This window comes from Triticum dicoccoides, chromosome 4B (genome assembly GCF_002162155.2).
Source record: "Triticum dicoccoides isolate Atlit2015 ecotype Zavitan chromosome 4B, WEW_v2.0, whole genome shotgun sequence".
In the NCBI taxonomy this organism is placed as follows: Eukaryota; Viridiplantae; Streptophyta; class Magnoliopsida; order Poales; family Poaceae; genus Triticum; species Triticum dicoccoides.
Window position 1 is genome coordinate 274,591,801 of NC_041387.1, and position 72,089 is coordinate 274,663,889.

General features: G+C 47.4%; 1 long non-coding RNA gene across 2 annotated transcripts; it reads left to right on the forward strand.

Moving 5' to 3' along the window:
* Positions 1–18,280: 18,280 nt before the first annotated feature.
* Positions 18,281–20,174, forward strand: LOC119293581. Of its 2 annotated transcripts, none has more exons than XR_005143121.1 (3): positions 18,281–18,366; positions 19,352–19,728; positions 19,830–20,174. It is a non-coding gene; the product is annotated as an uncharacterized LOC119293581 (long non-coding RNA). The 2 variants fall into 2 exon arrangements; XR_005143122.1 differs by lacking the exon at positions 18,281–18,366 and adding an exon at positions 18,384–18,517.
* Positions 20,175–72,089: the final 51,915 nt, after the last annotated feature.

Sequence of the window (72,089 nt, forward strand, 5' to 3'; positions counted from 1 at the left end):
TCAGAAGTGCCAGGCAAGCAAAACCCCCTTGTTCATTCCAATACAATCCCACTCTCTCGCTCCTGCTCTCTTTTACTGCATTAGGACAACAACGATTCAACTGTTACTTGCTGCGGTAGCTGAACCCCTTTATCCTCTGCATGACCTGTCATTCCACAGTAAATAGATGAAACCCACTAGCATGAGTAGGAGTTGTTTGAGCCCTGATGTGCCTACTCATTTATGTTTGTTTGTCATGCCTGCTACTGCTTAGAGTTGAGTCGGGTCTGATTCATCGGGGATGAATCAGAGGCGTGTGAACCTGTCCTACTGTGTGTGAGCTAAGTGTGTGAATACGATTTGGTAAAGGTAGCGGTGAGAGGCCATGTAGGAGTACATGGTGGGTTGTCTCATTGCAGCCGTCCTCAGGAACTGAGTTCTGTGTTTATGATCCATGATTCAGCTACTACCACGCATTGGGCCCGAAACCAATGGACCCTCTCGGCTTCTTGATCACCCTTGTCCTCTGTCCAGGAGTTGCAAGTAGTTTCTGGTGTTTGTAGTATGCTGGAGGCCGTGGGCAGCGCTGACCGGAGGGGTGGGCTGTGATGCGGTAGGCACGTGGCACGGTGTACCGGGCGCCCGTTTGGTGTCTTGGGAACCCTGTTCACATCGTTTGGGGCTGTGAGCGAAACTCCGGCCGGATCTCCTCATGGATGGAACCCGAATAGGCGATAAACCTGGACTAGAGACTCGAGTGTTTAGGCAGGCCGTGGCCGACACCCACGTTGGGCTTCCGCTTGAAGGTTGCCGAGTACATGTCGTGTAAACGGCGGTAAGTGGTGAGAGCGTGTGTGAAGAAGTACACCCCTGCAGGGTTAATATGATCTATTCGAATAGCCGTGTCCGCGGAAAAGGACTTCTGGGTTGCTTATATCAGTTCATAGACAAGTGGAATTGGATACTCTAAAATATGCAAGATAAGCGTGAGTGCTATGGATGGCGTTCTCGTAGGGAGACGGGAGCGGATCCATAGTGGTGTATTGATACGGTGAATATGTGGACTCGTGTGCGCCACCTCAAAAGAGTTACTTGCAGTCGTAGTTTAGGATAGCCACCGAGTCAAAGCTGGCTTGCTGCAGTTAAACCCCACCATCCCCTTTGTTGATAATGATGCATATGTAGTTAGTTCTGATGTAAGTCTTGCTGGGTACATTTGTACTCACGTTTGCCTATTTTATGTTTTGCAGAGAGACTTCGGTCTCACTAGTAGTTTCGCGTGGACTTCGACGTTTAGCTTGTTACCTCAGCTACGATCTTGTGCCCTCGGCAGGATCTGATAGATAGTCAGGCTTCTCAGCCTTTTTCATTTATAGATGTCTGTACTCAGACATGATAGCTTCTGCTTGTGCTTTGACTTGTATGCTCTGATTGTTGGGTCATGAGACCCATGTTTGTAATATCTCGCTCCCCGGAGCCTATCGAATAAATACTTGAGTCGTAGAGTCATTTTGTGATGCCATGTTGTATTGCACATATCGAGCATATTGTGTGTATGTTATTGAAATGCTTGGTATGTGTGGGATCTGACAATCTAGTTGTTTATCTTTAGTAGCCTCTCTTACGGGGAAATGTCTCCTAGTGTTTCCACCGAGCCATGGTAGCTTGCTACTGCTCCGGAACACTTAGGCTGGCCGGCATGTGTCCTTCTTCGTTCCTGTGTCTGTCCCTTCGGGGAAATGTCACGTGATGAATACCGGAGCCCTGTTAGCCTGCTACAGCCCGGTTCACCGGAGTCCTGCTAGCCCAGTGCTATAGCCTGGATTCACTCGCTGATGACCGACATGTTCGATGCTGGGTCATGGATGCCTGTCCCTGTAAGTCTGTGCCACTTTGGGTTTACGACTAGCCATGTCAGCCCGGGCTCCTTATCATATGGATGCTAGCGACACTATCATATACGTGTGCCAAAAGGCGCAAACGGTCCCGGGCTAAGGTAAGGCGACACCCGTGGGAATACTGTGCGTGAGGCCGCAAAGTGATATGAGGTGTTACATGCTAGATCGATGTGGCATTGAGTCGGGGTCCTGACAGCGTTGGTATCAGAGCTTGACTGTCTGTAGGATTACCAAGCCAAACTGGTCGAAGTTGAGTCTAGAAATGCTTTAGTTATATAAGGGAATTGATTGTGGGATGGAACGTAAGGCTCTTTTTACTCCTTATACCTTATGCCTTCTGATCTGAGTCATCTTATCTTTCCTACGGGGATTAAGAACTAGGCTATCTCTTCTTTCTATCAGGATCACGTGTTACTAATCCGTAGACTTATAGATTGTTGGATTTAAGCTTGAGTTCAGTTTCTACTACTTCCGTACGTTAACTCTTGATCTCGAATTGATATTGTGCTTCTGAGTGGTTATGCCACCATTTTTGTGAATGTCTCAAATCTTTCTGAGCATTTACAGCCGTTATGCTGTCCGAGTCATCCCAGGTTTCTAAATAGTCGGATGCATTTGCAAATCCCTTCCTCCTGTTTCCGATGTGCCTTTGGTCAGATTAATCACACAAATCAGTGGGTTGAGGTACTCTATTGCCTTGACGTATATGTTGGAGCTATTATTATGACCCTAGGTGTCTCAGGGGATCATCTAGTGGTCTAGCCATGAATTGTGTTCCCACTGTGATGATTCTGGCCTTTATTCTCGAAAGCATCCCGTGATGCCACATAGTTAGTAGGTATTCTATTCCTGGGTTTTGAACCCGAGATTCACTCTACTTACTTCATGTAGATAGTGTTTGCTAGTTCCTTTAGGATATTAGTAACCTTTGCGATAGTCCTTGAAGTCTGTGGTATCTTCTTCTTCCAAATACCATGAACTACTTATGGCAGAAGTTCCTTGTTGAACTGAAATATCACAACAGGAGTGCTCTCGATGGGTTCTCCATTCTATATTGTGGCTCTGCCAGTTCTACCTTTCTGCATGGGTTATCCGGAAGAAATATGTTGAACTTCGTTCGACATGCTAAACCATGCATCCACAACTCAGAAAATCGTATGTTCCTTTGAGTTGTCCATCTTTAGTTGTTTTCTGGCCCTTGTATATCAATTGATATTCAGGAGTAGTTATGCATCCGTGTTCATCGTTGCCACTGCTCTTGTGGTCTGTCAAGCCATTCCATTCAGGATGAATAGGAGAAACAAACTCCAGAACCTCATCCATATCTAGGATTGGGTCAAAGCAATTGTATTCCGCAGATCAAGTTGCAATCCAGCTTCTGGTCTGTTCTACCTTGAAGTATTACCATCTTGATATCAGGAATATCATGGGAATTGCACACCATCTTATAAATTCTTGACGCAGTAATACTTCTTATCATCATTGATAATTTCTCGGTTTCCGTGTTATTATAACCGGAATGCCGGCAAGCGAATCGTGGTGTGTGAAATCAATACTCCTAGAACTCCGTTGCTTGGTAGTTAAATGGACAATAACGTCATCCTTAGCGAGTTGACTATTGAATCATCACCCTAAGGTTGATTGTGCTACCTAGTCCATTCTCCTGGTGCACTCCTCGATTGATGAGATAGGGTTTTGTTAAGTCCTCGCTCATTTGATCATATCATCTTGCCCTGAAAAGCGAGATTGTTCTCGGGCTTAGTAACATATCGGTGGTTCGTGATTTTCCGTATATCTTCTCGGAAGTATTACCAGGTTGTCACCTGACCGCTATGTTGAGTCCGTGATCAAGATGGTCTCCTGTAAACCACCTCTTCTCCAAGAATCTGTGTGGGATACCCCTGAGCTAGTTGGTCAAGCTAAACAACAACTTGGAGAGTTGGAAGATAAAAGCTTGCCCAACTTAGTTCATTTCTCAAAAGGGATATCTTGTGGTTGTGTGTGTTGAAGAAAGATGATATCTTTATTGGTTGATCCTCGTGATCAATTGTTGGATCTATCATCTTACCTAAACCTTTGATTGAGTGTGGGATATCGTCAAATCAAGTCAGAACCAACGATGTTCGTAATGTTGTCTTACTCGTGGTTGATCCCTCGAGCATACACCATTATATCTTTTGGGTCTGATCAATGCTATCACCGTGTTCACATGATGGTGGAAGTCCAGTGATATGGAATTTCCGATGAGTTGTTGTTGAGCCCATTGACAACATCCTTATCTCCTCCATGATGTTGTTGAACATTAAGTTGGTGTTGGAAACTTTTGAAAGCATTTTCTTCATGCTAGCTCATGAAGTACTTGTTTGATGAAAGGAGTGACTTCCTTTGATTCACGTGCATTTTGATGTAAGTTGCCGTCGTGAATTCGAGAAAGTTTGTTTTTGCTCCTTTGGAATCATCCCAAGTCGGTCATGCACGTGCGAAGAATTCTGTGGTCTGTTAGACTGATCATCTTCATTCCATATGTATATCCTAGCACACCAAGCCACTGATTGACTTGTTCAAGGAAAAGAAGTCTATGCTTGGGATCTAATCCATGGACTTGCGTAAAGACTTCGATATCCTCGATGATGGCTCCCAACCAGAACTCGGTAGTGTTTTATTGTAAGACTACCATGTGGGCATGCTTGTCTGGAACAACGTGTTCACATGTTTGTAGCAGAACCAGCTCATGTTTTGGAGCTTGCTATCGTAGTTCATTTCCTAAGAATCTCGCAACGTCATCTCGTCGATTTGTGTTGCAAACTTTCATTTTTCTTCCTAGACTCGATGAGTCTGGAATATCCTGACACCAACCAGATCTGAATCTCAGGCAGATATGATAGTTGGAACATTTCCCAAGAACTTTAATATTGGTCTCACGATAACTGGTAAAGTGGATGTCATGGCCAACACACCCAGCCGGAAGACCTGTTATTATAATATCTTGTTTGAGGAAGTTGGCCACCTCCCCATAGGGTTTTCGTAGGATTTACTCCCTAGTTGCCCCTATGGATTTTGAGATCCCGAAGTCCGACCTTTTTACTTGATGTTCTAGATATCAAACCATATCTATGAATGGGTTACACTAGCACATCAAGGAGAACATTAGAAGCGGAGTGCTAAATGTCTCTCGGTCGATCATCCAGATTTTTATTTCCTTGGCCTCGCTAAGGTGAAATCTGAGAATGTGTTATCTTCCTATGCATCTGCATCGTCCATCGTTGTTCATCATGGTGGTATGTTGTGTTGCCAGGATCCTTGACACGGATGTTGGTAAAACCTTGATGAATATGGAATGCTCAAGTTCTTGAGAGCACGCACAAGCGCTAGGTGTTATCATCGGCACTAACTGGGTTTGCTCTCAGTTTCCTCGGCAATGCTATGATCTTTTCAAACAGTGAATTCACTCTCTGTTGTTGGGTTCTTCCCCAGTTACCGGAATCATTCCCAGCATTTGCATTTTGTTCCTAGCTTGCACCGCCAATGTGCCATTCTACCATGGGTCTCTTCCATCTCCGGTGATAAGCAAATTCATCCATTACGTTGTCTTCAACAAGGTAATCCACATCATCCAAGTCCAAGTATGCCATTCTACTGACCCCGCCAATCGATTGCTGTGATTTGCCTTAGGCTGACATAGAGAGTCTCAATGATCTCTATATCAAAGGTAATTCTTTTTGCCACTTAAGATAATAATCTACGAATCACCCTTCTCCAGGATGTTTCGTCGTGGTATCATGGCAATTCAACTCCTCGCTACGTTGACAACCGATCGCCACATTCTTAAGTCTGGAATTGTTGTCTACCTAGTGAACCTCGTCACCTGCTCCACTCAATCCCTCTAGAGGTATGCTTCGTCTCTCAGCTCGAGAGATGTTGCTATGTCACATTCCATGAGTTAATCCTGAGTTGTTCGACCTTCGAGAAGAACGATTCTTTTAGGGTTTTTCCTTTCCTCTCGTTGTCATGTTAGTTGGAGTTCTCAGAACAAGACGACAAGACAAAGATGGTGATTGAATCAACGCTCTTATGAAGTGCACCCTGGATCGTGAAGATTGTACAAGTTTGCGTTTTCCCTTCATCTTACCCCACGCTTGAATCTCGAGACGAGATTCTTGTTTTAATGGGGGTGAGTTGTCACATCCCTAGCTTCTGGTGCTGCCTGGTGTTTGCATCATGTTTAAATTTTGAAAACTTGAACTGAGGAAATTTGGAAGCCTCAAAACCCTAAATAAAAGAGGGGCAAAAACCCTAGAAATCTCATTCATTGCTCCAAAATGCTCTTCTTAAATGTTTGATAATTTTTGGTAAGGGTTCTGGTCCCAACCAAAATATTGAACATTTTTAAGGAATTATTTTTGGGACTTTGGATTTAATTCGTTAGATATTTGAATTTGAATTATATTCATATAATTAGAATATAATTTCAAAATACCCCTGAAATATTTTATAAGCTTTTGGAAAAGTCCATCTAGCAATATAAAATATTCAGAGGAGTTTTTGGCATTGTTTGAATTATTTTTAAATTCAAAACAGTGGCAAAACAGATTAAATAAAATAAAACAGAACAGAAAAATATAAAACAGAGACTTACCTGGCGCTTACCTGTCCAGCCCAGCCGGCCCAGCTCCCCCACCTGGCCGGCCCAGCCCACCTCCTCCCCCTTGTCATCTTCCTCCTCGCGCCAGTAGGCGCAGGCGCGTGGCCGGAGCGCGCGCGCACGCGCCCGAGCCACCTCCTGCTTGCCGCCCTGCCCCGGATCGGCTAAGGATGCCACGACACCCCCCTGGAACCCCCTCGTCCGCTCCCTTGCCTCCCTGCTCTCTCCCTCTCACTCCCCTGCTCTTTTCCCCTCATGGCCGAAGCCGCCATGGCCACTCCGCTGAGAAACACCGCGGCCAGCCACTCCCTCGCTCCCTCTCCGTATTCCCGAGATCCGTATCGCCTCCAGCGTCATCCTCGCCAAACCAAGCATCACCGGAAGCCCTGCAATGCCGGCGCCATCATCATCTTCTTCCTCGGGCACCGAAGGCCGTCATCGTCGATTCGTCGCCGTCGAAGCTTCCCCGAGCTCGTTGACCATCTCGACGTGACCACTGTGAGCTCATGATCCGTTTCCCCCTATTACCGCACTCGATAGCGCTCTATAGTCGCGTATGTCGCCGAGCCCGAAAGCTCACCGCCGCCGGCCATGTCGCCGTCGTGGCTACAGACGCCGTAGCTCGTGCCTGGGCGCGTCATAGTACTCAGTTTGCTCCCAGGAGATGACCCCGACCACCAGCTGGACCTGCCATGCACCAGATCTCCAAACCCGCGCTCGCCCGAACTCCAGTCGCCGCCGCGGGCCCCGTTCCGGTGAGCTCGGGCCACCTCAGCCCCTGCCGTTTGCACAGATGGATACGCGCGACTCCCAGCTCCACGTAGACGCCCTCATCCGCCCCTTTGGTCGCCGGAGATGCAAACCCGAGCGTCTCCGCCGCTCTGCTTGGTCGTCGGCGGCTAGCCGCGGTGTGTCCGACGTGGCCGCGTGATTAGTGTTAATTACGGCCAGCTAACCCCCCCAGAGCCACTGACAGCCGGGCCCCACGGCCTAACCAACCGGCTAACTAAAATAGATTAGGGTTAATCTAATTGCAGTGGCCCCACGCATCAGTTTTGACCGCGCTGACGTGGCCGTTGACTGGGCCCACATGTCAGCGACACAAACCAGTCTGAGACACTGACGTGTGGACCCCACTGGCCAGGTTTGACCTGGACCAGCCACGTTGACCTGCTGACGTCACTAATACGTCATGCTGACGCAGTATTTGTTTCTGGAATTAAAATAAATCAAAAATGATTTATAAATTTCAGATAATAACCAAAACTTCTAAAATTCATAGAAAATTAACCGTAACTCCAAATTAAATAAATTATATATGAAAAATTATCAGAAAAATTCAAGGAATCCATCTGTACCACTTTCATGCATGTTAGAACAACCTATAGCTGCTGTTTAGCACAAATCAATTAAATGGCTTTTGAATAATCACATATGGAGTTTGAATTTGAATCTTGTATTCAAACCAACTTCATTTAATCTGTTGCTAGTTACATTAGCCCAAAACACATTCATTTTGCCATGTCATGATCATGCATCATATTGTGCATTGCATTGATTGTGTTCCCTTCTGTGTTGCCGGTATTTGTCCCCTCTCGATAGACGTGATACCGATGATGTGATCGTTGACACTGATGAAGACTCAATGTTATCTTCAGAAGTGCCAGGCAAGCAAAACCCCCTTGTTCATTCCAATACAATCCCACTCTCTCGCTCCTGCTCTCTTTTACTGCATTAGGACAACAACGATTCAACTGTTACTTGCTGCGGTAGCTGAACCCCTTTATCCTCTGCATGACCTGTCATTCCACAGTAAATAGATGAAACCCACTAGCATGAGTAGGAGTTGTTTGAGCCCTGATGTGCCTACTCATTTATGTTTGTTTGTCATGCCTGCTACTGCTTAGAGTTGAGTCGGGTCTGCTTCGTCGGGGATGAATCAGAGGCGTGTGAACCTGTCCTACTGTGTGTGAGCTAAGTGTGTGAATACGATTTGGTAAAGGTAGCGGTGAGAGGCCATGTAGGAGTACATGGTGGGTTGTCTCATTGCAGCCGTCCTCAGGAACTGAGTTCTGTGTTTGTGATCCATGATTCAGCTACTACCACGCATTGGGCCCGAAACCAATGGACCCTCTCAGCTTCTTGATCACCCTTGTCCTCTGTCCAGGAGTTGCAAGTAGTTTCTGGTGTTTGTAGTATGCTGGAGGCCGTGGGCAGCGCTGACCGGAGGAGTGGGCTGTGATGCGGTAGGCACGTGGCACGGTGTACCGGGCGCCCGTTTGGTGTCTCGGGAACCCTGTTCACATCGTTTGGGGCTGTGAGCGAAACTCCGGCCGGATCTCCTCATGGATGGAACCCGAATAGGCGATAAACCTGGACTAGAGACTCGAGTGTTTAGGCAGGCCGTGGCCGACACCCACGTTGGGCTTCCGCTTGAAGGTTGCCGAGTACATGTCGTGTAAACGGCGGTAAGTGGTGAGAGCGTGTGTGAAGAAGTACACCCCTGCAGGGTTAATATGATCTATTCGAATAGCCGTGTCCGCGGAAAAGGACTTCTGGGTTGCTTATATCAGTTCATAGACAAGTGGAAGTGGATACTCTAAAATACGCAAGATAAGCGTGAGTGCTATGGATGGCGTTCTCGTAGGGAGACGGGAGCGGATCCATAGTGGTGTATTGATATGGTGAATATGTGGACTCGTGTGCGCCACCTCAAAAGAGTTACTTGCAGTCGTAGTTTAGGATAGCCACCGAGTCAAAGCTGGCTTGCTGCAGTTAAACCCCACCATCCCCTTTGTTGATAATGATGCATATGTAGTTAGTTCTGATGTAAGTCTTGCTGGGTACATTTGTACTCACGTTTGCCTATTTTATGTTTTGCAGAGAGACTTCGGTCTCACTAGTAGTTTCGCGTGGACTTCGACGTTTAGCTTGTTACCTCAGCTACGATCTTGTGCCCTCGGCAGGATCTGATAGATAGTCAGGCTTCTCAGCCTTTTTCATTTATAGATGTCTGTACTCAGACATGATAGCTTCCGCTTGTGCTTTGACTTGTATGCTCTGATTGTTGGGTCATGAGACCCATGTTTGTAATATCTCGCTCCCCGGAGCCTATCGAATAAATACTTGAGTCGTAGAGTCATTTTGTGATGCCATGTTGTATTGCACATATCGAGCATATTGTGTGTATGTTATTGAAATGCTTGGTATGTGTGGGATCTGACCATCTAGTTGTTTATCTTTAGTAGCCTCTCTTACGGGGAAATGTCTCCTAGTGTTTCCACCGAGCCATGGTAGCTTGCTACTGCTCCGGAACACTTAGGCTGGCCGGCATGTGTCCTTCTTCGTTCCTGTGTCTGTCCCTTCGGGGAAATGTCACGCGATGAATACCGGAGTCCTGTTAGCCTGCTACAGCCCGGTTCACCGGAGTCCTGCTAGTCCAGTGCTACAGCCTGGATTCACTCGCTGATGACCGACATGTTCGATGCTGGGTCATGGATGCCTGTCCCTGTAAGTCTGTGCCACTTTGGGTTTACGACTAGCCATGTCAGCCCGGGCTCCTTATCATATGGATGCTAGCGACACTATCATATACATGTGCCAAAAGGCGCAAATGGTCCCGGGCTAAGGTAAGGCGACACCCGTGGGAATACCGTGCGTGAGGCCGCAAAGTGATATGAGGTGTTACATGCTAGATCGATGTGGCATTGAGTCGGGGTCCTGACAATCACCCTTTACTGTTCAAGGGAAAAACCAACGCAAGCTCAAGAAGTAGCAAGTCCATCGCCGTGTTGTCCCCTGCTACTTCTGGTCTTTGAGTAATGTGGCAGTTCCCATGCCGAACCACAAAGGGGCACCCATGCCATAGGTGATCGTGCTTGCATGCCGACATCTTTGGCGAGCCAGGTAGGGGGTGTCCCAAGTGCGAACCTGAAGCAGTAGCCAGCACATCAATCTTTATTAATCTTCATCATCCATGGCTCCCAGAAGAGAAGTGGAGCAGGGGCGCATTCTTGCACCTCGAAGGCTTCGTCACGCGTGGCTACGGGCGCCGCGGCTGCGGCGGACAGAGCCGACAAGGCGATCGGTGCCGTTAAAACTCCCATCATGGCTGGACCAGGGGCCGGAACCCCGGGCGCAGCCGAACCTCCACAACATGCCGCCGATCATGCTTCCGTCGGTGCGGGTCACACAGACGTGCAGCTTTCTCCCGCTCACCCCACCGGTGTGTTCAACCAACACAATGTGTTTGCCCGCTCCTGTGTGAGCCAAAACCCACCGGTTGCGCCGCCTGGAGGGGCGGAGACGGGACATGCGCCTCATCCCACATCGGGAGAATGTGACCACACCCCAAGTGGCGCTATCGACCCACAATGACCACGCTCGCTCAGGGAGGGCCTAGTTGACCAAGAGCCCGATCACCATGATAGAGAGTCTCCTATGTTGTCACTTTCATATACTAGTGGGAAGTTTTCATTATAGAACTTGGCTTGTATATTCCAATGATGGGCTTCCTCAAATTGCCCTAGGTCTTCGTGAGCAAGCGAGTTGGATGCACACCCACTTAGTTTCTTTTTGAGCTTTCATAAACTTATAGCTCTAGTGCATCTATTGCATGGCAATCCCTACTCACTCACATTGATATCTATTGATGAGCATCTCCATAGCCTGTTGATATGCCTAGTTGATGTGAGACTATCTTCCTCCTTTTTTTCTTCACTACAACCACCATATTCTCTTCCACCATAGTACTATATCAATGGCTCACACTCACGTATTGCATGAAGATTGGAAAAGTCTGAGAACATCAAAAGTATGAAACAATTGCTTGGCTTGTCATCGACGTTGTGCATGATTTAAATATTTTCTGTGATGAAGCTAGAGCATAGCGAGACTATATTATTTTGTAGGGATAGCTCTCTTTGGCCATGTTATTTGGAGAAGACATGATTGCTTTGTTAGTATGCTTGAAGTATTACTATTTTTATGTCAATATTAAACTTTTGTTTTGAATCTTTCTGATCTAAACATTCATGCCACAATAAAGAAAATTACATGGATAAATATGTTAGGTAGCATTCCACATCAAAAATTCTGTTTTTATCATTTACCTACTCGAGGACGAGCATGAATTAAGCTTGGGGATGCTTGGTACATCTCCAACGTATCTATAATTTTTTATTGTTGCATGCTATTATATTATCTGTTTGGATGTTTAATATGCATTTATATGCTATTTTATATTATTTTTTAGACTAACCTATTAACCTAGGGCCCAGTGCCAGTTTTTGTTTTTTTGCCTGTTTTAGAGTTTCGCATAAAAGGAATACCAAACGGAGTCCAAACAGAATGAAACTTTTGTGATGATCTTTCTTGAACTAGAAGGAAACCAGGAGACTTGGAGATGAAGTCGGAGACGCGACGAGGAGGCCACGAGGGTGGAGGGCGGGCCCAGGGGGTAGGGCTTGCTCCCCTACCTCGTAGGCCCCTTGGAGCTCTCCTGACCTAATTCTTCCGCCTATATATACTCTTATACCTCAAAGACATCAGAGGAAGCCACGAAAACACTTTTCCACCACCGCGACCTTCTGTACCGTGAGATCCCATCTAGGGGACTTTCCGGCGTCTTGCCGGAGGGGGATTCGATCATGGAGGGCTTCTACATCAACACCATTATCGTTTCAGTGAAGCATGAGTAGTTTACCTCAGACCTACGGGTTCATAGCTAGTAGCTAGATTTCTTCTTGTCTCTCTTTGATTTTCAACACCATGTTCTCCTCAATGGTCTTGGAGATCTACGGTGTGTTTGCCGAGATCTGATTAATTGTGGATTTATGATCAGATTCTCTATGACTATTATTTGAGTCTAATGAATACTTATATGCATGATTTGACATCTTTGCAAGTCTTTTCGAATTATCGGTTTAGTTTGGCCTACTAGATTGGTTTTTCTTGCAATTGGAGAAGTGCTTAGCTTTCTGTTCAATCTTGCGTTGTCCTTTCCTAGTGGGAACAACAAGGCACGTATTGTATTGTTGCCATGGAGGATAAAAAGATGGGGTTTTCATCATATTGCTTGAGTTAATGCCTCTACATCATGTCATCTTACTTAATGCGTTACAATGTTCTTTATGAACTTAATACTGTAGATGCAGGCAGGAGTCGGTTGATGTGTGGAGTAATAATAGTAGATGTGGAATCATTTCCGTCTATTTGACACGGATGTGATGCCTATGTTCATGATCATCGCCTTAGATATCATCATAATTATGCGCTCTTCTATCAATTTATCTGCAGTAATTTGGTCACCCACCATATTAATTGCTATCTTGAGAGAAGCTACTAGTGAAACCTTTGGCCCCACGGTCTCTTTTCCATCATACAAGTTCTATTTTCCATCATACTAATTTCTGATTTACTATTTTGCACTCTTTTACTTTCCGATCTATAAACCAAAAATACCAAAAATATTTACTTTACCATTTATTTATCTCTATTAGATCTCACTTTTGCAAGTAACCATGAAGGGATTGACAACCCCTTTATCACGCTCGGTGCAAGTTTGTTGATTATTTGTGTAGGTATTCGGTGACTTGTGCATCATCTCCTACTCGATTGATACCTTGGTTCTCAAATTGAGGGAAATATTTACTCTACTTTGTTGCATCACCCTTTCCGGTTCAAGGGAAAAACCAACGCAAGCTCAAGAAGTAGCAAGTCCATCGCCGTGTTTTCCCCTACTACTTCTGGTCTTTGTGTAATGTGGCAGTTCCCATGCCGAGCCACAAAGGGGCACCCATATGCCATAGGTGATCGTGCTTGCACGCCGACATCTTTGGCGAGCCAGGTAGGGGGTGTCCCTCGTGCGTACCTGAAGGAGTAGCCAGCACGTCGATCTTTGTTAATCTTCATCATCCATGGCTCCCAAAAGAGAAGTGGAGCACGGACGCATCCTTCCACCTTGAAGGCTTCATCACGCGTGGCTGCGGGCGCCACGGCTGCGGCGGATAGAGCCGGCAAGGCGACCGGTGCTATTAAAACTCCCATAGTGGCTGGAGCATGGGCCGGAACCACGGGCACAGCTGAACCTCCACAACATGCCGCCGATCATGCTTCTGTCGGTCCGGGTCACAGAGACTTGCAACTTCCTCCCGCTCACCCCACCAGCGTGTTCAACCAGCACAATGTTGATGCCCTCTCCTGTGCGAGCCAAGACCCACTGGTCGCGCCGCCTGGAGGGGCGGAGACGGGACATGCGCCTCGTCCCACATCGGGCGAATGTGACCACACCCCAAGTGGCGCTGTCGACCCACAATGACCACGCCCGCTCAGGCAGAGCCTAGTTGACCAAGAGCCCGATCACCAAGAACAGCTTCGGTTGCATCAGGTCCTTCCGGTAGTGGGCCTAAGGCGGCGAGACCCCAAGATGCTCCTTCTGGCTCGACCAGGAGCCGAGCGGTGTCGCGCTCTGCCTCCCATGACATGCCAGAGACGACGGCTGAAGAGGTGGCGAGAGCTCAAATGTTGTTGGACTTTCCTCCAGCGGCAGACAAAATGGATGAGTGGAGAGCTACCATTCAAAGCCTCCTTGGGTTTGCTGAGATCAACAAGACGCCATGCACGGAGCTATCACGGTGCTCACAGGCGACGCAGGTGGCCCATGCAGGCAGTCAAGATGGAGTACCGCGCCTATGGTGCAGTCCCCTCCATGGTAGCCGACTAGTTGACCAAGAGCCCGATCTTCATAATCGAGAGTCTCCTATGTTGCCACTTTCATATACTAGTGGGAATTTTTCATTATAGAACTTGGCTTGTATATTCTAATGATGGGCTTCCTCAAATTGCCCTAGGTCTTCGTGAGCAAGCGAGTTGGATGCACACCCACTTAGTTTCTTTTTGAGCTTTCATAAACTTATAGCTCTAGTGCATCCGTTGCATGGCAAACATTACTCACTCACATTGATATCTATTGATGAGCATCTCCATAGACCGTTGATACTCCTAGTTGATGTGAGACTATCTTCCTCCTTTTTTTCTTCACTACAACCACCATATTCTCTTCCACCATAGTACTATATTCATGGCTCACGCTCACGTATTGCATGAAGATTGGAAAAGTTTGAGAACATCAAAAGTATGAAACAATTGCTTGGCTTGTCATCGACGTTGTGCATGATTTAAATATTTTTTGTGATGAAGCTAGAGCATAGCCAGACTATATTACTTTGTAGGGATAGCTCTCTTTGGCCATGTTATTTGGAGAAGACATAATTGCTTTGTTAGTATGCTTGAAGTATTACTGTTTTGATGTCAATATTAAACTTTTGTTTTGAATCTTTCAAATCTAAACATTCATTTCACAATAAAGAAAATTACATGGATAAATATGTTAGGTAGCATTCCACATCAAAAATTCTATTTTTATCATTTACCTACTCGAGGACGAGCAGGAATTAAGCTTGGGGATGCTTGGTACGTCTCCAACGTATCTATAATTTTTTATTGTTCCATGCTATTATATTATCTCTTTTGGATGTTTAATATGCATTTATATGCTATTTTATATTATTTTTTAGACTAACCTATTAACCTAGGGCCCAATGCTAGTTTATGTTTTTTTTGCCTGTTTTCGAGTTTCGCATAAAAGGAATACCAAACGGAGTCCAAACGGAATGAAACTTTCGTGATGATCTTTCTTGAACCAGAAAGAAACCAGGAGACTTGGAGATGAAGTCGGAGATGCGACGAGGAGGCAACGAGGGTGGAGGGCGGGCCCAGGGGAGTAGGGCGCGCTCCCCTACCTCGTGGGCCCCTTGGAGCTCTCCTAGCCTAATTCTTTCGCCTATATATACTCTTATACCTCAAAAACATCAGAGGGAGCCCTAAAAACACTTTTCCACCACGGCGACCTTCTGTACCCGTGAGATCCCATCTAGGGGCCTTTTCGGCGTCCTGCCGGAGGGGGATTCGATCATGGAGGGCTTCTACATCAAACACCATTATCTTACCGATGAAGCATGAGTAGTTTACCTCAGACCTATGGGTCCATAGCTAGTAGCTAGATTCTTCTTGTCTCTGTTTGATTTTCAACAGCATGTTCTCCTCAATGTTCTTGGAGATCTACGATATGTTTGCCGAGATCTGATGAATTGTGGATTTATGATCAGATTCTCTATTACCATTATTTGAGTCTACTGAATTCTTATATGCATGATTTGATATCTTTGCAAGTCTCTTCGAATTATTGGTTTAGTTTGGCCTACTAGATTGGTTTTTCTTGCAATTGGAGAAGTGCTTAGCTTTCAGTTCAATCTTGCGTTGTCCTTTCCCAGTGGGTGCAGCAAGGCACGTATTGTATTGTTGCCATGGAGGATAAAAAGATGGGGTTTTCATCATATTGCTTGAGTTAATGCCTCTACATCATGTCATCTTACTTAATGCGTTACTCTGTTCTTTATGAACTTGATACTATAGATGCAGGCAGGAGTCGGTTGATGTGTGGAGTAATAATAGTAGATGTGGAATCATTTCAGTCTACTTGACACAGACGTGATGCCTATGTTCATGATCATCTCATTAGATATCATCATAATTATGTGCTCTTCTATCAATTTCTCGGCAGTAATTTGGTCACCCACCGTATTAATTGCTATCTTGAGAGAAGCCACTAGTGAAACCTTTGGCCCCAGGGTCTCTTTTCCATCATACAAGTTCTATTTTCCATCAGACTGATTTCCAATCTACTATTTTGCAATATTTTACTTTCTGATCTATAAACCAAAAGTACCAAAAATATTTATTTTACCGTTTATTTATCTCTATTAGATCTCACTTTTGCAAGTAACCGTGAAGGGATTGACAACCCCTTTATCACGCTGGGTGCAAGTTTGTAGATTATTTGTGTAGGTATTCGGTGACTTGTGCATTGTCTCCTACTGGATTGATACCTTGGTTCTCAAACTGAGGGAAATATTAACTCTACTTTGTTGCATCACCCTTTCCTGTTCAAGGGAAAAACCAATGCAAGCTCAAGAAGTAGCAAGTCCATCACCGTGTTGTCCCTTGCTACTTCTGGTCTTTGTGTAATCTGGCCGTTTCCATGCCGAACCACAAAGGGGCACCCATATTCCATAGGTGATCATGCTTGCACACCGACATCTTTGGCGAGCCAGGTAGTGGGTGTCCCTCGTGCGAACCTGAAGCTGTAGCCAGCACGTCGATCTTTGTTAATCTTCATCATCCATGGCTCCCAGAAGAGAAGTGGAGTAGGGGCGCATCCTTCCACCTCGAAGGCTTCGTCATGCGTGGCTGTGGGCGCCACAGCTGCGGCGGATAGAGCCAATAAGGCGATCGGTGCCGTTAAAACTCCCGTCATGGCTGGAGCAGGGGCCTGGACAGCGGGCGCAGCCGAACCTCCACAAAATGCCGCCGATCATGCTTCCATCGGTGCAGGTCACAGAGACGTGCAGCTTCCTCCCGCTCACCCCACCGGCTCGTTCAACCAACACAATGTCGATGCCCACTCCTCTGCGAGCCAAGACCCACCGGTCGCGCCGCCTGGAGGGGCGGAGACGGGACATGCGCCTCGTCACACATCGGGCGAATGTGACCACACCCCAAGTGGCGCTGTCGACCCACAATGACCACGCCCGGTCAAGGAGAGCCTAGTTGACCAAGACCCCGATCACCGAGAACAACTTCGGTCGCATTAGGTCCTTCCGGCAGTGGGCCTAACGTGGTCAGATCCCGACGATGCTCCTTCTGGCTCGACCAGGAGCCGAGCGGTGTCGCGCTCTGCCTCCCATGACATGCCAGAGACGACGGCTGAAGAGGTGGCGAGAGCTCAACTGTTGTTGGACTTTCCTCCAACGGCAGACAAAATGGATGAGTGGAGATCTACCATCCAAAGCCTCCTTGGGTTTGCTGATATCAACAAGACGCCATGCACGGAGCTATCACGGTGCTCACAGGCGACGCCAGTGGCCCATGCAGGTAGTCAAGATGGAGGACCGCGCCTATGGTACAGCCCCTCCATGGTAGCCGACTCAGGGGCGGCCACTAGAGACGGCAATGGGGCCCCATACCCGCCAAACCCATGGGGATTTCATCCATTAGCGGCGATGGATGGGTGAAATTCTTCCCCAGGGGATATTTACCGAACTTATTTATTCCCCATAGGGTACAACGGGGATGGGGATGGTATACTAGTCCCCAGACCCGCTGCCCAACGGGGTCCCGCATTTTAGATATGACATGTAGAACCATATATATGTCTATATATACATGAGGGCATGTACAATGGTGGCATACGCATACATATGCCCCATGAGAAAAATTAATTTGAGGCATCTATATTTATTTTGTCTCCCCAATGCAAGCTACCATTAGTGGCCTCATTAAGAAATAAAAAATAAAGACTCTACCACACATCCATCTCTACTGTTCACTCCAACCATTTCAACTTTTGTCACTGGACCACACTTTTTCTTTCAAGCACCTGCCTCCTGAAGAGGATCCCGCTTCCCTAACCGAACCTACTTTACGTCATATCCAATCCTACATGGCATGCGAGGCATCACCTTGAGGCTATGCATTGTACATGCCCTAATGCAGTCAACCCTAAAAAATTTCAATAACCCTACCTCTCATCCGATCGTGCTCACGTCAGCCGCCGCCATGATGAAGAAGTCAACACGTCCTGCTCCTAGATCCGTAGCAACAGGAGAAGCACAATACCGTAGCTCAAGGCTCCTAGGTAACGCTGATGCATCAAATTCATCATACACAACCCAGACACCAGCAGCCGGACGGCCATCACCTCGTCTTCTACAGCCATCCATCTCCACGGTGCCCTCTCTCTCTCTCTCTCTCTCTCTCTCTCGTGATTATCCCCTCTTCAAGCGACTAGAAAAAATAAAGGGATAGGAGAAGCCGACCGCTTCGACGTAGCAGAGGCCGGCGGCGGCGGCCACCACCACGTAGTCCGGCAGCGGCGCAGGTGCGCCGTCCCCCTGAGCCACTCCCCGCCATGGAGTCCAACGATGGCGCATGCAGGTGCCTTCCTCCCTGGCCGTCGTGCCCCGCCGTCCTTAGCCACACCTAGCCGTCCTCCCTACCCGCCGTCCCCCGCCCCTCTTCTAGCCTATTGGCCCTTATGCTCCGGCGTGGACATCTTCTGCTGATGGAGATTGACCCATATACGATGGAGATTGGAATTTGTGAGATTGTTTTTCATGTATGTCTCACATGTAGTATCTTGTGGTACTGATCGGCGTCCAGACTTTTTAGATTCAGTCATGAAGCTGAAATTTTAGATTGAGTTAGTACTGATCATCATCCACAATTTTTTTGAGGAGATTTAGTTGTTTTTGGTCGACCCTGGGTTTGCAAACTTTTAGATTGATTGTAGTACTGTTCATTAATCATCATCCACTAATTTTTGGGGGAGATTCAGTTCTGAATTGTGCCGTGCTAGCACTGAATAATTACTCAGTAGTTTCAGAAATTAAAACCACATAATGATTGATTATGATTTTTCACACTTCTTTACTACCACAACAGTCTATTTACATGAATTGATTTGTACGCATGCATATGATAAATGCAGTATCAATTTTTCATGATCTTTATGTAATTAATAAGTACATATATTACTCAATACCATATATATTCTTGCATTTAACATGATAATAATTTAGTGTGTACAAATCAACGCATATCCATTTATTCTTTCCACGTAGTGGGAGATAAGTAGCATTTTCAACATGGGGTAGCAGTACTGTACTGTACTGATGAACAAAATCTTATGTTTTAAACTTCTTTCATCTTGTAGATCCTTGATCCATTGGATTAATCCACCACTGGAAGCAGCAGCCTAGTCACCGTTCCTACTCTGACATCCCCTCAACGTGAAGCTGGTGAGATACCAGTATCACAGGCTAAGCCCATGAATATAAATTCAGTTGTCATAGAGGAAGACAGCGAAGAAGATGAAGCAAAAGCGGAAGAAAATGAAGCAGAAGAAGTAGTCGTTCGTCCTAGGAGGAAGTTGACATCTCCTGTTTGGAAGGAGTTTAAGAAAGTAAAAGTGATGAACAGAATGAAGGCCAAGTGTAAATGGTGCTCAAAGAAGCTTGGAGGGGAACCAAGAAATGGAACGAAGCATCTCCTTGACCATTTAAAGATTGTACATGGAAAGAAGGTTTAGAGGTGAGTCAATCTAAGATTGTACATGGCACCATTTTTCAACTTCAAAGATTTTTATCTATTCATCAAGCATTTGTTTATGGTTGTCGTATGTGTTTCTGCAGCGCATCACACTATAGAGGCGGTTCCTTCTGTACTTACTACAAGTCAGCTCAACTTCAACAAATAATGATGCCGAACACATACCAAGGCTGTAGCTGTTAGCTTGCTACCTCTGCAATACTTTTGCGCATGATCATGTTTACCTTAAGTTAGTTATGGTCACATGGAACCTTATGTTGGAGTCAATAAATTGTGTCAAGTGAGCCAGACAAATTTCGTAGTCAATAAATTATGTCAAATGAGTCGGACAAAATTTTGTCCTTATTAAATGTGGTGTTTGTATTAATACTCTCTTCAAGCGTGTGCTCAAGCTATTCAATATTTTTATGATATTTGTGTTCAACAATGGTGCATACAACATCTTGTCGCCATGTACCATTATTAGTGCATTTTTATTTGTTATTTCACTTTAATAAATGTTGGTTGTATTTTATCATATTATATATATGATTATTTGTTTATGGGGATGGGGACCCTAATGTGGCCCCGCTCCCCAGTGGGGCATGGGCATGGGAAAATTTCATCCCCGGTCATGTAAACGGGGATGGGGATGGGGTGATGGGGAATAGATGGGTACGGGGATGTTCTATGGGTCCCCATAGGGGATTGTCCCCATTGCCATCCCTAGCGGCCACAGCGAGCTTAGCAACCCCAAGGCATTGATGATCATGACAAGGCATCAATGGCTTCATCTGATCCACGACCCCGGAGATATCAACGTCAAGTGTTATGAGACGAGAGGAAGGAAGACGCGCACATCACTACTGAGCAGCGTCACGAGACACGCCGTCAGTCAGATTGGCGTAATGGTGCCGATGTCGACGAACCTGCTATGAGTGCTGGCGGGTACCTGCCTTACAAGGTAGGCTGCCCGGCCTTCAACCGCGAGCTGCGACAAGTCTAGTGGCCTTCTTCTTACACCTTCAAGCCTGACTTGCCGGAGAAGTACGATGGGAAGCTGAACCCGGCAGAGTTTTTGGGCATTTACACGATTGCCATTATGCCACTGGGGGAAGGTATGAGAAGGTACTTGACAACTACCTCTCATTGGCTCTTAAGCCGAACATGAGGTCCTGGCTAAAGCTCTTGCCGGAGGATTCCGTCTCCTCTTGGGCAGACTTGTGCAACGAGTTCGGAGGCGCCTTTACTGATGGGCACCTAAAACCAAGATGGCCTAGTGATCTGCAAACCCTTCTGCAGAAGGAGGAAGAGAGTTTGCGTAAATACTGGTAGAGGTTCAGTCGAGTACACGACAATATTCCAAAGATACACTCGGCAGCTGTGATTGCTGCATTTCATACGAATGTGCGCAATTGCAGAATGCAGGCCAAGATGATAGTCCGGTTTCCCAAGACCATCAGCAAGCTCAACACGCTGGCAGATAAGTATGCTTGTGCTAAATAATGAAGAAGACTTCCAGGGGAAGTGGTTGGCGCCGAAGTCGATCTGGAGGACGACGATGACCCTACCACCCAAGGAAGAACAATAAGAAGCGCAACAAGAAGCCAAAGGAGAAGTCAGTGATGTTCGTTGAGAGTGCCAGTGATCTTAACACCGGCAAGAAAGCAAAAACCAAGACGCCTGACAAGGAAGCTACTACATGCGCTCATTATTGGGCGGCAGCGGCTACCGAGAAAACCGACAAGTCTGACGGGCCATACTGCAAGATCCATCGGACCAAGGGTCATGATCTCCAAGATTGCAAGAAAGTCGAGGAGTTTGTTGAGAAGCAGAAAGTTGAGTATGAAAGGCGCGACAAGGAGAGAAACTAGAATGGTGCTCTCGGGAAGGGCCGTGGTGGTCGTAATGGGCACCATGACAAGTCTGATTAGCAGAAAGAGAAACCCGCCAGAGGCCCTAAGAGGAAAGACAATGAAGATGATAGAGAAGAAGAAGAAGAAACTAGTGAACAGGAGTTCCAGAAACCTATCGAGGCAATGTGCATTGACGGGGGTGCATCTTTGCACTCCTCTCACCACCGACTCAAGTAGTGGGCGTGTGAGGTTAATGCCACAGAACCAATAGCAAGCGCTCGAGAACCGCTCAAGTGGTCCCGCACGCCCATCATCTTTGACATCATGTATCATCCAGACCGCAATAATGCAGTAGTTAGTTTGCGTTGTTGGTTTCACCAACAATCCGCAACCTCAAAGTCACCAAGATGTTGGTTGATGGCGGGGCCAGCTTGAATTTGATTTCTCCTGGTGTGTTGAAGAAACACCTAATTCTAGATGAAGACTTGAAGAAGACTGGCACTTTCCAAGGAATCAGCCAAGGAAGGAGCCAGCCGAAGGGAAAGATTACCTTGCTGGTAACATTTGGCGAGGAAATAAACTTCAAGACCGAGAAGATTGTGTGCGATGTTGTTGAACTTCTCCTACCATTCAACAAGATTCTTGGCCGACCAACTATAGCAAAGTTCCTGGTGGCGTCCGACTATGCCTACAACACTTTGAAGATGCCTAGTCCTATGGGAGTGATTACCATCCCATCGGATAAGAGAGATGAAGTTATTTGTGTGGATAAGATGTAAGGAGACGCAGTCACAACAGAGGCTGTCGGGGCCCCAGTTCCCGCCCGGGACTCTGATAAGGACTCTGGGAAGCGCATCTCTTCAGAGTGTGCTGCGCTAGTAGAGACTTGCTAGAAAGTTCAACTAGCAAAAGTTCCAAGGCTGGCCCCCCTGCAACCAAGAAAGTTCCGGCGCAGCAGGATGACACTAATGGTACTTTCGCCATTAGTACTACCCTTGACGACAAATAGGAAAGCACGCTTGTTGCCTTCCTACGGACGAATGTCGATGTGTTTCCCTGGCAACCATTTGACATTCCTGGTGTTCCCAGGGAGGTAATCGAGCACCACCTTGCTATCTTTCCTCACGCTCGCCCCGTCAAGCAAAAAGTCAGGAAGCAAGCCTTGGACCGGCAACAGTTCATTGATGAGGAAATTAAGAAGCTGGAAGCAGCAGGTTTGGTCTGAGGGTACTGCACCCAACTTGGTTAGCAAATCCGGTGGTGGTGCTCAAGGCTAACATGAAGTGGATACTTTGTATTGACTTCACTGACTTGAACAAAGCTTGTCTAAAGGATCCCTTCCCCTTGCCACACATTGATCAGATTCTTGATTCCACCTCTCGATGTGACTTACTACCCTTCCTAGATGCGTACTCTGGGTAACACCACATCTTCATGGCCAAGGAAGACAAAGAAAAAACCACCTTCATCACCCCATGTTCCACGTATTGCTTTGTGCGTATGCCCTTCAGGCTAAAAAGTGCTGGTTCTACATTCGAGAGGGCCGTGCAGATTAGTTTCCAACCACAACTACATGGGAATATTGAAGCATACATGGATGATATGGTGGTCAAAATCAAGGACAAATATTCACTTGAGGATCTAGAAGAAACCTTTGCAAACTTGCGGAAGATCAACTTGAAGCTCGATCCAGAGAAAAGTGTGTTTGGTGTTCCGTCCGGAAACTTCTCGGGTTCTTTGTGTCTCATCGAGTGATAGAAGCCAACCCCAACAAGATAAAGGCAATAGAGTAGATCCTAGCCCTGAAGACCGTCAAGGATATGAGACGCCTAACTGGGTGTGTGGTTGCACTGAGCAGGTTCATTTCTAAATCCGCTGAGCGCGTCGTGTCGTTCTTCAAAATTTTGAAGAAGGCTAGCCTAGTAAAATGGAACCTAGAGGTCGAGGCCGCGGTGCAGGATTTGAGACCTTACCTTTGTTCTACCAGACCCTAGGTTGCACCCTAGCCACAACAGTCGTTACTGCTATATCTAGCAGCAACAAATCAAGTGGTTAGTGCAGCCTTGGTAGCACAGAGGGAAATGGACAGCGAAGAAGCTACTGTGGCAGAACCACCCAGCGTTGAGACAGCTTTGTCCCCGACAAAGCCTGCCCGCGGCAACGAAGGGGGACCACGTATCAGCGCTGACAAACGGGAAGGGGTCGCAAGCAAGAAAATGGTGCAACGACCAGTTTACTTTGTTAGCTCCCTCTTGCAGGGGGGAGATCAAGGTACTCTGGTGTCCAAAAAATGATATTCGGCCTCCTCATGGCCTCGAGGAAGCTACGCCATTACTTTCAAGCCCACGAGTTCACCGTTGTGACTCGCCTCGCACTACAACGAATCTTGTGGAACCCCGAAGCCACCGGCGGAGTGGGCTCTGGAGGTATCATGTTTTGCCTTAAAATTTGAGTGCGCGTCAACTATCCAAAGCAGAGCACTGCAGAATTCATAGCGGAGTGGACGCCGACACCTGATGAAGAGACTGTGGAAATTGCCCACCTCGGCAAGGAGGCCCCTAAGGAATGGGTCATGTACTTTGACGGTGCTTTCTCGCTCCGAGGTGCTGGCGCGAGGGTATTACTCATTGCGCCTACTGGAGTACACCTCAAGTACATAGTCCAAATCCATTTCCCTATGGAAGATGCCACCAACAACAAGCAGAATATGAAGGGATCCATGTCATGCTCCGGGTTGCTGTCGAATTAGAATCAACAAGTTAGTCATACGCGATGACTCCCAGCTTGTTGTGAAGCAGGTGAACGAGGATTATCAGAGCCTGCTGATGGAAGCTTACGTCGAAGAGGTGAGGAAGCCGTAGGAGCACTTGGACGGGCTCCAAACAGAGCACGTACCCCGTGTAGAAAAAGGCATCGCTGATCACCCATCGAAGTCTTGCACAGAAGCTTCCCGTGGAACCAGGCACTTTTGTGCTCCACCTCACCCAACCGACAGTTTCTCGGTCAACCTTGGCCATAAAAAGAAGGAAACTCAACACAAGCAAACATTTTCTGGCTGAGCTCCCTAGAGCTGTTGCAGAAAAAGTTGCCAGGGTAGACCCTGCGCTGACTGGTGAGCCATGCTCTCAAGCAGAATTTATAATTCTTGTCATTGAAGAAAGTGCTGCCACAGCTGAAGAAATGCCTTTAGTCCTTGTCGTCGAGCCTCAGGCTCTGACATGGCCACAATACATAGTCCAATTCTTGCGAACTGGAGAACTTCCTGAGGATCCAGAGGAATCTAAGATAGTGGCCCGTCAATCAAGTATGTATCACTTTGTGTACAATACTCCGTACAGAAAGAGGCCCAACGCTGTGAAGCTGAAGTGTATCAGCCAAGAAAATGGACTAGTGCTGTTGGCAGATATACATGGAGGCATGTGTGGCTCACATCTAGGATCGACAGTACTTGTCAGGAAAGCTTACCTGCAAGGGTTCCACTGGCCCACCGCCCTTCGGGATTCTACTGAGCTCGTCACCAAGTGTGAAGCATCCAGTTCCAATCCAAGAACATCCATCAACCAGCTCAAGCCTTGCTGACCATCCCTTTATCCTGGCCCTTCATAGTCTGGGGGCTTGACATCTTGGGCCCCATCCCCCATGCTACCGGGGTTTTTGAATTCTTGTGCATGGCAATCAACAAGTTTACAAAGTGGCCTGAAGTAGAACCAGTGAGAAAGGTGATGGCGCAGTCAGCAATCAAGTTCTTCAAGGGACTGGTGTGTCGGTTTGGAGTACCCAATAGAGTAATCACCGACCATGGCACCCAGTTCATAGGCCGCGCCTTAATGCAGTACATCCAAAGCCATGGAAGCAAGGTCTCTTTCGCCTAAGTTGCCCATCCAAGGACAACGGACATGCGGAAAGGATGAGCACAGAAGTGCTGCGAGCGCTGGAAACAAGAACTTTCGATAGATTGCGAAAATGCGACAAGCACTGGATAAATGAGTTGCCAGTGGTTCTTTGGTTGATCAGGACGACACCACATCGAGCAACCGGCCAGACTCCCTTCTCCCTAATATATGGGGCAGAAGCAGTGCTCCCCACGGAAATCATACATGAGTCGCCTTGGGTACTTGCCTGTGATAAAGTAGCGCAAGAGCAGCTACGACATGACGATGCCATGCTCCTTGAGGAGAACCATCTCGGGGTAGCTGTACGTGCTTCACGATACTATCCGGCCCTGCATCGCAATCATAGCCACAAGGTTCTTGCCCGGAGCCTTGAGGAAGGTGTCCTTGTCCTTATGCGTGTTCAGTCTGCCAAGGATTCAAAAAAGTTGACACCAAAGTGGGAGGGCCCTTACCGGGTAGTGCCTGTCACCAAACCTGGCGCAGTCTGTCTAGAGACTGAAGATGGCATCTGAATGCAAAACTCATGGAACATTGAGCATCTTTGTAAGTCCTACATGTAATGCGTAGTTGTCGGGCCTTGTCCCGGCCGCCTGTTTTGTAAAAGCATAGTCCCCTTGACTTGTAACCCTTTTTACAAATCCAGGCGCAGACCCTATGCAAAGATAATAAAACGAAGCGATGGCACAAGACTTGCATGCTTGTTTAATTAAGTATGGTTTTATTGTGATTACAATAACCCTAATTTGAGATGACTAATCCGCTATAAAGGATCATATGCGGCAATTTTCTCCCCTGCACTTCTATTTTCTTGAAGTTAACAACATGGTTCTACCATGGGTGAACTTCCCGGGAGGAAGAGTGAGAACAAGCCAGCATATCAGTCCCCGACAACTCTTTCTCATTAGGAATGATAAGGAGGGCAGCCAACGCAGATAAGTTCGCCTCGCCGTCCATGATGTATTCACGTATGAAAAACTTGGACGTAAGGAAACCTTGTCACTCCCAACATCTGTGCTCCCATCTTTTGATTCGAAGTCTTTTTTGGTCAAATTGGTTGCAGTAGAAGATGGGGGGGATTCACAAGAGGCCGACCTCCATCCCCGCTCCTAACCCGTCAAACAGGGTTTGGTAGCAGTTGTGGAAAGGACCGGCAGGATGTGTTGCCGGAGAACTTTGTTTACTTGAAAGTATTGATGGATCATTCCTCAGCATGGATATGACACGTGCATAAGTACCCGACAAGCATTCTTTTTCCATTAATACATGGATAAACAAGTACAGATCATAAAGAATACAAACATGGATAGAGGGTTAAATAATTTCAAATAAAACTTGGCTAATGCCTACAACTTTTAAATTGAAAAATGATAAGTGCCCCGTAATGCCTTTCTTGTCCCTCTCCTCCTAGGAGGTGCATCGAGAAGGAAAGAGGGCAAACGGAGCGCATGGGCAAAAGCCCAGCCCGGCCCCATCAGGGCCCGCGGGACGCAGCCTGACAAGATCAGGAGGGCGCCTCCTCGGCAAAGAAGAAGAGGCTGGGGATGTGAAGCGGCTAGGTGATGCCCTGATCACCCCTGCCAGGACCACATGAACGCAACAAGAGGGCACACCAGCAGGGAAGACAAAGCCGAAGTCCACGAGGAAGCCTGCTGGGGTCCCGGTGGTGGAAGTTGAGTCGACCAGGCCAAGCACCCCCAGCAAATCACTCTGCTGGGGTCCAGCTGCAGATGGTTGTGCTGCCGGTGCCTAGCTAACAGTGACGGTGCGTCCGGCGCTCTGCCGGAGTCCGTGTCATCGTCTTCATGCTTGACAACCAAGGGCTCGGCCTCGCCGTCTTCGCCATCAGTGACCTCTTTGTCACTGTTGCTCGAGGAGGAGCTTTTGTCATCGATCGAGATTTTTGCGCAACACCCTAAGAAAGCACACGAGCACCTGAAGACCTTGATGGAGAGCAGATCGGCCTCCATTAACTTAAAAAGGAGGATGTGCCGTTCCGCTAGGCTATGGGAACGTGAAAAAGTTTTCCAGCCACACCGGAGAAGCATGACATGAGGTGCGGGGAACCCAACATCCTCCCGCATGTTGCCATTGCAGAAACCCGTCATGTCCAACTTCAACCAGTGTTGTTGTTCGACCTCGCGTAGCCTGACGATGAATTCTAGCGCCGTGTCTCCAACATAGCCTTCCATTGGAGTAGCCGCGGCTAGGGGAGGCACGATTGGAGCACCACCATGTCCATCTCGACCCGAGCACTTCGCCGGCCATGACCGCAGTGGGCAAAGTCTACCAGGGAGGTGGACGACGTCACCACCGAGGCCCCCCTTGTCGAGGACATGGTCGAGGAATCGTCTGAGGAGGAGGACGAGGCCGACGACCCCTCAACCACGAAGAAAGGACGCACCTTGCGCCGGGCCAGCTCTGGTGAGCCAGTCCGACGCGGCAGGGCTGAGCCGCGGCAAGGGGTTCAGGTGGAAGCCGCACGCATGACAAGGGCCATGGTGGCGAAGAAGAAGGACGTAGTGGCAAAGAAGAAGGCGACCGCCTCTCCTTCATCCAAACACTACCGGACTCCATCGCCTTCCCTTCCTCCCGCAAACGCCGGCACGGAGGTCGCCTTTGACTTTTCGTCCCTCAGCCCGAGGAGGAAGAGGGAGGTGGCAGAAGAGTAGGTGGAGGACGAGTAAGCATTCCGCCCCTCGTCGTTCCCGTCCTCTCCAACCGTGCCGCCTTCCTTGATTTGTTTTTGTCTTCGCAGGGAAATGGAGACGCTGGCCCAACGGGTGGCAAAGAGGGCCAAGGCCTCAACGGGCAACCAACCCCCGGAAGGTACCTCAAAGGCGCCGCTGGTGGTAGAGAGCAGCCCGGACACTAGCCCGCGGAACAGCCCCCGGCTCAGCCCCCAGCGTGTGTTCACCACCTACTCCCCATCAACGTGTGCCGGGGTGCGACTTTTTGATACTGACATTGCCGTGGCAGCGGGAGGAGGACGGATATAGGAGGAGCCACCAAGGGCCACCCTCACCATGCCGCCCCCATCGACCACACCGCCCTGAGGGGTGTCCCCGGCAAGGGCGCCGGACTCTGAGCCCATGCGCATGGAGGAGGAGGAGGAAGACTTGGGCACTGGTGGCCCCGTCTCAGCAACAGATGTTGGCGGGGAGGGGGCCACTTCTTCTCATCCCGGCACGGGTGAGTCATCTATTCTTCCTTACTCTTCTTCTTTTTTTGAACCTTGGTCTTGGCCTCGCCTCATCTTCCCTTCCGGAATCTAGATCCCCCCTTGGCGGACCAAGGGGACATCGATACCGTGATCACGGAGGCCGCCGAGGACGCCGAGGTTGAGCCCGACAAGATCGCCGCCAAGGAGGCTGCCAAGACCACGACCGAGGATGACGCAAAGGGGCTTGCTGGAGAGACCGGCGAGGCTGCCGCCGAGAAGGCCGACAAGGGCGCTGCTGGGAAGGTCGGTAAGGCCGCTGCCAAGGAGGAGTTGGTTGACGACCAACCCTCCTCGTCCACTGCCTCCGGCTCAGGCAGGTATCTGAAGGTGTGCGACGACTTGTTCGTCCATGTCCCCGGGACGGCGAGCACCAGGGTGCCGGCCGAGGGGGGGGTGTTTGATGACGAAGTGCTCGCCGCCACCAGGCTCGAAGTCGTCGAGGAACCGAGTGCCGGTGGCGGTGGCACCGAGAAGGAGCAGCTTCTTCGGGCCATGGGTGCCAGCTTCTGGAAGCTGCAGGCGCTCCATCACGCCCGCCTGGACAAGGCGAAGTCCAGGGAAGCGGTGGCGGGCAAGGCGGAGGCAGACCTCGGGAAGCGCGTCGCCGAGGCGCAGGCCTGGTTCCGCCAGGCCCAAGAGGAGCTGAAGGCCACCCAAGGACAGCTGACGGAGCGCGAGCTGGAGCTTCTCCTGAAGCAGGCCGACAAGACAGCCCAGGAGGCGGCGAGGGAAGAGGCCTCCAAGGCGGAGGCCGCCCGGTCCCAGCGCCAGGCCGAGCAGGACTCTCAGGAAGAGGACCTCGTCGCCCGTGAGGCCATGCTTGCCGCCAAACTCTGCGGCAAGGATGAGGAGGTCGAGAAGCTTGCCGCGGCGCGGACCCGGGTGCTGGAGCAGAAGCACAGGGAAGCACTTGATGCCCAAGCTCAGGCCCACGGCGATAAGGTGAAGGAGCTGCAGGTGGAGCAGAATGGCCTGAAGAACAGGACCGAAGAGATGGCGAAGGAGAAGGATACGATAAACTGCACCTTGACGGTGGCGCGGGCCGACATCCTCGACAAGGCCGAGCAGCTCTCCCGCGCCAACGACTCCATCAAGGACCTGGAACTGAAGCTGGAGGGCCTTGAGGGGATGCTGTCGGACGTCAGGACCCGGGAGAAGACCCTGACCAAGGGCCTGGCGGAGGAGAGGCAGCTGCGGAAGAACGACGCCATCGACCACGAGGATTTCGTGAAGGGCGATAACCTCTAGATCAGCCGCCTCGCCGACGTTGCCAACAGGATCACCAAGCAGCTAGCTGACATGGGGATGCCGGACGTCAGGTACGCCCCGGAGCCGAATGTGAGCCCCAACACCAAGCTGACCCTATTCATCGAGGGCATTCTTTGAGCCCTGGAACGATTCAAATCCAACTGGGCGAGCTCCCTGGCCAGCAAGGCCCAAATACTTTGCCAGGGTGTCATGACCAAGGTCCTCACCAAGCTGGCGTACTGGAACCCCAGCATTGACTTCGACGCCGTGCTGTATAGCTTGCCGGAGGATGCAGACCTCACGGTGCTCGAGGAGCGTATCGAGCCCATCATCAGCCATGTTGGCGGAATTCAGAGGGTAGAGGGCCAGCGCCGGGATTCAGAGGGTAGAGGGCCATAATCAGCAAGACAGAAGCACTTCATAAAATGGTGGTGGCATTGCTTCAATTTATCAACGGCACTAGACCATTACTTATAGTGACATTAGGTAGCATTGCTTAATGCTTCATGTGATTTTACATTAACAGTAGCGATATGGGCGTAGGGACAGCAGGGGCATAAAGTGGTGAGACAGATGTGGCTGCCGAGAGCGGCAAACACTCAGGCAGCATGTCTGCATTTGTCCCATTTTTTATCTCCTCGGTGACACTTTCCTATGTGAGCACAGGAAATCTAGACATGCTCATTCTCATTTGCGTTGTCCCCCAACACCCGTCACTTTATTTCCTTTTTCAACCAAGATATAGGTCCACTTGCCCCCACCCTTCGCCATCCACCATGCTTTCTTCGTCTTTTCAATCAAGAGACCGGTTGGGTAGCTAGTATATACTACTTTCCCCCGTTTCCTCTTAGAACCAAGTCCTAGATTCATGCTACAACTTTCCCACTTTCTTCCCTATTTGAACCAACGCTTAGAGTCGACTGTATGAACTAGCTTTACCTCTAATAATAGTAAAAGTCTAGGTGGCTTTGGAACAGCGGACGGAAGTAGAAAAAGATCCACACGAAGGGAGCTAGGGCAGTAGAGCAAGGCAGGTTTCGAAGGAATATATACCTAAGGGTCATCGGCATGTGGCAAAGACGGCGTCGGGAGGCCGCATCTTGGCCACAATACCGCAGGGAGGAAGAAGGGGTCAGAGGCCCTCCCGAGCCGGCGCTCTCTCGGAGAGAATGGCACGACCACCGATCGGGACGCGCGGGCAGCCGTTGGTCTCCTCCCTCGCCGACGACGACAGCATGAATGATGCACCTACACTCCTGCCCCGGTCGAGGTTGTCCGACCGGATTTGTGACCAGTCGTGAGCTGAGAGAGAGTGTGGCCACCTATGTCTTGCTTAGATCTGGAGAGCATGAGAGAGTGAACGAGAGGAACCCTAGTAAAGCAAGCTCTAAGGCTCCTGCTTATATATATAATGGAGTGATTTTGTTGTACCAGCTTCAAAAAAATGCACTCCTACGTGTACCCGCGAGTGGGTGTGAGAGAACAAGTGCGTGCGTGCACCGCTTCTCTTTGTGAGAGTACAATATACTATGCCCAAAGAACGTTTGCTGCAAGAGTAATAGTATAAGTGTGTGACGTGTGAGCTAAAATAAAATGTGCGCGACATCTTTTGTTTTTTTAGAAGTTCTGAGGGTAGGATGTGAAGAGCACATATGTGCGTGACGTCTACCTACAGATAGACGGTGGGTGCGACATGCGAGTCTGCGAGAGGACTCGGGAGAGTCGTGACTCGTGAGGTTGCGTGTGCGTGAGAGAGAGGGGGGCACGTATCAATGCAATGCATGTGTCCGTAAATCATTATCCAACAAATGTTCGCCACAAGCCTTTTCCTGACGAACACCGTAAGAACCATTAGATCGGCATCGGACAGTGTCAGTTTTGCCATGTCATTTAACAAAACAGTCACTCCTCCTACACACAAATCTTCCATGTGAGTGTTAGCAACTGCCATATGCTCCCTCCGTTCCGAAATGCAGTGCATATAGCTTTATTTAAAATTCGAACCTCGCAAACTTTTACCAAGTTTTCGTGTACCAAATTGCACATGTATAATACCCTGTATATGTCATTTCATTCATCTTCGAGAGGTAACTATAAAGAAGGGTGAGGAGTCTGCAAAGAAAGACCATCATATCACCCGCAGCAATTTCAACCATCCTTTAATGTCGAGGAATATCATAGGAACTCTATATGATATGATTTTTATAGGATTTTTTCCTTTAGAGCCAAGTGGTTCATAGGAATAGATTCATATACTCCAGATTTCAAAGGAAATAAACATGATATCATTTCTATAGCTTTAGAGCCACTTGGTTCATATGAATGGATTCCTATACTCCCTTAATTTCAAAGGAAAATAAACATTAGCGTATATTCAATAAAAAAGTTCCTATGATGTGAACCAAATTACATCTCTTTTCTAATCCCTCCTCATAGGAATTGAGATACATGTCATCTCTAGATTCAATACAAAATTCCTATGATGTGAACCAAATGACACCTCTTTTCCAATCCCTACTCATAGGAATTGAGATGCTCCATGTCATCTCTTTCCCTACAACTTCCATGTATACATCTTCTATTCCTAAATAGATAGTACAACCCACTAGTAGCTTTTTTCCAAAACATGCAACTATGGCACAAGAACAATATAGTGTGTCAATGACTTTGAAAGATGGTCGCTGGATGAAGCTAATCTGACAGTGCAGAGATGGCAAATCCGAGCACTACTGGCCGTTGGATATCATCAACATTCCACCAGATCTACCACATGTACAATTTAGAAGACTCCATGATTGAAATTAAGCATAATGCACAAACCTCAAAACACAAGCAGTTCTCCTTTGTTCTAGAATCTTCTATATCATAATTGATTTTTTTTCTAAATGAATTGCCATTATTTGTTTTTTACTTTATGCTTTACAATGCACAACCCCATGAATCTTAGCGTTTTTATAAAACTAATTGATTTTGAATGAGATGAACTATAAGAACTAAACGAACATCTACATCATGCATATATGACTCAAGGCTTTACATGCTATAGTGTGTATTTATTCATAATTTGGTTTCGAAATCTCATGCGTTCAATGCATGTGTACCTTACTAGTTTTGAGTAGAGTAGCAAACTTCAGCGGCCCCAGGTATATCAAAATGCAGGGCCCATGCATCATTGCCTTCGGTCGAACCTACGTCCACAATTTTTTGTACGTATACTATATTTCCACTGGTCCCCGAACCCAAAATGCTGCCTTGTTCCCGTAAAACCAAGCGGCCCACACATATTTAAGGCGTCGACTCGAACTCGTTTACTACGATGTGGCCCCGCATGCCGTAGTACTCCTACAAACCCTACCGCCACACTCATCATCGGTTTTCTTCAAGAGGACGAGGGAGAAGCCGATTTGTAGTGGAGGCACTTTAAAAAAGGATCTATAGTGGAGACCCCTACCCTAGGGTGCCCTAGGTAGCTGCCGCACGCATCATTGTTTTCTCTTTTCTTTATGCTCTTGCACCCTAGAGTGAAATGATGGTTGCTTCGTCCGTCCATCTTAATGCGGGAAAGGTGGGGCTTTGTGATTTGACCCCTCATCGCTCATTTTCTACTACTGCGGTGCTACGACCAGGGTGCCTCCAATTCCAACCAATGCTCCGAACTGTAATTTGGTGTATCGCACATGGAACAAGACGGTGGATGAGCCACATGTCATCCAAAGGGGTCCTGTTAAGTGTGTCACCATTTCGTGTGCGGACTGACCCTGCTTGAGTTGCTACGCCAACACGACAGGAGCAGTCTACCACTTGGTTTTGCTCCTTGGTGAATCCCGACTATATTGATCTAAAAAGATACATGCTGAACTACCCTCTCCGTCTTGGTTTTTATTTTTTGGCGTCTCGGTTTATAGGGCATGCACGTAGTTCTAGGTCATCCATTTGACTAACTAAATATGAGTTACTATGTCACAAAAAGTATATCATGGGATTCTTCAGTGGATGTAGTTGTATTTAAAAGTCGAGGGCGGGGTTTTTCCTACGTGGTAGGCGGGGAAGTTCCACCTAGTCGGTTCGACAGAGACGCGAGAAGACGAGGGAGTAGGCTGCTGCAAACGTAAGGCTATGTGATTTGACAGCGAGTTACTGCTGGACAGGTAGGGCCCCGTGATTTGTATTGCCATTATCATATTAACTGCGGTGCTACGACCGGCGTGAGTCTCCCGATTCCTGACCACCTCCATACCGGTGCTTCTCCCAATGCTCCACCATGTAGTACAGGCTGGCTCTTGTATGAGAGCCCACTTCTCCACTTTTTCCTTGCCTCTCTTTCCTCGACATATGCAAAAATGTCATGTAAAGCGCACTATTGTACTTACTTGCTCCTACAGGTGCTAAGCTTGCCACATAGGCATAAAGTCTAATGTGGCAAGTTAATCAAGAACAGAGAGACTAGTTTGGTGACTCAAGGAAGAAATGGTGCTAAGCGCGTGTACCTAGGTGAAAAGACAATTTGGAGTCTATAGCTAATTAAATGAAGCAAACTTAGCAACAAAAAACTAATAAGCACACCATTTCATTGGAAGAGGTCACTCCTTGGCAAATGCAATAAATACTACTCCCTGTGTCCCATAATATAAGAACGTTTTTGGCACTACACTAGTGTCAAAAACGTTCTTATATTATGGGACAGAGGAAGTACGAAGAAAGAGATAGAGAGAATTAAAAAGTTACACTTATAGCCAACCTTATAGCTAACCTTGTTGTAGTATGAGTGACTAAGTGATGACATGCCAACATCAGATAGCCTAACACACCGTGTTAAATTAAAACTCCAAGGGCGCGACCACGCGAGCGACGCGACGGTCGTGGTAGGCGAGACCATGATACGGGTTGCTGGCAGCCCTTGGATCTGAGATCAAACAGTCGCATGCTAAGTTGCTGAAAATTTGCAAAATAACCCTCTAGGATAGGATATTCACCCATAGGTCTAGAATCACGCCACACAACCGTTCGATCTCAGATCCAAGGGCTCTCGGAAGCTCGTATCATGGGAGAATGGAAAGCCACTACCCTACTGTTCGCCCGCTGGCAGTTCGCTCCTACTCGTCCCCGCACGTCCTTTAATACTACGGTGGTTCGCTCCTAGTCGTCTTGTCCTTTTCACATTACAGCAGTTCCACTAATCCTAACCCTCCTCCCAAATCCATGGCATCCCAAATCTCCATGATCGGTGGTGAGTACAAGGTTAGAACCATCCCCGGCAATGAGTTCGACGTCATCTACACCCGTTCTTCTACGACGGTGAAAGGATGCCTTTCTCGCTTCAGACGCATGTTCGAAAACTAAGATGATGAGTGGGTCGCTGGACTAGATGTTGAGTACACCACAGTCCTGGGACGAGAGAAGGATCTAAAGGACGAAGAGAGGAAGAAGCCCGCCATGATCCAGGTTTGCGTGCATGACTTATGCTTGGTCTACCACATATGCCATGCCGACGTTGAATGCCTGGATTTTAAGAACTTCCTCGAGAGCAACCTAGTCAAATTCGCTACTGTAGACTTTAGGAATGACAAAGAAGTCCTGGGTCGGATAGGCCTCGTTGTAGGAAACCCCTTCGACCTCCAGAAGAATCGGCTGGTGTCCTCTCGTCAGCCTTCAATGCAGACCCTGGCAGGAGCCATGGTTCATCCTTCGTACCGTAAACTGGAGAAACCTCATTACACGTTTCATCGTCATGCATGGCAGCGGAATGTACTAGATATAGACCACATCCACTATGTTGCAATGGATGGCTACCTTTGTTTCAATATCTACAAGGGTTGGACGAGGAGCAAGAGCCAAGTGTGCGGTTCAAGCAAAGAAGTATCGGCCAAGAGGAAGAGGGACAAGGACGAAGTCGAGGACGTGGACGAGGACTCCGAGTGAGTAAGGTGTCAGTATCGTTGTTCATGGTGGTTCTAATGCAGTGTCTACCGGATTAGTTGCATAGTTTAATTTCAGGTGTGCTTAGTTTAATTTGAGTGGTGTGTTGTGCTGAGCCCCCAGTAGAACTATGTTATGTTTCTTCTCGTTACTTTAAATATTCAGTATGTACATACTACTAGCATTTCTTTAATAGAATTTAGCATCCCAATTAAGCACGTACTAGGTTTTTTAATAGTACTATATGCATGATTTGGCAACGAGCGCTCTCTATATGCACCTCCTTTTTTTTAATTTCAATTTTTGCTCCATGGCGCAATCCATCGATACTACTACTGTACAAAAGTATACATTTTTTAAAAGGCTAGAGTACTATTCATCACATATATAGCCAGTTAAATTCTCAACCTAGAACGACGTGCATGCCATGTAGTAAACCGATACGGAGGAAGTATAGTAAAAATGAGGTGATTTTACCGAGCGATCGGCGGGGGAGCATGGCCTATCATGCGGTCCCACATGTCATGATGTACCAAGGCGGTGCGCGTGTCCCTCTTGAGGTAGAAGCAATACTACGTGGTTTGAGATGATGGCGAACCAAAGTGTGAAATAATGGTTGCTTCGTCCATCTGGGAAGGTGCGGCATTGTGATTTGACGTCTCATTGCTCATTACTACTACTGGGCCGGTACAAGTGGGGTGCGTCCCCCTGCTGTTCTGCACTGTTATTTGGTGCTTGACACATCGACCCGGTTGCTATATGTCCCACATGTCGGTGACAGGAAGTACATAATGCATGAAAGGGAGCGTCGACGGAGGAGTATACTACAAAATTCATGAAAGGGAGCGACTTAGTTTTGGAAAAATCTGTTTTTACGGAGTACATACCCACTAGGGTTTATAGGGCTCATCTAAAATACATTCGTTTTTCCGTTTGGCAAATCTCAATTCTACTACTAGTAGTAGTACCATTACATGTTGGATTTCGAGGTGCGTTAGATCACCCAATGCAAGCAGTGTCAAGAGGAAACTCACCAATGCATGTAGAAGTTCATGGAAATTTAGTGGTCATTCATGCATTCGTTTTAATTAATGCCTTGGTAAACATAACTTCTTGAGAAAAACGAGCGTACTAATTACTTGTGCAAACTACAAAATTAATTTGACCACTCACCATCTACCTTGGTTGGAGAGATTTTGAAATTGATCCATAAACTGGAAAGGAGAGAGTAGTAACTTTTGTCTCGATTACTATTTGTGTCCTTGTATAGATGCAAAATGTATTTATTTATAGTGGCCTTGTATATGTAAATTGAGGGAGTACTAAGGTTGGTTGTAATGGGAAGTACAATAGTCACTCCGTCCGGGTTGATTAGTCCTAAAGACAACTTCTCTTAGAACAAGACACATAGTAATTTGCTCACATTAATTCTTCTATTCCACTCCCAATGCACTCTCTCACATGCATGCAACCAATAAAAAAACATGCATGAAGTGTATTAATTTTCCAGCCATGGCACCAACAACAATGGTTTTCAATGCAACCAATGAAATGGTTGCATGCGTGCACCTTTCCAAAATGGGGCCTTATAAAAGGGGACATGTATGTGGTGGTGAGAGGCCTAATAAACCCGGACGGAGGGAGTATACAAGTATCATGCATATGATACTAGTCTATAATACTACATCCGTAATGTATAGTATCATATATTGGTACCATAGAAGATTACATTTATTGTCTTGCATTACACAAAGTAGCACATCATTTAATATGATACGGTATCATGATATGATACTCAAGCCTCTCTTTCTTCATGTAATTCTATGTCACTTCATCGAAACTGCTTAGTTGGCATGCATGATACTACCTATGATACTCCCATTACGGGCAGCCTAATGGACATATATATTCCAAACAATATGATAATCTCTCTAACCAAGGTACTACGGAGTAAACGGAGGGAGTAGTAAAATTTTCTCCTCGTGCTACGAGCCACCGCGCACGTGGGTGAGGGAGCGGGCGTAAAGCGTACAGTAGTAGTAGTACTACTACTCGTAAGAAAGCTTCACCTCATCCTGCGAGCCACCGCGCCCGTGGGTGGGGGAGACGGCGTACTAAGGAAGCTTCTCCTCGTTTTGCGAGTTGACAGGACACACCAAAAGTACTCCAGTGTATAGAGCCTTGCCTCTAAGGTAGGGCCCACATGGTTTGCCTGTTTTTTAACATAACACATCAAGTCGCAATTTGTTTGTTCACCCGCGGTAGATGATCCTCCCTCTACCAAGTGCACAACCAGTACACGTGTCAAATTACCACGTGGGCTGCCTGTTCGTACAGAAATGAGCTCCACCGTGTACCCGTGCGGGTGTGGTTGGGAAAGAGACGGGAGTACGTGCGTCATGCGTGCACCTCTTCTCTTCGTGCACGTCCCCCACGGAGAGATACAAACCTAGACAGAATGCGCCGTCCATCCCCATGCCTCCGCCCAGTCCGACCACTAGTCACCACCACACCCCACTTGTCCTCACCTTATCTGTCATCTTTCTCCCTCCATTTTTATATAAAAGGGGCCACTATCAAAATTACAATTTGCAGATATACAAGGCCACTAACACTAATCGATGCAATATTAATGGTGTTTGCCTCGTGGTACTAGCAAAGGAGGACATTAATTATCCCTTCCATGCATGCGGGAGTTTCAAAAAAAAATGCATCTTGATGTTCCGTGCAATGCACGGGCATCTTGCTAGTCCATGAAAACAACACATGGCAAAATTCCACGGCGAACGAGGGATTTGAATCTGTTGGGAGGGGCTGTTTGGATCTTGCCCGGTGTAGCCAAAATATTGGCGACCCTTTTGTCCACCGGTGCCTTTGCCACCGATGAACGAGGAATGGCTCGGGTGATCATGCATCCTCCAGCGCGCACGTTGGAGACAAGCTCGCACGAGCTGTGTTTTTTTATCCCACAACACCGCCCGAGCCGCCCGCAGACCGACCGACGACCCACAAATTATGCCATCCAACCGTAGCCGCACACATTATGAAAGCAACTCAACCAACTGGACGAAATTCACGCAAACATGTAGACAAACTGATATTTCATATAACAACGACGGAAATCATATAAAATATTGGATTTTCATACAAACATGACGGATTTCATTACATCCAAATGAACTACCGGTGCTAGTTCTGGACAGCACAGGTATATAATATCTGGCCTAAATGGTCGCTCGCCGATCGATTTGTGTTCCTCATGTCCGGCAGCACGATCACCGGACTACCGGGAGCCCCGGAGGTATATGCTTCAGCGCAAAGGATGGCTCGCTTTCCCACTGCCCAACTGATATCATTGGGTGATGCCGAAGATGATGGTGGCCGGCACCGGTTCGAGTTCATCACCGGCCACTACTTCACCATGGACGGCACTGGCTCGATTTCATCCTAACATTCCCCTCTTTCGTGGAGCCCATGCGGGGTCGACAAAGGTCCTCGCAACAAAAGGATCCGGCAAGACACCTGCTGTGTACACCGGCGTCACCTCCGCGGTGGCCTTCATTGGATCCATGCGGCGGCGGCCTCAAGTGTTCTACTTCTCCTCAATGATGGTGTCAGACGCGGAGGCGCTGGCCACCGACTCATCACTCTCCGCGCACCCGGCTTCTGTCACTGCTTGCATGGCGTGGCCGCCGGCATGGGAGTATTGGCCATAGAAACGGGAGACGAGGTACGAGGCGGCGGTGTGGACGGCAACAACGACGCCCGTGCGTTGCTCCTCGTCGAGCTGGCCTGGGGCGGCGAGTTGCTGAACCATGCGCCGGCTTGGGGCGGCAACTGGCTCCGTCGGGCGAGGGGAGGGAGGTGGATCAGCGAGCTGCACAGCTTGTATCCGGCGGGCTACCCAGCTGGCTTGGATGCGCAATAACTACTCTTCGTAAGCCATTGTAAGAGTGGACAAATTGGTGAAGGAGGAGATAGGGGAGCAGCGGAGGTGTGTGATTCTTGGCCGACCTTTGGCCTCGTTTAAATAGGATATTAAATAGATGGCGAACGGGAGGAGCTCGGCCGGTGTTGCGTTTAATGCCGGCCCGGTCATGAACGGACGTGTGTCCAGAGTGGGTTTCTGGGCTTCCACACGGGCGAGTTTCATCGAGGCGTTTGAATGCGGGAAGGAGGCGTGTTCAGCCGGGGGTGCAGCGAGTGACGCCCTCGACTGTGACCTAGGACACCGCGCCATTCTTCCACTGATGTGTGGGCTCTTTGGGTACATGGCCTGCATGTCAGTGTCCCAACGCAGGAAGCGCACAACAGAGGAACCTTTGGTGGGCCAGGGCGGTCAGAAGCGGGCATTTCATAAACCGATGATTGTTCATTGAGTGTAACCTCATCTTTTTCACGTAGATAAGCCTGCTATGTTGATAGACCATTCGATACGTTGTGATTCATAAAGACTGCTGCAAACATCAATGTTCTGCTTATCACAGATAAGATTGACTAATACCTGTAACAATCCATGTCCTTAACAAAGGGTGCATGCACGTATAGGTTGAGCGTGTGTCTTGCGTTGTGTGCTGTGTGCATGCAGGCATGCGAGTTTTGCGTGCATGCAAGGGTACGTTTCAGTGTTGCATGCAGGGCTGCGTACGTGCGTGTGTTCGTGAGTGCATGTGTACATGTCAGTGTTGCACGCCAGCATGTGTGCGTGTGTACATTATGTGTACGTGTCAGTGTTGCACGCCTACATTGGTGCGTGTCTTGCGTGTGCACATGTGTATGTGCGGGGTGAGGCTACACGTCAGTCGACTGACTTTTTAATCTCTGGTCATTAGATTTTCCAGCCGTTGGATACGAATCAAGGGCCTCCAGTTTATCATCAAACTCCACCCCCTTGAGCAGCCAGCCACCAGCGGCCGAACCGCCGACCCCCGCCGCCCGCTGTCGGCCCGCGCCGCTACGCCGCCCCGCCCTCCCCGAAACCACTCCCAACCGCCGGTCCGCCACCACATCGGCCATCCCTCTAGCCCCTCCCCCCTGCCGAGCTTTTTCTCCGACGATCACCACCCCACCGCCCAATCAACGCCCCCCAACCGCCGGCGACTGCCAACCAGAGGTCTCACGACTTTGAATACCCACCGACCACTAATTTATTACCATTTCTGTCCTTCATATACACGCTGACGGGTGGGCGCTATGGTAATGTGCGTTGCTGAATGTGGACCATTTGACTGGTCAATTGATCGTGTTATCAACAAATTACGGAGATGTATGGTGAGCCAGTGACCGTACGATCACCCTAAAATGTACTCCTATTTTATTAACACAGTACTGACTCAAACTACCATTTTCTTTCTTTCATATACGGGCTGACAAGTGGGCCCCACAGTTAAGCACCCCGATGGTGCAACACTAGTTGCATCGTGTGGAATGTTTGACTGGTCAATTGATTGTGTCATCCACAATATACGGAGTTGTACGGGTGAGCCAGTGACCGTATAATCATGACATGTATTTGTTTAACACGGTACAGACGCAAGGGCTCATATATACGCGCAAGCACTCACCACTATAAGCGCACACACACGGACCCTACCCCTATGAGCACCTTCGAGAGAGTGGGCAGGATATATGATCTTGAGATTTTATGAAGTCACCATAGGTGCCTCGTAGTTGAGTGGAACGTCTCCTCCCACTGAACACACATCACCGGAAAATATGGAAATTAACACAAGATAAATGCGAGCACCGGGACTTTAACCTTGGTGGGCTCGAGAAACCATTGTCCTCCTAACCATCCAACCACATGTTGGTTAGCATGACAAAATATATGTGGTGACCGTGATGAGCTTATTCTAAAGTCCATTGACCATATCGTGCTTTTGCTTCAAATACATTGACCATAAGTGTCGCCAACGAAATACGGAGCACGCATCAAATGCAAAGTCCATCAGTGTCATCAACAAAATATGGAAACGTATCGTGAGCTAGATACCATTGTACTATTGTATATGCTTATTTTCTTAGTGGCCGATTGCGTGTGTGGTGTGGTGGGCACATCATTTCTAGTTGTGGTGGGTGAACATGAAGACTCATGGGTCGGTTCCATCCTGCGCCACATATAGGTTGGACCAAGACGCGTTATACGAAGACCCATGTGGAGGACTTGGTGTACAACATGAAGCTACGAGAGTCGCGGAGGACTCTATCCCCATTGGTGATAAGCCGACTATACATGATTTGTAACCCTAGGCCCCCGGTATGTTACAGAAGCTTGGGGGCTAGTTCGTCGATAGTATACACACACGCACAATGCCTGGTATTCACGTGTACTTTGTACACACCCTTATCACTAATATACAGTACCAGGAGTAGGCTCTTTCTTCAACTGCAAGGGTCCAAACTAGGGTAAAACTTTGCCTCGTATTACCATCCAGCCTAACAGCCAAGGATATCCTGCCGAATGATATGATGAAATCATATCTGCCAACTACTAAGAGAGAGGTGTGTCTGGGGGGGGGGGCAGTGTGTGCGAGAGAGGCCTAAAGATAATGTTCGTGCGGGAGACACGTAGGCACATATATGTGCGTATAGAGGGCTATTAGAGACCATGCGTGTGTATATATGCATGTGAGAGAAATAGTGTTTTCCAACTGAGATTAGTGAAAAGAGTGGTACATAGTAGTCAGAAAGAGAGAGAGAGAGAGAGAAACAGAGAGAGCATGTGCGTGAGACACCCCGAAACCCTGAGAGAGACTATGAGCATGTGTGGAAGAGAAATGCCGATGCATATAAAGTGTGTGCAGTTATGCGTTAGATAGAGATATATATATATATAACGCGTTTGTGAGAATGGGCCAAGGCATAGTGCATCTACGTGTAAAAGGCGGTTCTACACATTAAATTAAAATATAAATGGCATTATTATTTTTGAATGAGATCATGAATTTTGCAAATTGCGTATGGACGAAAATCGGTCTATCAGACACCCATACTCTATTGAATTCTAGCATGTGCATGTGTTTATTTCATATTATCGATCCATAGAGTGAGAGCGGTTTGAAATACAGGCAATGGATGCTTTGCAATTCGTAAATAAACATTAATTAGTGAACTCCATGTTGTTAGTGTGAAGCACTTTTTACATTTGTAACTTGCACGGATACATTCCAAATTGCTAGCTACGAAATAGAATACATGTCGAATTCAACATAAAGGGGGTTTCGATGATTCGAATTCATAGGAAGTGCATTCATCTATTTGAACCCGAGATAATGGCATTTGTAAATCAGATGTAAAAGGGGGTATCAATCTTTGTTGTGAGTTTGAACATGCTATATATAATCATACGCATATCTAACTTTTTTTTGCAACCAAGGAGATTATATGTGGAACCATGCATGAACTGAGGTAAGTTGCATATTTTTTAATATATACTCGTGTACAATGTATATTCAAATGTACCTCCTCCATTCCAAAATAATCGTAGCTTTAGGATTTTCAAGAGTAAAGATTTGTGAAGTTTGACAAATCCTGAAAGTTCAATTCAAGAGAACCGAAAACGTTAATGCTTCTGCTCCCAAATATTGAATGAAGCGCCAAATAGGCCTGTGGTCACCCAAAACCGCGCGAGACTAACGTTTGGTGGTAGGAAACTACTGTCCTGACTCTGGCCCGTGTAGCCTATCGGCCCAATGTCCAAAGGTCTAAACCGGGGTAGGTTTGTAACTTCACCAAGACGCCAGTCTCAACCGCCTCCGAGAAGCATTCATACGCCGTGGGCGCCTAAGCACCCATGTGCTCGGCCAAAATCTATCCCGCCCACATTTGGGACACCTGAGATTACTGTCCTACCCCCAACCCGCAATATGTCCGAAATTTTAGATGGGGGCAAAGTTTGTAACTTTCCCCAAATTTCAAACAAGCGCGTCTCAAACCGAAACATCGTTCCCCCTTAGTTCGCCGCTTCCCTCTATTTCCCCATTCATACTCCGTGGGTGCCAAAATGCCCTCTCCACCAACCGCGAAACCCCAGTCTCCTCCGTCCTCCACCCCATAGCAGCCAATCCACCGCCGCCCTCCTCCATCACGCCGGAGCCAGTACCCCGACGTTGTCGTCCAACGCAACCGCAACCACAATGCCCTCAAGGACTTAGCAGCTGAATCCGAGGCAGAGCTGCCTCCACGACACCGACGCCGACATGTGCTGTACCAGAACCACTCCGACCACACCGTCCTGCCCCTCACTGTTGCCGCTCCACTGTCGCAACCGTCCACCGCACCAGAGCTGTTCCCGCTAAACCGTCGTTCACCACCTCAGATTTGGTTCCCCGATGCCGACAGACGGCCACCGCACCACACTCAACAACTTCGCCATGGGTTCGTCCAAGGCTCCACCGTCCTCCACAACTTCTCGTTTCCAGTGAACCACAAGAAGATCGTTGGAAAAACAGAAGGAGGACACAACACTGCCAACAGAAAGAGGTACTCCTCTTCCCTTATTCATGCAAATCTTATGTCTCCGCTCACACCATATTCATCCCACGAAAGAAACTAGTTGAGCGCTTCTTATTGCATCTTCTTCGTGATACTAAATGCACAAGGTTTCCTCCCTTTACTATTTCACCTTTGCTAGAGGTCAGTAGCCCACTTGGATTTCAATTCAGGGTTAGTCGAACCGCAATTAAAAGAAGCAGCACACGCTTAGGCGCGCGTAGCACCTTGTCCGCCTGTTACCTGGGGAAGGGGCGCATCGGTGTCCATCATAGGGGTGTGGGGCGCAGGAGCTGCTTGCGCCCGATCTGGAGGTCGGTGGGGCTTGAATGGATGGCCGGGGGGCGGTGCCAAGCACGACGGTGCAGTGAGGTCGAGGGGATGGCGTGGGCAGGGGAGGAATACTGGGCCGGTGGTCGCTGGCGTTTTGAGGAAGATCGTCAACACTGACTGGCTGGAGGTAGATGAAGGCGATCTGCCCGTTCATTGTACATCGAACGATGCAGAAAAAATGGACTGACCTATTTGCTTTCAGTCGACTGTTATTTTCATAGAATCATGTAGTAATTTAGTGTGCCATGCATGTTGTAGAGCTATCATATGTCTCCTGTCATTTATTTCTCACCGACCTGCTATCTCCTACCTTTACACTGTACTAATTGTGCACACACTTCACCCATACTCACATTATTTTTTTTATGCATGGGTATTTCAGACTCTGACGCAGTGTTGATGAATGCAGAAAAGAAAAGACAGAAGTCGCTCCAGTGTAATTCGAAGATAAGCACTAAGCGTTTCAGCGCTCTAATGGGTGCAGTGTTAGCAGTTGGAGACATTAAACGTAGCTCTGCAGTTAATGATCTCAATTGCTACACACAACCATCCCAGGTTCTTGCTTTATCTTCGTGCTGTCAAATGTGGTTACATGTTGCATATGGTGTCTAGCTTCTATTGCTTCCAATTTTGTTAAATTGCATCTGCTTACTTTACACATTATACCTTCGATAATGACATGCCTTCCTGTTTTTGATACATACTACATATGTCTATTAACCATGTTCGTACATCAAAGTAATGCTCTTTTGTATCCCTCATCAATCAGTTATGATGAGACAGTCACCCGAGTGGGTTACTGTGAGATGCCCTACTCGTTTAAAGAGTGCAGTGTCATCCTCCCCACATGATTCTCAAGAAACAGCAAGGCTAAATGAAGATAGTCAACGTAGCTCTCTAGTTGATCACCGCAATTCCCCCACACCACCATCGCATGTGCTTGCTCTTACTTGGGAGTGTGATATCTGGTTGCATGTTGCATCTGGTGAATACCTTGTAATGCTTCTAATTAGGGTAAATTGCATCTGCTTAGTTAACACATTATACCTGTGAATACGACATGCCTTCCTGTTTTTGTTACATACTACGTATTTCTATTAACCATGTTCTTACACCGAACTACTTTTCTTGTGTATCCCTCATCAATCACTTCTGACAATACACCTTCAAGTTGACAGTGTAATATTGGTTGCATCTTGCATATCATTTCAAACATGTATTTCCTCTAATTTGTTGAAGTGCCACTTGTAATGAGATACATCTAACTTGGTAGAGTGAATTTGGTTGGATCTTTCATATGGTGTCTAGATTGCATTGCTTCCAATTTGTTGAAATGCCTTCTGCTTAGCGTTTTTCATACATATTCCATCCTACTACAATGTGGTTGCCATACATAAAAGTTGTGTTCGTCAGTATCATGCATCAACGAATTTGGAAGTGCGAATTTCATTCCTTTTTCTTGTGTGTTTACTTGACAAGGAAAAATCTGAAAGGACGAAGGCACGGAATGATGGTGGTCCTCTAGAGCAACCGAAACAAATGATCTCTGCAGATTCTCCTGCTACTCATACTGTAGTGCTAGTACCAAATCTCATCTCCCCTACTCCACAACCCAAGGTGCTTGCTCTAACATGGCAGTGTGATATCTGGTTGCATGTTGCATATGGTGCCTAGCTTGTATTGCTCCTAATTTGTTAAATTGCGTCTCCTTAGCTTACACATTATACATGTGAATATGACATGCCTTCCTGTTTTCCGTACATACTACATCTGCCTATGACACCATGTTCTTACATCAAACTACTGTTCTTGTGTATCTTGCATCTATCGCTTATGATGAGACAATCACATGCATGGGTTAATATGAGACGCAATACTCTTATAAAGAATGCAATTTCATCCTCTCCACATGATTCTCAAGAAACAACAAGCCTAAATGAATATATTGAACGTAGCTCTGTACTTGAAGACTGCACTTCCCCTACACCACCATCACAGGTGCTTGCTCTAACTTCGCAGTGTGATATGTGGTTGCATGTTGCATACGGTGTCTAGCTTGTAATGCTTCTAATTAGGGTAAATTGCATCTTATTAGTTTACACAGTATACCTGTGAATATGACATGCCTTCCTATTTTTGGCACACACTACATCTCTGTGTTAACCTTGTTCTTACATGAAACTACCTCTCTTCCGTATCCTGCATCAATCACTTACGATGAGTCACCTTTATTCGTTGCATATTGCATATTATTTCTAGCATGTTGCCATGTATTGCTTCTAATTTGGTCAAATACATTTGTTAGGGCACCCTTTTAATTTGGCAGAGTGATATTGGTTTCATCTTTCATATGGCTTCTAGCTTGCATTCATTCTAACAAGTTCAAGCAGCTTGTGCTTAGTTTACACTTTATACATCATACATGTCAATATGTCACGCCGTCCTGTTTTTCATACATATTCCATCCTCCTATCATGCGGCTGCCTTACATGAATGTAGTGTTCGTTAGTATCATGCATCATTGAGTTCTGAAGAGCAAATTTTATTCCTTTTTCTTGTGGGTTTGAGTTGACGAGGCAAAATCAATAAAGAGGAAGGAAAAGAGTAAGGAAGGCAATGACGGTGGTCCTCTGCAGCAACATAAACGGAGCATTTGTACCGATGATGGTGGTCCTTCCGAGCAACTGAGACGGAGGTTCTCTATAGATTCTACTCTGCCATCCTCCCAACAAGATTCGCAAGACAACACAAGGCTAGACAGTCAACATAGTTGTGTAGATGATGAGCACATCTCCCCTACTCCACCATCACAGGTGCTTGCTCTAACTTGGCACCATTATATGTGGTTGCATGTTGCGTATGATGTCTAGCTTGTATTTCTTCTAACTTTGTTGAATTGCATCTGTTACTTTACACATAATGCCTGTGAATATGACATGTGTTCCTGTTTCTACATCAGACTACTGTTCTTGCATATCCCGCATCAGTAACTTATGATAAGGCACCTTTAAGTTGCCACTGTGATATTGGTTGTGTCTTGCATATGATTTCTAGCATGTACTGCTTCTAATTTGTTGAAACGCCATACAGTTTGAACTTGGCAGAGTGATATTGGTTGCATCTTTCATATGGTGTCTAGCTTTGCTGTGCTTCTAATTTGTTGAAATGCCTTCTGCTTAGTTACCACATCATAGGTGTGAATATGTCACGCCATTATGTTTTTCATACATATTCCATCCTCGTATCATGTGTTTGCCTTTCATCCGAGTAGTGTTCGTCAGTACCATGCATGAATGAGTTCTGAAGAGCAAATTTTATTCCTTTTTCTTATTGGTTTGACTTCACAATGCAAAATGATTACACCTAAGGGAAATTAGTCCGACAGTGGATGATGGTGGTCCTTCGGAGCAACTCAAATAGGGGGGTTCTACCGATTCTACTCCGCCATCCTCCCAACAAGATTCGCAAGACAACACAAGGCTGGACAGTCAATGTAGCTGTGTAGATGATGAGCACATCTCCCCTACTCCACCATCACAGGTGCTTGCTCTAACTTGGCACTATTATATGTGGTTGCATGTTGCGTATGATGTCTAGCTTGTCTTGCTTCTAACTTGAATTGCATCTGCTTACTTTACACATAATGCCTGTGAATATGACATGTGTTCCTGTTTCTAGAACATACATGTACATGATGAGCACATCTCCCCTACTCCACCATCACACGTGCTTGCTCTTACTTGGAACTGTTATATGTGGTTGCGTTTTCCGTATGATGTCTAGTTTGTATTGCTTCTGATTATGTTGAATTGCATCTGCGTAGCTTACAACTTATACCTGCAACGATCACTTACCCATAAGACACATTTAACTTGGGACTGTGATGTAGGTTGCATCTTGCATTGTCTTCTAGCTTGTACTGCTTCTAATTTCTTGAAATGGCACTTATGACAAGACAATTTTTACCTAATAGAGTGATATTGGTTGCATGTTCAGATGGTGTCGCTTTCATTTCTTCTAATTTTGTTGAAATGCCTTCCGCTTACTGTTTTTTCATACATATTCCATCCTCATATCGTACGTGTGAATATGAAACGATGTCTTTTTTGTATATATTCCATCCTCCTATCATGCGCTTGCCTTACATCAAAGTAGTGTTCGTCTGTATCATGCATCAACCAGTTATGCAGAGCTAATTTTATTCATCTTCTTGTGGTTTTGACTTCATAAGGCAATATCAGAAAATAGGAAGGAAAAGAGTAAGTTAGGGGATGTTGGTGGTCCTCTGCACCAACGCAAATAGAGACTCTCTAGATTTGCCACTGCTACGGCTAATGAAGTTGAAGTCCCAAGTCTACATGATGAGTTCATCTCCCGTACTCCACCATCGCAGGTGCTTGCTCTAAGTTGATAGTGTGATAATTGGTTTCATGTTGCATATGTTATCTAGCCTGTATTTCTTCTAATTTGATTAAATTGCACCTACTGAGTTTATACGTTATACATGTGCATATGACATGGCTTTCTGTGTCTAGAATACACTACATCTATCTATCATACCATGTTCTTACATCAAAGTACTGTTGTTGTGTATCCCGCATCAATCACTCATGATTGGATGCTTTTAACATGGCAGTTTGATAGTGGTTGCATCTTGCATTGAGTTCTATGTTGTACTGCTTCTAATTTCTGGAATTGCCACTTATGACAAGACACTTTTAACTTGGCAGAGTAATATTGGTTGCATCTTTCATATGGTGTCTAGCTTGCATTACTTCTATTTTCTTGAAAATCCTTCTGCTTAGTTTGCACATCATAGTTGTGAATATGTCATGCCGTCCAGTTTTTCTTACATATTCCATCCTCATACGGTTGTCTTACATCAAAGTATTGCTTGTCTGTATCATGCATCAATGAGTTCTGAAGAGTGATTTTATTCTTTTGTGTTGTGGGTACAACTTGACATGGCAAAGTCAAAAAAGAGCAAGGAAAATAATATAGTAGGGAGTGCTGTTACTCGTCAGGTGAAACGGAGAAGGATCTACCGTCGAGATTCTACTGGTACTTATAGTGCAGTAGAAGGTCCAAGTACACCGGCTAAATCTACAAACACAGTATCACCTGCTCCACCAGCTGCAGCATCCGCTTAATCTGTACCAACATCTCAACGAGTTACTCGTTCATTTTCTCTGGAAATGGCCAGTTCCCAAGCTGCCTTCACACCTAACACTACTTCCGAAGCACTGCTGACACACCAGGACTTGGCAAGATCAGATGAACCTCATGAGCATCAACACGAAGACGATACCTGATCGAGTCAAGTTGCAGTTGCATGCTCCTTTATATGTACTCTCACAGTTTGATCTACACTAACACTTTCCATATTCGTTGTTGAACTAGCACCACGGCGCAAGCGGAAACAGACATCAGGGATAATGCTTGACAGATTAACAAAATCTAAAAGAGGAAGAATGGGGATCCATTTTGAGGCAGGTTTAAAAAGGCCACGTGATGCTACAGAGTCAGCCAAGTTAGTATCAAAGGCAGCCGTTGCCGTTAGGTGTCATGCACGTATCCTCCCAACGTGGATCCAGTACAGGAATGAGAAAGACAATACCCAGTTTAACACCTTCCTTGACCATTTATCCGTAAGTAATGTTATTCATCGCAATTAGTAATATTGTCTTGCTCTGTCCCATACTTTCTAGCTTCCTCCTAATAAGACTCACATTCTTTTTTCAACATATGAGGTTCAAGTTGGATCCAATAGATGATGCAACTAAACAAGCATGCATTCATGTTTTTCAGTCTGCTCTGCGACAGTATCGGTACCACCTTAGAAAATCTCACTTTGAAGGCAAGGCTAACAATGAAATCGCCCAAACATCTCCAGTGGAATATATTACAGATGAAGACTAGACATCCCTCGTTATACACTGGTCTGATCCAAAGTATCAGGTAGGCTATATGTATTTGATCAGACCACATATTGAACCTGTGTTTATGTATGTGCCTTACAAGTGTATCTTCTTCTAGGCTAACTGTTTGAAGAACAAAACCAACCGTTCTAAAGTAAAATCCCAACAGACAACAGGATCTCATAGCTATATTGCACACTGTGAGGCTCTCGTAAATAGCTGCTACTTCCTTCTTTTTTTGCGCCATATTATAGTATCTATATTGACTTGTTCCAAATACAGAGGAAAGCCCGGGCAGACCAAAAAGAACCTAAACCGAATGCAGTGCAAATCTTCAAGGATTGCCACACTAGCAAGATGAAGGGCATGAGCACACCAGTTCAAGCCGCTATTGTAAGTCCTTACTCCTACTGCCTTGAACTGATTGGTAATGTGATGTGTTCATTTAACTACTTGGTTTGCAGCCAATGTCAGTTACTCTATTCACTTTTATACATAGTTGTCTTAATGTATCATTTCACCTTACATGGTTTAAAAGGGATGAATGATATTCTTTTGGTTTTGATCTGTAATCTAGTTGTTATGTTCACGTGTGCACACAATGATAAAATAGACTGTTTGTTTTATATCTGTTTGCCCATGATATGAATGATGTCATACTATGTTCATCCTACTTTAAACCATGTCTCTTTATCCTTAGATGTCAACGAATGTGAGGAAATATACAATACAGTAGGCATGCTACATGGACATATGTTCCGAAAGTGATTTTATTATGTAGTTGGCACTACAATACATGCTAATGTATTACAGTAGTTCACCAAAATAAGTTATGTATAAATGTTTAACCTACTTTGTTTGTTTTTATCTCATTAGTAACTTATCTGGTACACTAATCTACATGTTCAAACTTTTAGGAAGCTATGGAACAAATGATTGAACACCACAACCACCTGAAGGTGACGAGGCTACCACAGGCACTATGTCACCTCTTGCTGCAGTGCGTCAGTATTTCTCCCCTAACAGTGCAAAAAGCAACTTCCTGCGTAATTCTGGGTCGGTTGTCAAGGTAACCTCGTCCAAATCGCCTACTGATCAAAATCTTCCTGCTAGACAGAGTGATATATCTGTGCTCCAGACACAAGTCCAATCCCAAATGGACGTCGTTTCAGAAACAAGAATAGTGGTTGACAAATGTCGTCAAGATATGAATGGTTTTGAAACCAGACTATCAGACATTCGCTTCATTGTTCAAGAGCAATGGCGGGAAAAAGGTGGAGATCGTGCTGCTCCATCAGATTCTACAGCCTGAAACATTAGCACTCAGGTCAAATGATCTGTGCTTCTATACATCTGATGGTGCTTTTATCTGGAACGACTGTAAACTTTATGCCAACATGCCTTTTGTTGTATGGTTGGAATTTATTTTGTTGTGATACAACATTTATGATGCTGCCATAGGCTGCAGTAATTACGATGCTATTTTTGTATAGTGTAGGTTTATCTTAGTAATGTATTCGGCTGAAAGCTTCGCAGGAGCCCAACATGCCAACATTCGTCGGGCCCATTCCTATTGGGCTAAAACCGATTACGGGCCGAAATTGGCATGTAGCCCACTAAAAATATCTGGGCCTAAATCAACATAAGCTTTCATATTTTTCTGGTAGGCTTGTGCCCATAGTGGGCCTTTAACAGGCCTAAACATAATTTGGGCCCTCAGTAAAATAGGCCGTTTACAGGTGTAAATATCTCGAGCCCATAAAAACATGGGCCTTTAATAGACCGAAAGTGAGATTGGGCCCTGATTGTGCCAAATAACCCACTGGTCTTAACCGAAATGGTGGCCCATTTACGATGCAGATCTTTGACAGGCCGAAATTCGAACGGGGGCGTAAATGCGCCGACCTAATACACGAGCCTTCAACAGGCCAGAACTTCGGTCGGGCTAGACTATCGTCATTTTATATGGGCTGTTAATGGGCCCGATATGACGTTGGGCCACATATGGCCCATGGTTTTCATCCCGTGTTAACAGGCCAAAAATGACAACAGGCCGAAAGTGGCCAAAATCTATAGTGGGCCTCTAACAGGCTGAATGTCAGACATGGCCGAATATGACCCAAATCCTTCACGGTCGTTTATGGGCCGAAAGTTTTGATGGCCTGTAAATGGGCCCAAATGAAGCAGGACCTTTAACAGGCCGGAAATACACCGGGCCGTAATTCGGCCCAATTAATTAGCGGACTGTTAACGGGCCAGAAGTGACCATGGGCCGTGTTGATGACAAGTTTAGGACAGACCGTTGACGGGCCGATTTGATAGATAATGTTGGGCCTTTTCCCATTATGGTTTGTAGAATCTTGTGGGCCTTTAGATGGGCCGGCCCATTATGGTCTGCAAAATCTTGTGGGCCTTTAGCTGGGCCAACCCATTATGGTTTGCAAAATCGTGTGGGCCTTTAGATGGGCTGGCCCATTATGGTACGCTAAATTCTGTGGGCCTTTAGCTGGGCCGGCCCATTATGGTCTGCAAAATCTTGTGGGCCTTTAGCTGGGCCGGCCCATTATGGTCTGCTAAATCTTATGGGCCTTCGGTTGGGCCGGCCAATTTAAACTTTATGGGCCACTTTTGGGCCGGTCCATGTGTCAACATATCATAGTCCCATCTCGACCGTTTGATGAGTGTCACCTGTGACAACGCGGAGCTGACGCGTGGATCTGTCAGCCAATGAGAATTTTACACATGGAAAATCAGCATTGGTCGTGGCTGTTAGCGGGTTATCGGATCCAAAAAAGGGACCCGATAGATTAACGGTGGTTAACAGCGTCCCCTTACGGTGGATGCCACATGTCTGTCACCCTTGACGAAATTACTTCTATGACGCGCGATTTATCTTCATGGAAGTGGACCTTCCATGATGATAATTTTGGTAATGTCATGGAACACTTCTAGGACAGCACAGGTATGAATATCTTGATTCTGTCGTAAAATCGTCATGGATATACATGCATGACAGAAAACGCGACCTACTGTGACAAACACGTATCATCACGGAAGTGAATTTTTTTTGTAGTGGACCAACACGGCACTGGCTAAACACACTCCCAGAAAACTCCATTAGAACCTAGGAAGACATGGAAGACGCTTTTCGGGCCAACTTTCAGGGCACCTATGTCCGGCCACCGGATGCTGACGACTTGAGCCACATAATTCAGTAGCCAGGCTAATCAGCCCGCAAGCTTTGGAACCTGATCTTAACTAAAAAGAACCAGATCCTAGACTGTCCAGACACCGAAGACTTAGCGTCCTTTAAACATAGCATCCGCGACGAATGGCTTGCTCAACACCTCGGGCAAGAAAAGTCAAAGACCATCGCAGCCTTAATGACACTCATGACCCGCTTCTGTGCAGGCCATCCAGCTTAGATAAAATACTTTGAGAGGCCCTGTCAGATTCATGGCACACCGCATAAGCCTGTGAACCACACCAACAGGAATTGTTGGGTTTCGAACAAGCCGGTAAGATAAATACCGAACACAAGGGAAAAGGGCCTCCAAGCGAAGACGATGATGAGCCCCGTCACCCGAACACCGGGGGTCAGAAGCAGTTTCCCCCGAGGTGAAGATAGTGAACATGATATATGTCACTCATATGCACAAAAGGGAGCACAAGCGTGCATCACGGGACGTCTATGCTGTTGAGCCTGTCGCCCCCAAGTTTAACCCATGGTCAGCCTGTCCGATCACTTTTGATCGCAGGGATCACCCAACCAGTATTCGTCACAGGGGTTCGACTGCCCTGGTTCTTGATCCAATCATTGATGGATACCACCTCACTAGAGTCCTTATCGACTGAGGAAGCATTCTCAACTTGATTTATCAAGATACTATCTGTAAGATGGGGATGGACCCATCACGAATCAAGCCTAGTAACACAACCATTAAAGGTGTGATAACAGGAGTGGATGCTCGTTGTACGGGCTCAATTACACTAGAGGTAGTATTCGGCTCCCCAGACGAAGCGAAGAGTTAATGTTCGACATCGTCCCTTTCCACAGTGGCTGCCATGCATTGCTCGGACGAACTGCTTTCGCTCGCTTCAATGCAGTCCCGCACTACGCTTACTTGAAGCTTAAGATGCCCGAACCTCGTGGCATTATTTTCCTCAATGGTAATATGGAGCGCTCACTCAATACTGAAGAGCACACTACGGCCCTTGCAGCCAAAGTATATGGTGGCCTTATCAAGCCAAACAGTTTACTGGCCAATAAAGCCAACCATGTATCCAAACGAGTCCGGTCCATGCATAATAACGATAAATAAACGGATCCAGACCTTGATTAGTGGTTCGGCCTTCCCCAATCGCCCTACCAAGTAGCGGGTTATGTACCATGCGTACATAATTATGCACTAAAAATACCTTGGGCAGCGCCAGAGGCACACTGCGGAAGAGGTCCATTGCACGGCTTGACCATAATTGGACCGCATATATCTTTTTTCCTTCTAATGAAGGTTTATCAAGAGCCCTGCTCTCGAGATGGTTGTCGCAAGAGATCCTTTTAAGACTGGCGCGTCCCAACCATCAAATACTCCTCTCAAAGGACTCATTACTAAGGAGAAAAGGCGCAGACGTGCGACAGGGTGTCATTGGAGTTTCTTTTCCGAACTATAATTTTTAGGACCTGTGTTAGACTTTCCCTAATGTAAAAATCTTTTCTTTTTCTCTTTGGCCATGTAATATGACCTTAATATTGAACGAAATTGCTTGTCATCGACGTACCAATAAAGATATAAAGGACACAGATGATTACCACATTCTTGGTTGGGTCCTGGTTTTTCCTTGTCATGTGTGCTCCCCCTTATGTTGGACTGACATACGTGGCTCAACATGACCTTCATACTAGGGGCTATATTCGGCCCCACAAAATTCTCAAGTCCAAACACCTATAGGGAATTCTTCGGCGTCCTGGATATGGAATTATATGCATCGGCTCCGAATCATGTCTTTGGTCTATAGTTGGGTTGCCCGGCTCCTGTGTTTGCCACCTTACGTTCTGAAAGTTTGGCTAAGGTAGTAAAGGGAGAACTATTGCGATTGTATTTTTGGTTCATCTGGTTAATTACCTCAGTAGAGAAAGCCGAAAACTGACTGTCATGATGGGCGAGAGCGGGTCATTGATCCGGTGACTTAGTGTTATACTACGAATCATTCGCGATTTATGCCGTGTTATACGAGGGGCTGGGTTTTTGACCAGCCGCGATGCAAAGGCGCCGCACTCCGGATTGCCGTTCATGCAACGAGGGGCTAGTACTTAGTGCCACCAATTGACTCATGTGGCTAAGTGAAAGTACTAAAGCCGCATAGTCTGATTGCCTAGTTCACCTCGCAAGATGCCTCCTACACCGGGCCAAGACGTTGGATAAAGTGCGGTCATCCGTTCCCGAACACCCCTGTAATATTTACGTGGAGGCTGAAAACGACGACTGGTAAACTTTCAGACGTATAAACAGAAAAATAGAAGGATAAACTTATCATAAAACATAATCATAACTATCACACACCATGAGTTCATTCCATGACTCTTACAAACCAGACTCAACTACTCAAATATGACGTCCTTCGAACATTGGCCCTCCACAATAAGGGCTCCCTCGAGGACCTCGTCAAAGTACTTCTCTGGCAGCCGGTGCTCTTTTCCTTCAGCCGGCCCTACGGTGGCAATTTCGGTGGCCTTCATCTTTCCCCACAGCACCTTGACATGGGCGAACGCCATCCGGGCACCTTCAATGCAGGACGACCGCTTGAGGGCATCGATCTGAGGAAGCTCCTGCACTAGCCTCTTCACGAGTTCGAAGTGACTGCTAGGCATGGATTCGGCCATCCACAAATGGACTATAACATCCTTCATGGCCAGTCCGGCCACCCTGTGCAGCTCAGACAACTGCTTCAGCTGGTCACTTAGGGGCATTGGAAGTTCTGGCGCAAGGTACTTCGACCAGAACAACTTCTCTGTCGAGCTCCCCTCTTTGGCTCGAAAGAATGCGGCGCCATCCGCAATACTCCTTGGCAGATCCGCAAAGGTGCCTGGAGAACTCCAAACCCAGGTCGGTAAAATATATCTCTTGCTAGTAAATGTACTCTGCTTGATAAAGGCCTTACTAGCTGCAATCTGCCTTGCCTCTTGGATCTCCTGACAAGCGCCCTAGGCATCAACCCGGTCTTCCTTAAGGCTCTCAAGAGCTTTGGTGAGCTCGGAGGCCTGCTCTGAACTCTTCTGATCCAAGGACTCACACCTAGAGATGGCGTCCTTGAGCTCCTGTTCGACCTTCCCCACCCGTGACTCATGTCATCGGCGGGTGGTTTGCTGCTCCTCTAAATCCTTGGCCGCTTTATCTACGACCGCCTTGCTCACCTCCGCCTCCTTCTTGGCTTCGGCGAGGGCGCTCTTCAGGGACTCGATCTTAGCTGCGCCAACTGTGCGTATTTTATAACATTTTTAGTCAATTTACACGACTACATACAAACATCACTTTCGGGTATGAAGTACTTCCACATACCTTGGGTTTCATTAAACCGCTTGTTTATGCGGTCGAGTTCATCGTCGGATAGCCGAAGCTTCCGATTGAGCTCGGCTATCTCTGCGGCTTGGGCAGTAGCCGCCAACATCGAAGCCTATCCAACAATACATATGACACGTTATAAACCTGTTTTGATCCTCTGTCCGGATTGTCCTAATCCGGACCTGGTCTCAGGAGCTACTGTCTACACATGGGTTTCGCCTAAACACATATTTGTGTACACAAAATGAAAGCTAGTAAAGAATATTACATCACTTACCTCAAAGCCTGTCAATAGGCTGTTGTAGGCTTCAGTCAGTCCGCTCTTCGCGGACCAAACTATTTCCATGACCGCACCCATTAGGGTGTGGTGTTCCTCCATGATGGAGGAACGTTTTAGTGCCTCCTGCATAGTGTCAGCGGCCTCCGGATTGATAGAGGCCGCCGATGGAGCTCCTGCTCCTCACCCCTCTTTCGATGGGTGGTGTTGGTCCGAACCCGGAGCTGTACTGGTCTCCGGGGCGGTGGTCGGTGAGGGCCCGGACTGTTGAAGCCCCCCACCCTCGGTGGTCAAGGGGGTCACCCTGCCGCTCTACAACGTCTGAGGTGTTGTCCTCCGACGCCTTCTGGATGGTCTCGTTTGCTCCTCCCCGGCCAGGAGATGACCTTTTGGGATGACACCTTAGTGTCCTCCATGGCAGTGGGAGAGAGGGCGCGAGATGGGCCATCACTCTCCGCCTCCCCAGGGGCTGAGAGTTCCCCTCCGAAGAAGAGGGGGTCGGCATCTCGCCCGGAGGGCTGAAAAGCATAAAAAGGATTGGGCATGACAGAGGCAGATTAAAGCGATAATTAAACGAGTAAGTTTCTGACACTTACGTTTTGGCTAGGGGCTTCTTCCTTTGGACCCTCTCCGGGCTGTGTTCGGACTCCGAGTCCGAATTATCTGAGAGGACCAACCACCCCAACTTCAGCGTCGCCCCCTCCAGGTTCTCGAAGGTCGTCCTCTTTTCCCTGCTAGTCTTGAGGGAGGGGGTCACTCTCCACTCTGTGTTCCTCCTCCTCCTCCTCTTCCTCTTCGTCCTCGTCTTCCTCGTGGGAGGAGACGGGCTCAGTCTCTCCGGACACAGCTTACAGAGGACCTTTGCGGCGGGGCCCATCCTTGGGCACCTAGCTCTTCTTCTTGGCCTTCTTCTCCGACGGCTTATAAGGCACCGGGACCAGCATCTCCTCGAGCTGAGGAGTGATTGGGTTTTCAGGCAGTGGAGCCGGACTCTTAATTCGCTCTGACTTTTTGGTCCAGCCCTGTACCAAAGGATGGGTTGATGAGTTTGGCATAGATCGAATATATAGGTATGAACTAGGTATATCTTTGGAGTATTGAATACTTACCGGAGAGGCCGGATTTGTGGCGTTGAGGCTGACGTCTTCAGTCTCCATTGGCCAGGTCTTCTGCGCCTTGAAGAGCAGCTTCCAGATTCCCTCGTGCGTGGTGCCGAGGAAATGTTGTAGCGTCTGTGGCTCCTCCGGCTTGAAATCCCCCATAGGGGAAGCCCGGCACCGGCAGGGGAGAATGCGGCGGAAGAGCATGATCGGAACCACATGCTCAGTGTTGTTTTCGAAAACGAATTGGCTTAAGTTGCGACCGTTACTTCAACCTAACATGCGCAACCACTCTACCCTTACATGGGAAAGGGCATTATTGATTACCTAGGCCGATACTAGCATGGTGCCCACATTACTAGTGATGGGGGTGACATGAGGTCACTCTCAGGACGGGGTCGTGCTTGGATAGGTGACCATGACTGTTTTTACAGGGCACTGAACACACCATTGGTCCCGGCGTGTATGTGTGATAATGAAAAGGGCAGGGTCCCAAGACCTTGATGCTTATAAACAAAGGCCGTGTACCAATGAGTGGACCCTATGTTAGTGTCGCCTAGGGAAAGATAGTGATTGGGTGCTTCCCCCGAGTACTTGAGGTACTGCAGGATCCTGGGTGACACGAAAGCTTCCCGGATCTTGTGGGTAAGGTGTGCAACCTTTGCAGAGTGTAAAATTATTTGATACACTACTAGGAAAAGGCCTGCTAGTGGCGCACCTGTTTTTGCTACTAATGGCGCACTACAGGTGCGCCACTAGCATCACACCATTAGTAATTAATACTAATGGTGCACCCCTTGTGCGCCATTAGTATACCAGATACTAATGGCGCACCAAAGAGTGCGCCATTACTATCTGACTTAGTAATGGCGCATCACATAGAAGTGCGCCATTACTAACAAATTTTTTTCAAATTTTTTTCAGAATTTTTTTTCATTTTTTTTTCATATTTTTAATTTCGTTTTTTTCTTAATCTCGAGTCACTATGACTTAATCTCATACTAGATACTAATGGCGCACCAGGGAGTGCGCCATTAGTATCTCACATGGTGTGCCATTACTATCTGACTTAGTAATGGCGCACCACATAGAAGTGGGCCATTACTAACACTTTTTTTTCAAAAAAATTTCAGAATTTTTTTTTCAATTTTTTTTTCATTTTTTTCTTAATCTCGGGTCAATATGCTTAATCTCGGGTCAAATCACACTAAGTGGTCAAACTTCCCGAAAGGTCACCCATCCTCACACTACTCCAGCCCGAAAGGAGTGCGCCATTACTATCTGACTTAGTAATGGCGCACCACATAGAAGTGCGCCATTACTAACAAATTTTTTTCAAAACTTTTTCAGAATTTTTTTCAATTTTTTTTCATATTTTTAATTTCGTTTTTTTCTTAATCTGGAGTCACTATGACTTAATCTCATACTAGATACTAATGGCGCACCAGGGAGTGCGCCATTAGTATCTCACATGGTGCGCCATTACTATCTGACTTAGTAATGGTGCACCACATAGAAGTGGGCCATTACTAACACTTTTTTTTCAAAAAAAAATTCAGAATTTATTTTTCAATTTTTTTTCATTTTTTTCTTAATCTCGGGTCAATATGCTTAATCTCGGGTCAAATCACACTAAGTGGTCAAACTTCCCGAAAGGTCACCCATCCTCACACTACTCCAGCCCGAGCATGCTTAACTTCGTAGTTCTATCCAACCCCAGCACCACCTCACTTAACATGCACTTGGTGATATATCTATCATATCAATCCTATTAAACCTTGTTGATGTCTAGGACTTTGTTCATGTTCATGAGTATGATGAAATTTTGAAAAATATTTCAAACTTCTCGGTCATATTACGTATCATTTTTTGAAAAAAATTCCAAAAAAAATTCAAAACCAATTTTTTTCCTGTTACTAGTGGCGCACCAAGCAAATGGTGCGCCACTAGTAAGTTTGAATTTTTTTCCCATTTCCCCCCCTCTAGATCTTAAAACCCCCGTATCTTTTATTCTGTTAGGTTTTTGGGGATTCTGAAAATCTTGAATGGGGTTTAATTCGGATGTAACTTTTGGAGTAGATGATTTTTCATATAAAAAACTTTTTAATCCGAGTTCGTATGCAAAAGTTATGCCCATTTTACAAATTCCAGAGAGATTTTGCAAATAAAGTCGATATTCATATTTGTAAATTTTCCCAACAAGTAGACCACATATCACATGAGAAACTTATTTTCTTTTATTTTTTTGACATTTCCATCATTTTCTTTTATTTTTTTAAAACTGAAAAGGCGGTCCACCAGGGGGGGGGGGTGCATTCGGTGGAATTTTTGGTCAAAGTTAGTAATGGCGCACTGTGGGAGTGGTGCGCCATTACTAGTTTTGAAAAAAAATTAAAAAAATTTGAAAAAAATTAGTAGTCGCGCACCGAGGGTGTGGTGTGCCATTATAGTTTAACTAGTAATGGCGCACTATCCCCTCATGCGGCATTACTAGATTTGAAAAAAAATAAAAAGAATGTTAGTAGTGGTGCACCATGGATGTGGTGTGCCATTAGTATTTAGAGTTTAATGGCGCTCCAATACATGGTGCGCCACTGCTATATAGTAGTGGCACACCACATGTGTGGTGCGCCATTAATGTCCATATTATCGATAGCCCTTTTCCTAGTAGTGATAGTTGTGTCCATGGTGAAGGACAATTGGGTAACTGCTCTTGGGCCACGTCCACATGTTTACAAAACCTGGTGAGTGTGTATGGATAAGCGGTGAGAACTACCAGGGTCATGTCAAAAGACTTGACATGATGATTAAGTTGGATTGATTCCAACTCTGTTTATGTTGATATCTGTAACCTGTTTGCATCGTTACTTGAATTCCCATGATGCATGCCTTACAGGTCGTTGAACATGTTATAACACTCAAAACTAACTTTCTTCAAAAACTTACCTATATCATGCCTTGTTGTACCTTGAACCGAAACATGGGTTTCTTGCGAGTACATTCAAAGTACTCATTGGCATACCACTGGTTATTTAATTGGTCAGGCGTGGAAGAGCAGGAGTTCGAGGAAGAGTTCTTTGGTGACGAACATGCGAACTAGGACACTTCCCAGTCAAAATGGCTGTAGGGTTAAGGCAGATGGCACGGGTTATACTTATCCACTAGGATTTCAGCTGCTTATGATTTATTTGTTGTTCAGCCTTCAAGGCTTTATCTATGTAAGACTTGACCATAATGGTCATAATTTGTGTAAGACGGTATGCATGGATGTAAGACTCTTGTTATTCAGCTTCTGTGTTGTCACTCCCAATATACGATCCTACCTGAGAGGAACTCGACGGTCGCACCAAGGATAGAGCCGCATATTGAAATGCTTTCACAAGGTGGATATCATTACATCGTACCATTACATAATAGATGGGGATACATACAAAAGGCGTACGATGGCACATGAATACAACATCATGCATAAGAGCAACATCTGACTATGGATAAAGACAAACAGAAACTCAAATGACATCCACCCTGCTAGCCCAGGCTGCCGACCAGGAACCTATCCCTTGAACAAAGAAGAAGAAGCAGAACTCCAAAACAAGTAAACATTGCTCTCACGTCATGATCAGCGCATTACCTGTACCTGCAACTATTGTTGTAGTAATCTATGAGCCACGAGAACTCAGCAATCCCATTACCATGGGTTTCAAGACTAGCAAAGCTTAATGGGTATGGAAAGGATAGGTGGTGAGGTTGCAGCAAGTGTCTAAGCATTGTATGGTGGCTAACTTGCGAGTACATGAAAAAGGTGAGAATCTATGCAAACGGTCGCAAACTAGTAATGATCAAGAAGTGATCATGAACTACTTACGTTCAAACATAACCCCACTGTGTTCTCTTCTCAACTTACTCGAAAAGAGACAGTCACGGTTACACACGCGGTTGTTGTATTTTAGTTCAAGTCTGGTGTCAAGTTCTCTACAACCGGACATTAAAAATTTCCATCTGCCACATAACCGCGAGCACGACTCTCAAAAGTTTAAACCTACAGGGGTGTCCCAACTTAGCCCATGACAAGCTCATGATCCGCGAAGATAATCCTCCATCACTGGACATGCGATCAGACTCGGGATCCCGGTGCACAAGACATTTCGACAATGGTAAAAAAAATCCAGCAAGACCTCCCGACGTGCCGACACACTGATAGTAGGCACGTGTATCTCGTCTCAGGCCATGATTAGATGGGACAAGCTATGAGTAAAACCAGATCCTTGGGTTTCCCCGTGGTGGCCCCGCAGGCTGCCCGTTTGGACCAACACCATCAGCACTGGCCGCCCTTGTATTGTGTCAAACAAGAATCCTCGGGTTCATGACGCCCTACAAGTTAATTAATTAATTCAGTATTATTATGTTGGCAAATTGTAAAACCAATGTTAGGCCTTGCTGGAAGAGCTTTATTCAAAGCGAACTATCAAGAGGGGCCCATAAACCCTCATGGTGTTAGGGACGCAAAATCAAGGAACAAAACATCGGTATGACAGAAACTAGGGCGACAAGAGTGGAAGAAAACACCAGGCATAACGCCGAGCCTTCCACCCTTTACCAAGTATATAGATGCATTAATAAAATAAGAGATATTGTGATATCCCAAGATATCCATGTCCCAACATGGAACAACCTGCAACTGCACCTGCAACTAGTAACACATAAGACGGGTTGAGCAAAGCGGTAGCATAGCCAAACAACGGTTTGCTGGGATGGTGGAAAAGGTTAGAGGCTATTTCATGGCATATAGGTAGGCTTGATAAACAGGTGGTAGGAAGCGCGACATAGCAATAGCATCGAGACAACTAGCATAGCAATGATAGTAGTGAGATGTAGGGTAACAGTCATCTTGCCTAAAATCCCGCTAGGAAGAAGATCGAGTCCATGAAGAAGACGAACGGGCATAGACGAACCAAGCGTAGTCGAACGAATCCTCACGATCGCAACGAAACAGGAACTATCGAGAAGAAGCACAACCGAAAAGAAGCAAACAACATGGTAAACACCCAACACATAAACATGGCAAGATGCTCAACCAAGTATGATGCATGACAGGGCTACGTGATGCTACTCTTGGCAACAGATGATGCATACAAGAACACCACATCAAGGCAAGATTACATGAGGCCAGAAACAACATCTAACAATTCCGGTAAGTCCTCGTATGCATATTTCGAAATTGGTCCAGATCTGAATAACATAATATTTTGGAGTTGTTAAATAGCAAGTTAAAATGCACCGAGAAGATCTACACGTTTTTCTAATCAAGTTACATGTAAAGTTCATTTAATTTGGAGCTATGGCCTAGAATATATGAGCAACACAAGTTAAACATGCATTGATGCAAAAGTAAGCAAAACACAATAACAAACACTCCAAAACATGGATGCAACAAGATAATATGAAACTACATGCAATTCCAAGCAAGATTCGTATAGAGCATGCTCAAAACGAGCTACGGTTCAACACATACACCCAAAACAAGTTTAAACAACAATCTTCCCAAAACAACAAATAGACACTTTGCAATAATCAAAACAACATGCTCCGGACAACATATGAACACAAATTTGATATGCACGTCAGGTATAGATTGCATAATTCAAATATCATTAAGCTTCAGGTTCATAGGCATCATGATTAATCCAATATGATCGATGCAAAAAAGCAACTTGATATCACATATTAAGACTTGGTGAAAAACAGCGCATATGGATGAGCAGAGTTAAAATGATGGCATGTTGGAGACAAGAAACAATTAAGCTACATTGTAATATAATGGCAAGAAAAAGCATAGAATTCGAGTACATATCATGGTTCTCAAAACACACCACATGTCATAACTATATGAGAAACAGGTTCGTGGGAATAATCAAGCCAAGATGCAAATATGATATAAGCTAATTCTCAGACCTGGAGGAAATTTGGGAATGCAAAACAATAACATTATGATTCTGACTTTGGAGTCACATAATAGCAAGCATAGCAATTTTAATAATTACAAAAAAGAAATGGGCTTGTAGTAGACATGATATACCTCAATTTACTCCATGGGCACAACTCCATATGATGCACATATTAATTACAAAGAGCTTTGCAAAATGGAACATGATGTTAACAAGTTGAGAGATTTAGAATGATGGCAATTTGAGAGCAAGAAAGAGACAAGCTACATAAAGTTTATATGGCAACCAAGGAATGTCGTCAAAGTAAACATAACAAAGAGAAAATAACCTCAAGGCGTCATATGCATATGGCTCATGGAGTAGTGGGTACCACCAAGACAAGTTTGAATGCTATAACAATTTCAGCAAGTGTAAAATAACAACATCATCATAGCATGTTTGCAAGCTTGAAATAGAGTTCATATGATGTCTAAAATTATAAAACTTGGCATGTGAAGAAAGTAATCATAGCATAATTCAAAACAAGTAATTTGAGCATCTCCAAACAAGGCATAGATTAACTAATATCAACCTCACAACATGGCATCATGAAGTTAACAGAAAACTGGACCATCATTTAGGCATGTTCATAGCAATGAAAGCATATGCTACAAGACATATATGAGGCATCAAATGGAACGGTATGATAGATAATAACATGGAAATCAAAACATGTCAACTAGGAATGTCCAGATTATGCATGGATTTGAAGGTACCGTCAAGCAAACATAGCAACATAATATAACAGATTCAGACTAGGCAAAACAGTAACATCAAGTAGCCAACTTAATAAGCTTGTTGCACTCACCATAAGGTATATCATGACAAATGGAATAATCCAATGCAAATATGACATGATTGTGCTCCTAAAACATCTGGACATGATGCTCAAAAGAAAATCGCACAAAAAGATATAAAAATGACAAAATGACAAGTTATAACAGTTTTCAGCATTTAACAACACTTAGAACTTTTGCAACAGAGATTGTGGCATGTAGATGCGCTCAAACAAGCATGCAACAACAACCAGCATGTAGAAAATCAAGATATGAACATTTCCATTTGTAGAACATCTCCAACGGATAAGTATGCACAAAATTAGGGCCCAGACAAAATGCACATGTGAGATTTTAGAAAAAAAGGACGTGGGCGTTTTACCTCGTAGAAAACGGAATGGATAGGAGCAGGGTGAGCCCATGGAGGTTGCCGGTGGCGGCAGGGTTCTCTACGGCGACGGTGGCAAGTGCAGAGGCCGGGAACGGGCGCGGGGGGTGGAGCGGAGGACTGATCAGGGTGGAGTTCGCCGGATCCGGTGGAGGACGACAGGGAACGATGCCGGTGGTGAGCTCCTGTGGCCACGGGGGTTCGAGCTCCTGCAGAGGAGCACAGGGAGAGGGAGGTGCTGAGAGAGAGGGAGGAAGAAGGATAGAGAAGGAGAGGGGGACACGGGGACTGGCGTGGAGGTGCGGCTGGGCGGCGGAGAGGCGGTTCCGGTTGTCGGCCGGCAGTGTCGAGGCGGCGGCGCTCTCGATCCAGCTCGGGATCGAGCGGGTGATCAAGCACGCAATGGAGCGGACGAGGGTGGCGGTCGGGCCGGGGCTCGGCCCAGATCGGGCCCGGGGCGTGCCCCGGATGGGCTTCCAGGGCCGCGGCAGCGGGTAAGGTGGCGAGGGCCGCGTGGCCGCGCGGGGTTGGACGAGGCGGCTGGCGGCGGGGCGCCCATTGGTGACTTGCCAAGTGGCGGCGGAGGAGTGGACCGGCATGGAAAATGAGGCCGAGGTGGCGGCGGTTGGAGGTTAGGGGAGGGTTAGGGGCTATATTAGTCCGAAAATGGACTAGGGGGTCTTTTATAGGAAGAGGGGCTAGGAGAGGGGGTTTTGCTCCGTTTCGGACATTCGGATCACGATCGGACGACTCGGGACAAAGGGGGCACTAGGTGGGCTGTAGGTGGGCTGTGTAGAGTTGAACTGGGTTGAGAAGAGAAGTGCGGCCCGGCGACTGTTTCGGAGACCGAAACATCCGACGTTTGAACCGACTATATTGCGATTATATGTTTAATGGTTGGGCTATCAAACAGACTCCGAATTCGACCAAATTTGATAGGCAGTCTACCTACAGTAAGACAAGGCCGCATGCCAACTTTCACCCCATTCCGAGAACATTTTTATGCCACTTATAAAATAATATTTCGGAGGTGCCACGGGCGCGTGCGAGTGTGTCTGGGTTCCGAACGGAGAATGGAAGGGATGGGGGAAGACAACGACGAACGGATGCAAGTTATGAAAACATGCAGATGAAATGCACATGATGACAAGGCAATGTGCAACACGCAAGCGGATGACATGGCAATGATGGCGAATAACTAGAAGACACCTAGCGCATCGGTCTTGGGGTGTTACATGTGTGTTCAGTGAGCATTGATCTCTGGGATCACTGTACACGTGCATTCAGTGAACTCGACTTATGAGTCGGGGTCCCCACAAGTACCCTTGGTTCTCTTGCTATTGGAACTTTCCGAGAAGTCATCCACGGGTGCAACATACTCCGAAGAGGTATGTTTCATGGATTCCTTGGAGGCATCCTTACTATCTCTCTTCTTTTTCTTGCTTTCCTTGGCGGGAACAATGGTTTCAGCTTCCTTTGTCGGATTTTTGGTTCTGCAAACCCTTGAGAGGTTCGAACTCTGGAATGCATGCACAGATCTCCACCTACCCAGCCTGCCTACTCGCGATCCTTAGAGCCTAGCATTTCAAGCTCAAAGGGACAGAGAGACACAACAGTTTATCTTGGTTTGGGCCACCTTGCGGTGTAATACCCTACTCCAGCTTTGTGGTGGATTTCCTCGAGGGGCTAAGGATGAACAAGTACAATGAATGAACAGTTTCAGGAGGTGAGGTATTCTTGGGCTCGAGTGAGCTGGTGAAGGAGGAATGTCTTTGCTCCATTTGGATCTGTCCCCCTCTATGGTGGTGGCTAAGTCCTATTTATAGTGGCCTTGGCCCTCTTCCCAAATATTGGTGGGAAGGGATCCCACAACAGCCAGATTTGAATGGGGACAAGAAGTACATCCTATACTGACTAAAGTGGTCTTCAAGTGCAAGAGCCTCTGGTCGTGACGCTGCGGTGTTCTCGGCGATGACCTTCGTCCTACTGACCTGGCGGTCTTGGTCTTGTTGCACTAGAATGGAAACCTTTGGCTGATTCCTCGGGACTCCGCGCCTGCTGCTTGGCTCCTTTGCACCAAAGAGGAAACTGGCGCTCTGCACCCGCCTGGCCTTGATCGTCATGGCTCACGTCAGCTGAGACTCATGAGGTGCGCCTTGAATAGAGATCTCCACTCCTCGGGAGCCAGCCTGAGGAGGCCGATCCCCTTGGAGGTCTTGGTGTCGTACGCCTCGCGAGGCTTGGCCCCTCGCGAGGGTCTTGAGTTGTTGATGCGGGAACTGGGCCGTACCAGGCCGTTGATGGAGCCATGCAACGGGCCGCAGGCGGGCAAGTCTGGGTACCCCCGTATCCAGAATGCCAACAGTAGCCCCGGGCCTAAGGCGCGCTCGGACTTGGCTTCTAGGCGAAGCCAAAGGGCAAGTTCAGAGCGCCGCGGGCCCTAACCTCTTGCAACCTTGAGCAACGTGTGGCGATTGATGGGACGTGTGTGTCTCCACTTCCCCATGCTGCCTTGAAATCCACCAAGCCTGGCGGCTGCCCATTGCTAGAGCAGTCCGCCCATATAGATTGTCGCGCATGGCCCTTGCTCTTTCTCTTCCCAGGCTTGCAATCCTTCGGGCAGATTTGGTGTCAGTGCCGCCCCCCTTCCTAGCTTCCTCCATGGACCCGCAGCAGAGGAAGAAGAAGGGATGGTCGCGCGCCCCGGCTGGGCCCCCGCCGGCCTAGGAGCCGGCTCTCGAGCAGTCGACGGTGGTCAATCGGGAGGGGCTGAACAAGGTCCGTCCCTCTCTCGTAGCCGCTTCCAATGAGTGGAAAGCGATGGCCACCCGGCCTGCGTCTTGGCTTGTGGATGATATGAGAGATTCCCATCAATCTTCATGCTCTCTTCGCGGGCCTGATTTCCTCTTTTCTCTCCTTTCTTGAACGCCATAATCTTGCACTACCAGATCTACCTGCTGCACCTGGATCCCCGCTCTATCATCCTCTTCACTTTCTTTGCCTTCCTTTGCGAGGCCATCATCAGCATTTCTCCTTCTGTGGCCGTGTTTTGCCCTTTCTTCTTGCTCCGCCGGGTCCACGTCCCCCAGTGCACGGGGTGCATGTCCTTCGAAGCTGTTGCGGCAACGGCCGGCTCGGGAATTGACTTTGATCTACCGCCAGACGTGAAGGGGTTCCGGAAGCAGTGGTTGTTTGTTGATGCCGGTAAGTGCTGCCCCCTGCTTCTCACCCCTCCAGCGCCAACCGTGCCTAGCTCTGGCTAGGGGCACACAAAGCTCGTCGACGGTCAGCATGCCCATGTATGGAAGCGGCTAGACAGGCCGCAAAAGCTGGGGTGACAGCGCCAATGGTGATGAAGGAATTCGTCTAGTGGCGCATCACCCCGCTCCAGCGCCATTTTCGCCCAATGTGGGCCTGCACCGGCATCGAAGACTCCATGAGGCTGCAGGAGTCGGTGCCTTCCAAGACCCTAAACAAGGTGCTTAAGCTTCTGACGGGCAACTCCAGACCCGCCGATCTTCCAGGAAATGGCTGTCTCCTCTACCAATGCTCGAACAAGGTGGCCTTCGTGCAGTAGATGCCCCTTTTCGACGAGTGGGGGTTACTCTCGGCTGGCCATGAGAGGCCTCGCGAGAATCCCTTCCTCGTGGCTCCCTGGCTTCTTTACGTGCACCACAAGTGTGGAAGTAGGGGGTGCACACAACCAGCCGCTGTCGAGGCGACCTCCGGAGGTCCTGCGCCATCAAGTGCTCCAAAGGCTGGGGCGCCTGAGGCTCGGGGCAATGGCTCCGAGTTGGCTGGTGAAGGGGAGGCGCCACTTGGAACTCCTGAGGCGGCCACCCAAGGAGCCCCTCCAAGCGCTCCCACTCCTGAGGCTGCCACGCGGGGCGCCCCACCGAGCGCTCCTGCTCCTGGGGACCGTCCCTCGAGGCACGGTTGGCCTCGGCTGAACCTGAAGCTCTCCGCAAGAGGAAGGGGTCTCCGAGCCGCAATGGTGGCGCTCGATGGCCGCTGAAGCTGAGGAAGTACAGAGTTGTGAACGAGTAAGTACCTTATTCTAGTGACTTCCTGCGCGCCATGTCTTTTCTGAATCAAGGCCTCGCGGGGTCCCCGTGGTGATGAAGCCTCAGGGGAGGCGTCCTTTAGATCCTGGCTCGATCCCGACGCACAGCCCCCCGCACCAAGCTCCCACAAAAGGCACGGGGCCAACTCTGGCCATTGGGGTGCCGCTAGGGGGCCTCGGACTCGAGCCTCCTACTACTTCCTCCCGCGACCTAGCCTAGAAGGTGTGGGGCGTGTCGACGGTCTCCCCGCTGATCACCGCTGGCGATCAGGCACCCTCTGGGCCGTCTTCTTCAAGCTGGGAGGCTACGCCGGCCAGCCCCTAGCTGGAGCCAGGCGAGGCGCGTCGCACTCCTCCGGCAGCCCCCGGGGCCGAAGGCGGGATCGGCTGCGCGTTGGAGTTCACACGCGGGGTGCAGTGCTATTTGCTTCGAGTTCTTCAGTGGGGCGGTCCGCGCGATGATCCGGCTTGGTGGAGAGCTTGCCGATGTTGACGCCCGGCTCGAGAAGGTCCTCCTTGCATTTCTTGTCACTTCCAAGAAGCTACGTCACTATTTACAAGGCCACACCATCAAGGTCGTCATAGCCTAGCCCTGGAGAGGGTACTCCAGAGACGCAACGCCACCAGAAGGGTCGTCGAATGGAATATTGAGTTGCAGGCGTTGGAGCTGGAATTCAACACTACTAGAGTCATGGAGAGTGTGGCCCTCGCTTACTTTGTGGCTGAATAGACCGACGCACCAAGCCTAGAAGTAGGTGAGAACGCTCTCTCGCCTTGGGGGACGAGGCCCCTAACGGCTGGGTCATGTACTTCGACGGCGCGTTCGCGCGCCGGGGCACGGGGCCTGTAGCCCCACCCAAGCTAAGATTCCTACACCGTGCAGCTCTGCTTCCAGCATAGCGAGAAGGTCTCTAACAACATCGCCAAGTTCGAAGGCCTAATCGTCAGGCTCAAGGCCGTGGTTGCTCTGTAGGTCTGCTGCCTCACCATCAGTGGCGACTCCCAGCTCCTCGTCAACTTATCTTACAAGGAGTACACTCAAAAGGACGAACAAATGGAGGCATACCTCAAGGGGGCACGCAAAATTGAGAAGCAATTCTTAGGTTTGGAATTGCAGCATGTACCATGCAGCACGAACAAGGAGGTGGACGACATCGCCAAGAGGGCATCCCGATGCTTCCCCCAGGAGCCTGGTGTCTTCGAGGAGCGGCTCTTCAGGCCATCGGCAGTTCCCCCCGTTGCCGAGTCGGCGCTCCCTTGGGAAGAGCTGCCCACGGCACCCACCACAGGCACCCCAACCTATGGCCCGGCCTCAGGGACCCGTCTGCTCCTCGCGGTCGAGCCTCGGGAGGGGTGTTGGATGCATGAATTCAAGGTGTACCTGCTTCAGGGCACCCTACCAGAGAAGGAAGAAGATGCAGAGCAGGTGGCCTGCCAGGCAACCGCTTACTGCATCCAGGACGGCGAGCTGTACCGAAGGCGCCCGAAAAACCTCTCCCTATGATGCATCTCCAAGGAGGAGGGGTGCGAGTTGCTGGCTGACATACACGGTGGGGATTGCGGGCATCATGCCTCATCACGCTCCCTTGTGGGCAAAGTGTTCCGCAGCACATTCTACTAGCCCATAGTTCTCAACGATGCCGTTAAATTGGTAAGATCTTGTGAAGTCTATCAATTCCATGCTAAGCAGATCCACCAAGCCGCTCAGGGCCTCCATACCATCCCGCTCTCGTGGCCATTTGCAGTCGGGGGGTTAGACATCTTGGGCACATTTCCTCGGGCGCCTGGGGGCTACCGCAACCTCTACGTCGCCATTGACAAGTTCGCCAAGTGGGCGGAGGTGGAAGCTGTCCGCACCATCCCCGTTGGCTCTGCGGTCAAGTTGATAAAGGGCCTCGATAGCAGCTTTGGGTTGCCCAACTGCATCGCATCCGACAATGGCTCTTAGTTCACCAGCAACCTCTTTGGAACATATGGCTCTCAGTTCACCTTGGGACGCAGATATGCTATGCTTACGTGGCGCACCCGCAGAGCAATGTCCAGGACGAGCGTGCCAACGTGGAGGTCTAGAGGGGCCTCAAGGTAAGGAGGTTCAAGAAAAAGCTCGAGGCCTGTGGCAGGGGCTGGCTCGATGAACTCCCTTCTGTGTTGTGGTCAATCCACACCATCGCGACCAAGCCCACAGGCGAGACCCCGTTATTCCTAGTCTACGAAGCCGAGGTGGTCCTCCCTCATGATGTCAGGCATCGCTCCCCGCGGGTCCTAGCATTCGACGAGGCGCATTAGGATGCCTCGCGGGGGATGGACCTCGTGTTGGGGGAGGAATCCCACCGCCAAGCCTA